Source organism: Aethalodelphis obliquidens, unplaced genomic scaffold (genome assembly GCF_003676395.1).
Source record: "Aethalodelphis obliquidens isolate GAN/ISIS:26980383/991018 unplaced genomic scaffold, ASM367639v1 scaffold8, whole genome shotgun sequence".
In the NCBI taxonomy this organism is placed as follows: Eukaryota; Metazoa; Chordata; class Mammalia; order Artiodactyla; family Delphinidae; genus Aethalodelphis; species Aethalodelphis obliquidens.
The window spans coordinates 51,869,949-51,942,037 of NW_020837952.1; positions in this window are offsets into that span (position 1 = coordinate 51,869,949).

Consider the following 72,089-nt stretch of genomic DNA (forward strand, 5'->3'; position numbering starts at 1 on the left):
CGCGCAGGCTCGGCGGCTATGGCTCACGGGCCCAGCCGCTCCGCGGCATGTGGGATCTTCCCGGACCGGGGCACGAACCCGCGTCCCCTGCATCGGCAGGCGGACTCTCAACCACTGCGCCACCAGGGAAGCCCCTGGTTCCCCTTTTAACACATGATTATCGTGAACAGCGAGTGAGGTAACGTGGTGAAGAGTCCTCGGCACCATGTCTAGCCCCTGGCTTCTTATCCAATACATGCTAATTTTTTTCTCCTTTGTGTGTTTAGAGGAGGGATGTGAGCAGGAACAAGGACAAAACGAAGCTCCTCAGGGATGAAAACCCACATCTCAGAGCAGTGGGCTTGCTTCTTCTTTGCTCTTTTCCTCTGATTTCTCCTCTTTTCCTTCCTTCTCCCTCCTGAGCGAATACATTCAAAGTGTTTAGAACAGGGCCTGGCCACAAATGCTAATTTTTCTGCTGTTAGTATTTTTCCTGTAACTGTTATCATCACCATCACCGTCACCATTGTTATTGTCATCATCGTCTTCATCACCACCATCAGCAGCAGCAGCTTTTTCCTTCCAGCGCATTTTCCTTTCTCCAGTAGAGGTAATATGCCTTTACTTCTTTCTGTAATGCTGAGGCTGGAAGCCTGTGTAAATTACATTTCCTGAACACCCCGGCCATCTGGCTTCTTGTTCAGTTTTGCCAACACGGAGATACTGTCAGAGGGGGAAAAGCCTTATATTTGCTTTCTCTCTTTCTGCTTTTGGCAGAGTCTCCAGAAAAAGCTGCATCCTTCTGGGATGATCCTAGCTTTAGCCATAGCAGCCTCCTTCTTGGTGAACATAGCATCATCAGGATGGCCCTCTTCAGTGCTTCAAGCAGCATCCCCCCTCTGTGGTTTCAGTGCAGACTTGGCTATCTCTGGAGGGGGGTGGGTGAGGAGAAGGGGACGTGGGAGAGAAGGGGAAGTGGGGAGAGGTGGAGGAGGAAGACGGCAGGGCAGTGGAGCAGAATGGAGAAGCAAGTGGGAGCAGCACAGGCTGTTACCCTGCTTTTCCTCTAAATGTGTTTGGATGAGTAGTCATTTGTTATCAGTCTAAAGATTAGTAAAAAAAATGCTGAAAATGGCAGAGCAGAAACATGGAAAAACTCTGAGTCCTTGACCACATGGTTGAGTTACTGGATCAACTAGCCCTGGAAGCTTCCTATGTTTAGACTTTGCTTCCTTGAGATAAACTTCCTTCCTTATTTTTATTTCATTTTTTTTGCGGTACACAGGCCTCTCACTGTTGTGGCCTCTCCCGTTGCGGAGCACAGGCTCCAGACGCGCAGGCTCAGCGGCCATGGCTCACAGGCCCAGCCGCTCTGCGGCATGTGGGATCTTCCCGGACCGGGGCACGAACCCGTGTCCCCTGCATTGGCAGGCGGACTCTCAACCACTGCACCACCAGGGAAGCACCCCCCTTATTTTTTTTTAACCAGGTTCAATCAGTTTCTGTTAGTTTCAGACATCACCATCCTACAGAAACAGAGAAACAGAGGGAAGAAATCTCCTCCCTCTCTTTCTCCTCCTTCCCTCCTTCCCCTCCCCCTCACCTCCTCCTCTTCCTCTTCTCCTTCCTGTCCTCCTCTTCCTTCTTCTCTTTCTCTTGGAAAACAGGTAGCGTTGTCCACAAGCACCATGATGTTAGCTTCCTCTCATATCTCACTGGCTACAATCAGAGCTCATGTCCATACCTAAGTATGTCTATAAAAGGGGACAGAATTGTCACAATTAGCCTAGACTGTGTGGTGTAGGGTGTGACATGGAGTCAGCTGTCAAGGACTGTGATGTACTGCTACATTTCCCTGGATGCTGGCAGAAGACATGAAATTCCTGAGTTAAAACCAAAGGGCATTGATTGCTCACAGCACAGCAGGCAGCATGAGCTTCCGATTTTCCTGGCCTCCCAAATCCCACAGGAGCAATATAGAGGGGCCCAGGAGTGTTTGCATCACTGCTCAGGAACCCCAACCTTAGAGAACTCACATATTTCATAATAGGCTACAAGAAATTCTGCCATGTTCTGTGCATGAATGTCAAACAATCTAACATATGTGTTTAGAATTTCAGAAGGAAGTGGGGAACAGAAAGAGTATTTAAAGAAATAAGGGCTAAAAAAAGTCCATATTTGATGAAAACTGTATGCTCACAGAACCAAAGAGCTCACGATTCCTAAGAAGACCAAACATTAAGAAAATTAGCAAAACAGAAATAGAGTCACAGATGTAGAAAAGAATCTTACGGTTACTGGGGGGAAAGGAGGGGAGAGATAAATTGGGAGATTGGGATTGACGTATACACACTACTATATATAAAACAGATAACTAATAAGGACCTACTGTATAGCACAGGGAACTCTACTCAATACTCTGTAATGACCTATATGGGATAGGAATCTAAAAAAGAGTGGATATATGTATATGTATAACTGATTCACTTTGCTATATAGCAGAAAGTAACACAACATTGTAAATCAACTATACTCCAATAAAAATTTCGAAGGATTAAAAACAGAAAATTACACAAATGTAACTAAATTGCTAAAAACTAGTAATAATGGGAAAATAAGAAAAGCCAGAGCAAAAGAAAATCATATACATGCAGAGGAACAAATTTCACCATCACAGCAGACTTCTCATCAAAATTTATATAAGCAAGAAGACATTGGAGTGACATATTTGACTGAACCAGAAAAATTGTTTATTCAATGAAAATATTTTTCAAAAATAATCGGAAAAATAAAGCTGAGCCAATTTAAGAACAAAATACATTATGAGAATTGTTAAGCTATTTAGGCAGAAGGAGAATGATATCAGATAGAAATTTCAGTCTACTTTGAGTAATAAACACCACCAGAAGTGGCAAATATTGGAATAAATATAAGATACTTTCTCTCTCTCTCTTTTTTTTTTTGGCTGTGCTACCCAGCTTGCAGGATCTTAGTTCCCCCACCAGAGACTTAACCCGGGGCCACAGCTGTGAAAACGCTGAATCCTAACAACTGGACCAGGAGGGAATTCCCTTTTTCTCATTTTTCATTACTTTAGAAGTTAACTGTTTAAAGCAAAAGTTTTAGCAATATATTGTGAGGTTTATAACACATGTAGGAAAAGAACTATAAGATAAAAATATCACAAACAAAGGATGTGAAGGGGGACAAGGAAGTGCATGGCTATAAAATTCTTATGCTATCCATGAAGTGGTATAATACTGTTTGAAGGTACAGTGATTAGTGAAAGTTGTATAATGTAAACTTGAGAGCAACCGCGAAGAAAATAAATGAAAGAAGTATAGTCAAGAAGCCAATCACAGAGAGAAAACAAAATACTAAAATGTACTGAATTAATTCAAAAGAAGGCAGGAAAATAGCAAAAAAGGAACAAAGAACAGATGGAATGAAAAGAAAACAAATGTGCAATATGGTAGTTTAATACACAATCATACTGATGATTACATTAAATCAAAATGGTATAATACTCCAAAGATGCTCAGATTGGATAAAGAATAAACATGAGACTATGTTATTTACAAGAAACCACTTTAAATATAAGGACATAGGTTAAAAGTAAAAGTATGGAGATACACACACACACACACACACACACACACACACACCATGCAAATACTTAAATGCTTATCGGAATACCAGACGGTTCTTAGTGCTTTATTTACATGCATTACCTCAATGAATATTTAAAATAAGTTATGATGAACAAGTCATCATTTTAAAGATGAAGAAACTCCAAAGTCTACGCTCTTGACTACCATAAGTAGTCTTGACTACTTTAGACTTCTGGAAGGTAGGAATAATATCGTATTCACGTTTATATCTGCAATGTCTGAATATCTAAAACATGAGCTCTGACTCATGATAGGTGACTGAGAATTCGATTTTTAATGAATAATGAATGGATGATTGGCTGCCTGGCTGGATAGCTAGATGGACGGAGGAAGAAATGAATGCACCTGCAGATGCAGTTATGCCTCATCAGTCCATTGGTAGTGTGTGCCCTGAACAGACCTCAGTTTGAAAATGAGAACAAACATTTCCGGCAGCAGATAATGTCACACATCAATGATCAAGGTAAGAATACAAGTTCTTTTGTGCAAGGAGCATATCTAAGTTGGTTACTAAGACCAAGCAGGGGACCCTTCCAGTACCTGGGGTTGAGATTGGGGTGGAAAAGGTAAACCCTTAACATAAAGTCTCTTCCTTCTAAGACTACTTCCTCCTTGGCTCTGAGAACAAACATCCCACCTCCTACAATCCCCTATACGGCATCCTATCTAAAAGCAGTGTCTGGTCAGATGAGAATTTAATGAGTTACTATATATTTAAATACTGGCAAAGAAACATATCATTACATCTGTCTTGCAGTTTTAGAGCATAAGGATCATGTGTTTGCCAGAGCTGTTAGGATGATCAAACTCATCAAAACCATTCCGAGTATATCCAATGGGCTAATGCCATTATACTTCTCACAGTATATTGTATTTCTTTGTTTAAAAACTCCATTCTTATAATTCTTTAAGAGTAAATTATAGATATCCACTGGAGATTGCTAAAGCAAAAAAATATATATATATATATTGGAGGGATCAGAGGGCTTCATTATAAAAATATATGTCTCATGTCACCCAAGGGAAAGAAAGTAGCTGAGTCTCAGGAAAAAATTGCAACCAGAATCTGGAAAGACATCAGGACAATCTCTTTAACTCATATGTTTACTTTTCTTTGAACCATTATTTCATATCCTTCTAAGGCTTTCTTTTTTTACTCCTCATTACACATGCCAAGCTATCCTTGGCCACAGAATAGAATCTTGAGTTAACATCGTCTGTAAGTATAGGTCAGGCTTAACTAGAATGTCTATAATCAAATTTTAAATTTCTGGGAGAAATATTCACATTGGTCCATTTTGATTCAGTGTAAAGTCACCTAGAGGAATCGTAAACGTTACTTTGCTGGGTAATGAAAGTAGAGTCTTTTTTTTTTTAATCTAGATAAACATTCCAAGGATATAAACTTCTTGAGAGCAGGAACTCTCACTCATTTTCATGAATCTTGGCACAATGCCTGACATATGATAAGTAGTTGGAAGGGTTTTAATTCCAAACTGTTTAATTCCAAAGCCCTGAAGTAACTTCTACTTGAATTGCTCTTTTTCTCTATCTGTACATAACTCGTTTGTTCTGCTCTATACCAGTTAGTGCAGGCTAAGTTATGCCACATAACAACTGAGCCCCCAAATATTAGTGGCTTAGAACAGTGATTCTCAAAGTGTGGTCACTGGACAGTCAGTATCAATATCACCTAGGAACTTGGTAGAAATGCAGATTCTTGGTCTCTATTCCAGACCTCCTGAATGAAAAACTTTGTGATGGGTCCCATCTCTCTTGTTTTACCAAACCCTCTGGTTGCTTTCAGTGTACACTGAAGTTTAAGAACCACTGGCTTAGAACAATAAAGGTTAGTTTCTCATTAAACTTACAGGAGCCCTGGGGGTTGTCTGTAGTTTTGTTCCACATCACCTTATTTCGCTAGCTTATGGAGCAGACCCCACTGAGATGGAAAAGAGAGACATGAACCAAGAGCTAGCTCTTAAAACTTTGCTCTGAAGTTACATTCCACTATCCTCAGCAAATCTAATGGGGATGAGGCAGAAACATATAATCCTATCACAGAGACGGGTTACCTAGGAAGGAAAATAGAACTACTGTATTCATTTTTAAATTTTCTCATTTCTCTATAGATTTCCAAACGGTAGTAAGCGTGATGTTTTGACAAACATTTTTCAAGGCCATGGAACAATCATAATTGTTCCCGTTGTTAAGATTGCTTTGTTCCACTTGCATGGCCATTTTTATTATCTCACACTCCTGTGCACAGCGAGGTCTGCCTATATTTGGAAGAGCAGTGATATAACCTACCACATAATTTTCCCTATCTCTGCTCAAATGTACCTTTCCAGAGAAATTTTCCCTAACCTGCCTTGTTTAATATTGTTCTGTTCCTCCACCTTCTGTCACTCTATCACATTACCCTATTTAATTTTCTTCACAGCACTTACATTAAGCTGAAACTACTTTATTAGTTTAATTATTCTAAAATTTATTACCACATCAGCTTCATCAGAACAGGGACTTTGTCTATATTACTCACAGCTTTATCCCCAGAACTTAGAGCAGTGCCTCACGCAGAAATGTTCATTAAACATTTTGGGATATGAATGTGTTGTTATACCCTGAGATGGACCAACTAAACTCTCACTGCTACTTAAAATGGAGCTGGGGCCTGTCCTGAGTCTGAGCCAGGAGCAGGGGATGGCAGATAAGAAGGCTTCCCATCTGATGCCCAGACACAGAGGCCAATACTGGTCTGCTGGGTAAGGAGCTCATTTAAAGAAGCTGTAAGCTTTTAGCTCACGATTCCACCCTGGTGTCTATCTTCTTCCTTCCCAATTTTGAGTATACCTAGCCTTTCAAAGGAGGCTTCTCCTACCTCTTATTAACGAGAGAGATCAAATATCCTGGGAGAATTCCTTATTCCCATTTCTAGAAAGGGTATTATTTGAGTTGTATAATTCATTCATTTGAAAAATATTTATTGAGTCCCCACTGTTTGCCAGGAAACATTAATGAACAGGACAGAAAAATCCTTACCCTGATGGAACTTATACTGCAGGAAAGCAGACAAGGAACTAGTTGAAAAAATTAATCTATAGTATGTCAAGTGGTGAGAATCAATATGAAAAAAAATTTAAGCAGGCTAGGGCAGATAGAGATGGTGTGCTATTTTATACAATGTGACCGGAGAAGACCTCTCTCATCAGGGGAACCCTGAGAAATGATTGAAAAGAAGTGAGAAAGCAGATATCTGGTGCAAGAGAATTCCAGGCAGAGGGCAAAGTCCTTCAGGCAGTAGTATGATTGGCATGTTGGAAAAATTAAAAAGGAATCTGAATGATTGGAGCAGAGTTAGCTAGGGCTCAAAGTTTTGGACCATGACCCAGAGTGAGACATAAATTTTCTATTGGAACAGAGTACACACACACTCACTCACCTGCACACACACATGCATACTTACACACACACACACACACACACACACTGAATTCAAAATTTCACAAAGGAATACTTACCCTTATCCTGTGCATTGCACTCTGATGTTGTCTGTTCTATTTATTTCATTAAAAATTCTGGTCATGACTATCTAAATTGATTATATAACCTATTAGTAGATCAGAGCCCACAGTTACACTGAGATAGGTTGAGAGTGATAGGAATTAAGATCAGAGAGGTAGTGAAGGGCAGAGAATGGGCTTATTTAGGTTCTGGAAGGGGACTGGGTGAGTAAGAAGGCTGTTAAAACATTTAGAGTTCGGGAGTGATTTGTGTGTTTAAAACATGAGTCTGACTGCTCTTTGGAGAATGGAATGTAATAGGCCAAAAGTGGAGACAAAGAGAGCATAGCCCACATAAGAGATAAGGGTGGTTTGGACCAGACAGGTAGTAGAAGTGATGAGAAGCGGTCTGATTATAGATTTATTTCAAAGATAGACTCAACAAAATTTTCTGATGGATTGGATGTGGGGCGATAAAAGTGAAAGACAAAGACAATTCCAATACTTTAGAATTGAGTGACTGGAGGAATAGAGCTGTCATGTACTAAGGAGGGTCAAACTGAAGAAGAATTAAGTTTGGGAGAGCGAATGAGATCAGAAGTTCTGTTTGGGGCACGTAAACTTTGAAGACACCTGAGTGGAGATGTTCAAAAGTCAGTTTTATATTTAGGTCTAGAAGTTAGGGCTGGAGACAGATTTTGAGTGATGAGGTTATGAATGGTTTTTAAAGCCTTGCTGGATTATGTTACCTAAGGATTGTGTATGAGGCACAGGGCCATGAGGTCTAACTCCTGCGCCCTGAGGCATACCAACATTTGGAAGTTGAAAAAGATGGGGAGAAGCCAGCAGAGGGACTGAGATACAATGACCAGAAAGAGGGACCAAGAGTGAGTGATATCCTGGAAGCAAAGCAAGACCGTGTTTCAAAAAGGAGGGAGTTGTCGTGTGTATCAAATGCTGCTAATGGGTTAAGTAAATGAGGACTGAGAATTGACTCTAGGATTGGACAATGTGGAGATTATTGGTGACCTTCAAAGAGGCAGTTTCAGTGGGATGGGTAGAAAAAAGAAATAGCTTGATTGGATTGGGTTCCAGAGAGAATAGCTGGAGGTGAAGGAGAAACAAGAGGGCATGGAAAAATGATTGGGCTGGCCAAAAAGTTTGTTCGGGTTTTTCCGTCACTACCCGAACGAACTTTCTGGCCAATCCCATATTTTGATGACCCTCCCTGTAAAGGGGAACAGAGAAATGGGGTGGTAGCTGTTAGGTGGGATGTAATACTTGTAGCTGTAGCAAGACCTTTTAACCACAAGGGATAGGCCAAGAAAACTTCAGAAACTTTGGCCAGAGACCTTACATTGATGACGTACTGAATTTATTAAGCAAATAGTAACTATTCCTAGGCTCTCAGCTACTCTCAAACAATCTATTACTTGCAGCCAAATGTATCCTAGTGGAAATGGCACCAAATGTGTGCTTTCATCGGGTCCTTAGTTTCCTGGCAACATGGCAATGTAGCTTGGGGTATGGGCATTGGTGTGAGTTCCTGATGGGCTGCTGACCAGCCATGTGTGCTTGGGTAAATTATTTAACATTCATAAACCTCAGTTTCTTCATCTAAACAATTGGTATATAATTGTTCTGAATCCATAGGGTTATTTAGAGGGTTAAATGAGATAGTCCTTAGAAAGCACTTACGCAGTGCTTTGAAAATTATAAATGCTTAATAAATATAAGTAATTACTGTTTACTTTCTATAATCTTCACCTAATAGCTCTGGTTGAGGAAAATCCTTTGCACATGCCCAGAAGAGGAGCTGCTGAGCTCTGAGTCCTCGATATTTTTCTGCCGGAACAGTAGAGCAGCACAGTTCCCTTCACAGCTGTCCCCTTCCCTCCCCTGCCCCCCCCAACTTTGATAGAGTTATTCAGTTGTTCATCATGCCACAGTGGCCACCAGAAAATCCAAGTTCCCTGCAAGCCTCCTCAGTGTACTTAGTGCTGAGCAATGCTGCCTCAGAACAATTAAACCAAATGACAGTTGTCAAAAGTGTGGGCAGTTCTTGGGCCTGTGATTGCCAGACTCCACTTCCTTTGTAGGTTGGCACCTGGAATTCGTTATAAACCTGCCTGGCTCCCTGCCCCCGTATTTCTCCAATCCCCTACACCACAGGCCATTTAGCCCCCATAGCAAGCTTGGCTTGCCTCAGGCTCTGGAACTAACCAGCCTCTGAATCAGAGGAAAAAGGAATATCCTTGGATAACTAATCTATCTGAGGATCTCATGGTGACGGTGACGTGTCCTCCAGCCCCAGGGTGAGCCTGGCTCTTATTTCTTCCAAACCAGGAATTTCAGTACTTGTTCTCATTCTTGACTTGTCATCCTACTTTTGAATCTGCCTCAGACCTGCATCCTCCTTACTTTGCCACCTGAGGCCCCCTGACCTCCACCTTCAGCTCAGCCTTCTACCTAATCTCTAGGGCCCTATTTTGGTCTGACCTGGGAATGGTACCACCTCTACAGAGTCCTGGCATTGCTTTAGAAACTTTATGTATTTCATTCCTTTTATTGCCCCTGTCAATCATCTGAGGAAAGTCAAAGCAGAAGGACCAATGACTGTCCCAAGGGCACACAAATAGTAAGAGGGAGGGTTGGGTTTTGAGGAAGGCTAGCTTTTTAGGATGTGAGATGTGTCCAAATGATTTGTCTCCCTTCCCCCTGCAACCTTGCTTTCCTTTCACCCTTCACGCAGGATTTCTTCCTGTGACAGGTAAGTTTGAGAAATCTGATTAGGCTCCGCATCCTAGTGGGTAGGGTGACTGTTCATACAAAGGCAGCACTAGGATGATAATAGCTTCTCTCTCTTTCTTTTCTCTCTTCCCGTCCTTCTCTCTTTCTCTCTCAAACTTGAATGTTGTCATCTGGTGAATGCAGGGTTTGGTCCCATGGGGCTGGAGTAGATCCTTTTCTCCCAGGCTTCAGGTGAACCTCTTCATTCTCCAGTTAAATTTATCAGAGAGCTCTGCAGGGGCCTTTAGACACAAGCCCAACTAATGATAAAATTTTACTGAGTTTTCCCATTTGTGATTGTCCTTTGTAAGTGTCTCTGATCCAGGGTGGCTGGATCTGAGTATGGTTTTGGGTTCCAAAGACCAAAACCTTATGATGAATTCCTGAAATCAAGTCTGTCAGGCTTCAAATCCAGTGCTGTGAAAGTACAAAACTTAGTATAACACAAGGTATTCAATGCAGCAGTAAAGGACTTTCCACCACCTAGCCGAGCCCGAGCTCTGATGGGATCTCCTATGTATAATAAAATGCTAAGCATTTGCTCAAACATGCCTTTAATCTCAGACAGAAAATCCCATCTGCAAACTTCCACTGGATATTCTACAATGGCTTCAAATTTCTTATGTTGGGCTGAATAAAACACCATCACTTCAATAATGGGAAATATAAAGGCTTTTCAAAGCACTGTGCTGTACAAGAAAGCGTTCTTTTTACTTTATTTTTTAAACTTCAACAGTTGACTTTTAATATCTGATGTTTGAATTTGTTGTTAGGGATTTTTTAACAGTAGGCCCATACACTTTGGGGGCAGGAGAGAGAAGAGAGACTTAGGTTTATTAAAAGAACAATAAAACATCTTTGAGAAGTTGTTCTGTGTTGGGTTGGTTGTATGGAAAATGAGGAAGTGGCAGGTCTGAAAGAGGTTACCCTGCATCTCAAAGACACCTCCTCTGGCAGAAGCTGAGGACTCACCCATTGATGTGGAGATTTCCCTCCAGTTTCGGCCTTGAACTCACCCTCAGCAACCTTCCTGCTGATTCACTCAATCAACATTTCCAGTTTTACTCTGTGACGCCCTTTAGCACTCGCTTTTCTGTACTGCTTCCATCAAACTCAGTTTCCTAAGAGATTTAGGATAAGCTCTATTCCAGCCAAATGCTCATCTTGATTCTCGGATGGAGATCCTGGCCCGAGTCCAGATCCTGTTCCCTTTCACATCTTGGAACAGGGAAGTATGGTGGGAAGAATATGGGGCTGAAAGGAAGATTTTAGTTGCATCTCAGCCCACTCATTTCAGAACTCTGGGTAAGGTGTTATTTAGGGTGATATTATATGCGATGACAAATGAAGTCCCAAATGTAAGGGGTATGTAATAGATGTTTGTTTCTTGTGCACTTAAGAGTTTGACATTTGTGCTCCTTGTTATTGGGTGGCCTTCCATATGGTGATTCAGGAACTCAGGTTCTGCCCATCTGGGGGCTCCACCCTCTCAGAAGCCCTCAGAATCCTCTTTGTTCAATCTGGATACAGGGGAATAGAGGATAGAAGAAGGGTAACCACTTAGCCAACTCAGCCTGGAGGTGACACACATTCCATTGGCAAGATCTTTGCAAAGGGCCCAATTAGATGAAAGGTGAGGGCTTCCCTGGTGGCGCAGTGGTTGAGAGTCCGCCTGCCGATGCAGGGGACACGGGTTCGTGCCCCGGTCTGGGAAGATCCCACATGCCGCGGAGCGGCTGGGCCCGTGAGCCATGGCTGCTGAGCCTGCGCATCTGGAGCCTGTGCTACGCAACGGGAGAGGCCACAACAGTGAGAGACCCACGTACCGCAAAACAACAACAACAACAACAAAAAGATGAAAGGTGAACTTGAAATGTAATGTTTGGCTGGTCAATTACTTTGAAGCAATAACCTATGCTACTGAAGAGTTAACAACAATCTTTGGTGGGTGGTTAGCTATTTCTAAACCTCGGTAAGCCTCCATTTCCTTATCTGAGAAATGGAGCTCCTAGAGATGTTAAATAAATTATCCAAGGTCCCACTGTGGGTAAACAATGGGGTTAATACTAAAAGCATTATCTCCCAGCTCATATGCTATACTGTCACTACCACACCTCTGAAAGCATAAAAACTTTTCAGGTTAGCGTAGACCATGTCCTTTCCACTTTTTCCTTATGTCCTAGTATGAAGCTTAGGAAAGAACTATTTTGAGTTGACTAACATCTAGTTGTCTTTATACAGCAAAGAAATAGATGATGAGGTTCCATTCGGAACCTCAGAATATGACTTCATTTGGAAATAGGGTCTCTGCAAATATATTTAATTAAGGACATCAAGATATCATCCTGGATGTAGGGTAGGTCCCACATCCAATGACTTGTTTCTTTATAAAAAGAAGAGAGGACACAGAGACACAGGGAAGAAAGCCATGTGAAGATAGAGGCAGAGATTGGAGTTATGCTGCCACAACCGAGGAACACCCAGAGCCACCATAAGTTGGACGAAGCAAGGACAGATTCACCCCTAGAAACTTCAGAGGGTGCATGGCCTTGCTGATACCTTGATTGAATTAGGGACTCCTGGCTTTCAGAACTGGGAGGCAATACATTTCTGTTGTTTAAACTTTTCACCACAAGTGTGTGGTAACTTGCTGTGGCCGCCCTACAAAACCAATACTGATGCTTCCCAGGAACAAATGGTGGAACCTTTCATTTCACTCAAAGGGGAGCTGGAAACGGAGACTCTCCAAAGCAGGAGGCTTTCTCCTGAGGCAGGGAGATAACAGTGCACATATTCAGTCTGTGGTGAGTCACGCCCGTTTCAGTGACCCTCAATACCAAAGGAGGACTTTGCTCTACTAGCACCACTTATTTGGGAGCCAATCAATTCCTTGTTCCCTGGATCCAGCGTCTTAAGCTGTAGCGCTTCTGTGATTGCTGAAAGAACACACACTTAGAGTGAGGCCTGGCTTCAAATCTGGGTTCTTCCATCATAGCCTTTCTACGATCTGGAGGCAGTCAATTTCCTCACAAAGTGGCACCGTCTCTACCCCTTCCTTGTCAAATTAAATGATACAGTACATGCAAAGCATCCTTCATAGTGTTGGCACAGAGCAGGCACTCCTCTGCAGTCTCTATACAAAATGTTATTCCTGTTCTTGTCCAGCACGTGTCCCCCTCCAGGTTGAGGGGGATCAAAGAAAAGGGGGAGGGTTGAAACTGCATTTTGCTTTAGTCTCCCAGGTCCTCCCCTGAGTCTCAAAAGGTTGGTTCAAGAGTTAATGATTGGGAAATATGAAGATGTAGAAACAAAGAATACTTGCTGGGCCAGGAAACTGGTAACACTTTAGACTACAAACCAGCCACTTAGCAGAGTTACCAAACTCCCAGTTCCCTGAAAGATACAGCTAAAGATCTGACGCACATTCCTAAGTTGTTTTAACAGGAAGCAGACCTCCACCAGATGAAAACTGCTAACCGCAAGCACGTAGACCCCAGATGGGTTGAAACTAGAAGGTTGGTGATGCTCAAAACTTCACCTTGATGCCAACCAATCGGAGAACTGAGCACAAGCTGATCCCACACCCTGCAGCCCACGCCCTCACACGGCCTTGGAAAGCTTTGTCTCCTAACCGGCAACTTGAACATGGTCTTAGGACATTAGTCTACCATCTGCCCAGGTTGCTGGCTTCATGAATAAAGCAACTTTCCCTTTTCCGCCAACACTTGTCTCTCAAGTATTGGCCTTTTGAGTGGCGAGAAGCCGAACTTGGGTTCAGTATCAGCCTCGTCCTGTTACACTTTCAGCTTCTTCCCTGTGTCCTCACCACTTATCCGAGCCCCTGAGTTTAACTTTGGCTTTGCCCACTACCTATTTTCAATAGATTTTAACCTCCGTATGGTTAAAGACTGTATATGGGACACTGTTATAGCTCTAGCACCCGACTGGTGGGGCAAATAATTGAATTTACCTTGCCCCTGGTCTAAGTTCTTTGAGAATCGGGGCCCCATTCTCTTATTTATTTTGTATTCTATACAAGGACTGCTTCCAACTGGACAAGAAAACATGCTCAGGGTGCTGCTTTGATTGAATTATTATGAGAATGAGTGAGAATGAGAAGAAAGGTCTTTGGGTCCAAGAAGAGAAGAATTAGAGATGAATGCATTTGGGGTCTTTTAATTGTCAAGGACTGCTGCTTCTCAGAACTGGAGCACTTCATGATCTTTTTTACTTGTGCATATACAGGTTTATGAGAACCTGTTTCAAGGAATGCATTCGGGATCATTGACTCCAAAGAAATTGTGAAGCACAAACCATCTTCTCTTTGGAAGTCTGGATTAAAAAGTCAGGGCTCTTAAAGTCAGCAAAATAATGCTTTCTCTCTCTTCCTCTTTTTCTCTCTTTCTTTTCAAAAACTTTCTAGGAAGAAGAGTCCTGGAACTTGCTGGGACAGAGGGAGCCTTGTAGCGTGCACGGTTCCCAGAATCTTGGGTTCTGACTTCATGTCTCCTGGAGTCGTCTGCCAGTCCCTCTTGTCTGTCCTTCCCTCGGGCCACATGCACCTGCCCATCCGACGTGGCCCAGTGACTGCTGTGGAACTTGGCAGCAGCATGAGGGGGGCACTGCTGGCTTGGAAGACACTGGTGGGGAAGCATGTGGAATTTCTTCACTGGCTAACAAGGCAGATCTGGGGGTAGTGAAAATCCCTGAGTTGGTTTCAAATGGAACTTGTTTCAGTGGCATTCTCCCACTTTTGAAATAGTGAATATGTTAATTAGCTTGACTGTGTTAAACATTCACAACGTATATGTATATCAAAACATCATGTTGTACACCTTACATACGTGCAAGTTTTGTTTGCCAATTATACCTCAGTAAAGCTAGAAAAAAAATAATGCATTAGCAACATCTATTATGGTCTTACAATGTGCCAAGCATGATGCTAGGCATTTTACACCTCTTTCATTTAACCCTCATAATTATCCACTGAATTAGGTACCATCAGTATCATCTTTCACAGTTTTACAGATGGGAATCCAGGGCTCAGAGAGGTTAAGTAACATGCCCAATGTCACACAGCTCAAAAGGGAAAAGGTAGAACTGGAACCTGTGTTTTTACACGTGGGCACTGAGAGGAAGAAAAGGGCATCTAAGTGCCAGGAGCTAAGCCCATTGTTTTAGAGACTCCATTCAAATGGTTTCACATTCTGTGAAATGGTTAAAGTGGAAGAATAAAGTGGAACATTCCCTCTGAGACTCCTGACAACAGGGGGATAAGGGAATAAATCAGCACAAGTGGGATTTGGCCAATAACTTCACTTCTCTACTTCCTTACTGACCTCCAGGGTGGTTCCAAGATGTCCCCATTGGAAGTTAAGCACATTTTCTGGACCACCATATGCCAAAGATGTCTTTAGTATCTTCTCATTCTCTGTCCCCTACAGCTGGGGCCACTTTGACCTCAAGCCTGATTGCAAAAAGGGGGTTTCAGAAAGTCAAAGTTGAAATTTGGGGGCACTCAACATTAAGTCTTACCCCTCCTTGTATCTGCTTGGAGTACAAGTTCCAAGACACTGGCTTCTAACTTAGCCTGGAGAGCGAGGTTGCTAAAGCAGTGGCCCATGATATGATCTAAACAATTCTAGGTTGAGATCCTCAAGCAAATGATTTTAACCTTCGTCATTGATGTTTCTTCACCTGAGTCCAAACTCTTCTCTGGCCAAATTTAAATCCCTCTGCAGGCTTTGAGTTCTACCTCCTTACAATCTGGAATGCAGATTAAGGATTCTTAATCTTAACCCATTCCATGGGATCTGACCTTACTTCATGCTGGTAAGACCTGAGATACAGCCCTGGTGTTAAAACAGAGCAGGCCTTGGGTCTTGTTGGGGTTAGAAGTGTTTAAGCTTATTTTAGGGGAAAGGGTGCTATACGTTGCCCTGCCCATCTCGCCAGAGGTCTCTGCATTGGACTTTCAGCCCAAGTCCCAGCTAATAAAATCAAGGATCACTTTGCCTTCCATTAATTGGGCATTGTCCTGTGTATATTTCTCTGTCAAGGGCATAGTGAAGTGATCATTGATCATAAGCAAAAATTAGAAAGTCACTATGATATAGAAGTTAAGACATGAGTTCTGGAGCTGGACTGTCTAGATTTAAATCCTGGTGCTGTCACCCACTAATTGGGTGACCCCAGTTTTTTCATCTGTAAAATGGGTGTGAGTGCTTACCTTGGAGAATATTAACCTTTTTCATGGTTTCTGTGAGAATTAGGTGAGTTATTTCATGTAAAATGTGCTTAGAGCAAGGCGTGGCACATAATAAACACTCAACAAATGTGAACTGGGATGGTTATTGTGGGTATAATGTAATTTCTAAGTTGAACTTGAAATTCAAATTTGACCGGGGTTCACAGCTTAGTTCTGACACTTGTGAGCTGTGTGACATTTGCTGAGTCACTTAGCCTCTCTGAGCCCCAGTTTCTCATCACTTGTAACATGAGACTGAATGCTGCACCCCTGATGCACTTTCTCCCACCCATCCTGTCATTCGGTTCTTTCTTCATCATTCTCCCTCCCAGGTAAACGCTGCCTTCAGGAAATACTATGTAATAAGCTGACACAGGAGTGTAAGGCACAGAAACACCTCTCCCGGATCTCTACTTTCACATCCTGGCTCCTGCCCCAGAGAATCAAGCCCTGTACCCCCTAGAAAAGGCCTTTCAAAGAACAGTAAGTAGTTCTGGGTTTTGGGGGGGTTCAGCCCAATCTAACACCATGGGGCAGGTGGTGGTGAGGTTAGGTAAGATAAAGAAAGTTCACAGGTAGTAAGGAGAGGTAGGAAGTTTTGAAACAGAAGGAGTGGGAGGGAGAGTGTGAAAGCTCAGAGGGGAAAGGGATGTTTGATATGGGAGGAGGCATTTGTCTTTTATGTCAAAGTCCGTGACAAAGTACCCTGCTATTCCCAACATGGGCCACTGGTTTTTCTCCTTCGTCTTTTATTCCATTTCGAAAGGGAGTTGCTGCTGCCCATGATGAAACTGGTCAGTCAGGCTCACTTTACCTCCTTGGTCATTCTGTCTTTCAAGGGATCTTGGCCTGAGGTCTGGTGTTCTGATCTCAAAGAGGGGAGGTCTTAATGAACAAGAGGTGGTGGCCTTCGAGTTGGGGTATCATGACTTCTCTGGGGCCACGCCAAAATTAATACCCTGGCTCAATCCCTATCGTGGAGTCCTTAGGACCACACCCATCCAAATCCTTCTAACCTTCTCTGCAGGGGTCCATGAGGGTGCCTCATAATGGACACCAACGGCTGCACCCAGCATTTCCTTCTATCCCTGGCACCTGGTAGCTCTCCCTCCCTTGATACAGACCACTAAGTGACCCTTGAGCTGAAGGGTCATCCTCTCTCTGCTTCAAGGCTACTGAGGTGAGATATCCCTCCATCTCCTTAACAACTTAACAAATGTCTTCTGTTCCAAAAATCATCAAGTGAATCCCTGGGGATTCACCTTCCGTTTTACCCACACTGCCTCCTCTCACTGGGTTGTAAAGCCTTGGTTTCTACCAAAAGATGCAGAGATATAGCTATTTCGTCAGATTCAGCCTTACTGTAGCATCAACCTGCCACCCTATCCCACCATTCTGTTCGCTAGGATTTTGGTTCAAGTTCCTAAACTGAAAGTCATTGCTTGTCTCCATAGAAGCATTGATTCCAGCTTTTCTTTAACTTTCACCCATTCCTTGCTGCCACTTTCTATAAAATAAATTTTATAGAAAATTTATTTTTCTATCAAGGATGCCAAAATTTATTTTTCTATCAAGGATGCCAAGCGGGAGTTTATATGGTATCTATGGTGAGTATTTCAGTGCAATTTCCATGAAGCCAGGGTCCATGTCTATTTCATTCACCATATATTTCCAGACACTAGCAGAGGATTTGGCACGTAACATAGTCTCAGCAAATACATGTTGAGTAAACTAAATATTTCCACAGATGTTCTTCTCCCTCTTAATCATCCAATGAATGCGTTCTTATCCTACAATATTCGAGCTAAGCCTCCTCTCTTCCTGGAAGCCTTCCCTCTATCCCCTGAATCTGATTAAGATGCTCTTCCTCTGAGCCCTCACAGTAAAACGCTTGCCGGAGGCATGGCGCTTTGCTCAAAGGACATAATCATTTATTTATATGTCTGTCTTGTGCAAGCTCCTTAAAGTCAGGGACAATCTTTTATTTGTCATGTTTGATAAATGAAAAATAAAAAGAATGAATGAAAATGTGGCCTTGGTCCCTGATCACACCACGTGTTTAATCATCGGCGCTGCCATGTGCTCCTTGGACTCTCATATAAATGGATCTTCAGAGTCTGGAAATGTCTAAGAATGTAGGGGGTCCGTAGCTCAAGATGTTATTCCAAGATTCCATCCCATAACATAATACACATCCCATCACTTAGTAAAGCAAGGACATGACTTGCTTTGAATTCAACTGGCACCAGATATCTTTATTTTTTGTGGAGATGGGGCAGACACAGGACCTGGAAGATGGAAAATCCTGAAGATGGAAACTCTTGCACTCCACCTGGAAGAGCAGCCTGGTCAATTCTGATGCTTAGACGAGAGCTAGCAGGGAGTTCCTGGGACTCAGTATCAGAAAACTTTTGTTCCTAGACTTGCTCTGGCCCCTGTGTCTCCACCTGGGTCGATGTGGCTCAGAACTTCCCTGTAGTCTAGTTCCCATCCAAGGCTCAGCATGTTGCCTGTGGAAAGAGTGTCCATCATTTTAATTTTTTAAAATTTTTATACGATTTTGAAAGGTTACTTTCCATTTACAGCTATCACAAAATATTGGCTGTATTCCCTGCGTTGTACAATACATCTTCGAGCCTATCTTACACCCAGTAGTTTGGACCTCCCCCCTCCCCCTCCCCTATCTTGCCTCCACCCACACTGGTAACAACCAGTCTGTTCTCCATATCTGCAAGTCTGCTTCTTTTTTGTTATATTTACTAGTTTGTTGTATTTTTTAGAGTCCACGTATAAGTGATATCACACAGTATTTGCCTTTCTCTGACTTATTTCACTTACCCCAATGTTCATAGCAGCACTATGTACAATTGCCAAGATATGGAAGCAAGCTAAGTGTCCATCAACAGATTAATGGATAAAGAAGGTGTGAGATTATATATATATATATATATATATATATATATATGTGTAGGTATATATAATGGAATACTACTCAGTCATAAAAAAGAACACACTTTTGCCATTTGCAGCAACATGGATGGACTTGGAGGACATTATGCTAAGTGAAATGAGTCAGACAGAGAAAGACATCTTTTTTTTCTGTATAAAATACAGAAAAAAATGGAGCTGCGAGCATGAAACCTATTCTGGTGATGTGGAACCTTGCTGCCTTAGCTCAGGGTGCCCAGATGCTGACCAAAACCTGAGGTCTTGGATTACTGCATGGCCCCCCCTCAGATTTCCAATGTCATCCCCTCAGGGGCTCTGGTCTTTGGCTGACCTGCTAGAAATGTGACCCAGACTTGTCTCAGGGACTTGGCTCCTCTAAGCTGCCCTGAGCCTGGTAGATCTAGTCTTCACCTTCTCTTCTGGCATCTTAGCTCCGGGAAGAGGAAGAGAAACAGACACTGCATTTGTGAGAGGAGAGGAAACAACTGCTTGCCCTCAACAGTTTCAATGTCAGCATTGCCAGGCGAAGACTTTCTGACTGGGAGGGTGCCCAGAAGACTTGCCATCTCCTGGTTGTCACTGGAATAACATGGGATGCCATTAACCATCCTTTACATATCCAGGGAGCACTGTTTTGTCCTCAACATTTTCAGGGTTTTTTTTCCTCACTTCACTCTCACAATAGCCTTGAAGAAAAGGAAGGGCCAAGTGGTCTTACTGTGGAAACATGGTCCAGTGGTCAAGTTGTACTGTTCTTTTCTACTGTCTGACTCTGATAATGTGTCCTGCTCTACCTGTACACACGATGCTCGCCTTACCTCTCATCACTATGTTTCATGTCTCCAATCCATCCTCTTCCACTCCATCCCACTCCATTCCACTCCATCCCATCCCATTCCATACCAAAGCTTCTTACTGAAATAATAGTAGCACATGAGAAAAACCACGAGATTTGATGTCAGACTTAGGTTCAAATCCCCACTCTACCTCTCATGAGCTGTGTGACATCACATATCCCAGCTTCTCTTTTTGTATTGTAAGATGTGCAGATCAATACCCAATCCATAGGGGGATGGTGAGAACTGAATGATGGGGTTGAATGAAAGCTTGATATAAACTGAAAGTCCACATACCCATGTTGTGATCATTATAATTATTATGTGGAAGGCATGATGCTAGCCACTGGGGCAAATTCAAATGCTAGAATATATGGTCTCTGTCTTGTAGAGTCTTGAAATTTATAAAAGGGGATGATATTAGTGTTCCTGTAAACTATATCTGCTAAAATGTGTTAAGTCTTATGAGAAATACAAAATACAGTGAAAGGAAATAGTACCTTTAACCTGGAGGGTGTATGTGTGTGTGTGTGCATGTAACAGAAAGAGCTTCACAGAGAAGAGAGCTTTTGTGCTGGGCCAGGAAGTAGGGTGACATTTTGTTTGACAGACAGGAAGTGTCAGCAGAAATTTTAGGTAAGTTATTTCACTTCTCTGAGCTTCAGGTTCCTCAAATGTAACATGGAGAAATATTGTCCACCTCGTACAGTAAGTGAACAATAATAATAGTGAATGCTTATACAGAATTTAATTTTGCTTGGACCTGTTCTAAGCGAAGTGTACACATTATTTCATTTAATTCTTACAACATCTTTACGGAGTACATAGGTACCATTTTAATCCTAATTTTCCAGTCAATGCAACAATAACACCAAATGGTTAAATACATGTCCATGGTCTCATAGTATTATGGAAAACTGGTATAAATATGAAATGCTTACACTAGACTTGGGGGATCCAGGGAACCTTCCAGCAGGGGGAAGATGGAGGTGGTCCCGGAGGTGCCTTTGAGTTCCCAGAACATGTTCATTCATACTCTGGTCACAGAAATTTTTACACTTCCCCCAACATGAATTCTGAGGCCGTATTCCAGAGCCTAGTGTGGTATATCAGTGGAAGGAATAGCTAGAACAAAGTTTTGCTAAACCCTTTGTAAACACTTCCTAAATGCTGATTTACCCCCTTAGAGGGCATCTAAGAAAGAAGGTTCATCACTGCTCCTTAAACAAATGTGTTCTGTGAGCAGTTCTGCAGCAAAGTGGAAAGAAAGAAGTGGATTCAATGGCCCCAGACTCACTCCAGACATAGCTATCCCAGGGTAAGAAGATGGAACTGACTGGGTAAAGAAATGAAAATAAGCCCCATGGATGAGTTCTGTTTAGTGTTCAAACACTCCGGCTGTTTCCTTTCCTCCTGTTCCCGGGTAAGAAAGGCAATTTCTATGGTGAGAGAGGTTGGGACTTGACTCGATTAGGAATCATTTGCAGGTAAGAGAGACTACAGTAGATATTTTCAGCAGGAAGTATTTTTAGCAGAGGAGTAAGATGTCTCAAAATCTTTGGAAGTGTTGGAGGAGTGGCCAGCAGTCTGGGCTCCTAGAACACCCCAGAACGACACTGCAGAACCAACCCACCCACGGAGCTGCTTCTTTTGTCTCTCTTAAGAGTTTGGGGAATTAAGAAGTTCCAACACTAGAACTATTGGCTCCGGCAACACAACAACTGAGCTACAATCCAGGGGCCAGGAAACTTCAACTCCTGTTTCTGAGCCTACTCGAGGGAGCTGGGCCTGATGTTGGGCATACACCCCTTTAAAGTTCTGAAGCCCTGCCTTACAACTTGACTGCACCGCTCTCTTATGGGTGACCTCGTGGACATTACTTCACTTCTTCAAGCCTCAATTTTCCCATCTGTAAAATGTGAATAATCTTCCCACCTCTCAGGTTTTTGTGAGACCTCATTGAGAAAACTCGTGGAAAGAGCCCAGCAGTGTCACCTCTTTGGCCATTCCTTCACCTGACAATACAGTGTGGTTTCAGGTTTGTGGACCTACATTCCCAGATCCTCAGATACTCCCCTCCGCCTGTCAGGAGGCTTACAGTTTCCACAGGATGATAATAGATTGTTAGAGACAGAAGGAAATTTGTTAGGATCTCATCGTTTTTAACACCCAAGCAGCCCTGTAGCTATTTTCCCCCTGGGATTGAATGTTTCAGAAGGCGATATCTAAGAGTGCATCTGTTAAGTAATAATTAATTTGTACTCATGCTTTTTGAAAACCAAAGACATTCCACAAAGAGACCTTTTGACGGGCATGAATTAATCAGTTTTCCTACACTGAATGAATATAGTTTGAATCTTAGGTTTAAAGAAAAAGGAAAGAAAACTTGACATTTTCAGTTTGCTTGACGGACCTCACTTTGGATACATGTACTATTTCCATTTGGCTTTTGTCTCTCAACCTGCACACACACATTCCTCATGTGAGAACCTGAGGGCCTTGCAGCTGTGTGCACTGATTGGCTTGGGGCCACTTGATCTGAAAGAGAAAAGCTCCCTGAGACATGTGAGCTAAGGTGGGGGAGGGGGAGGTTCCTCAGATGGAAGATGAAGGGTAGTTAACTCACAAAAAGAGTAGAAGGAGTGCTGGGAGGCCAAAACCCAACAAAGGCCCTCTCTTCTAGAATTTTCCATTCAATCTTGACAACAAGCCTGTGAGGTTGGCATTTATGTCATCACCATTTTACAGATGAGAAAACTGAGGCTTAAAGAGGTCAGCATTTGCACAGCAAGTTAGCATCAGAGCTAGGCCTCCTGGTCCTGAGGCCAGTGTTCTTTCCACAGGCAGATGTTCGGATGGGGATGCTCTGGCCATCAGCCTGGTCTCCGTCAGCTCTCTCCCTCCTGGAATTCCTCCTCTCCACTCCCCACTTCATCTCTAGGCTCAGCCTTTCATACCAGAGAGCCCTCAGGGTCCAAACTGCTTCACAACAGAGGCATTGCCCAAGTAGAGGTCCTTGGAATCCACATAGCTACAAGCCTGACAGCTTCCCACTGTGGGCTGCGAAATAATTATTGTCAGTAATTAGAACTAAATTACTCTTGTCAAAACACACAAAATTGCAGAACCAGCACTGCATCATCTTAGGTCCCTTTGTCCCAATTGTCTCCCTCTCTCTCCTCCTAGCCTAATGGAGACCCAGGTGGCCTCAACAAAGTCCCTCTCAATTCTGGACTCCAGGCGTGGGTCACAGTCACCACAACCTTAGATCTAATTTGCAGCTGTGAGAGGAGGAGGTTGGGTTTCTGAGCTCCCATTTCTCTGGACTGTGAGGCAGGAGGAAAGCTGGTGATAACAGTGGTCGTTCATGGCAGCTAAACAGAAGGAAACAGAACTGCAGCTTAAAGTGCAGTGGAATTCCAGGAGCTCATATTCAGTGAAGGCACCCTGCAATTATACAGAGCTGAATAAAAGGAGGAAGAAAGAAAGAAGAAAGAAAGGAAGAAAGAAAGAGAAAGAAAGAAGAAAGAAAGGAAGGAAGAAAGGAAGAAAGAAAGAGAAACGAAGGAAGAAAGAAAGGAAGGAAGGAAGAAAGGAAGAAAGAAAGAAAGAGAAAGGAAGGAAGGAAGAAAGAAAGAAAATAAGGAAGGAAGGAAGAAAGAAAGAAAAAGAGAAAGGAAGGAAGGAAGAAAGAAAGAGAAAGGAAGGAAGGAAGAAAGAGAGAGAGAAAGAAGGGAAGAAAGAGAAAGAAAGAAAAAGAAAGGAGGGAGGGAGGGAGGAGGGAGGGAAAGAGGAAGGAAGGGGGAAGAAAGGGAGGACTTCTATTGTTTCCATTCTGATTATGATAGCAATACAAGTGAGTCTTAGAAAATTTAGAAAATAGAGAAAAGTATATAAAGAAAGAAATAAAAATCACCCCAAATCTCAATATGCTGAGACAACTGGTCTTCCTATTTGGAGTATTTTCTACTAGTTAGATTTTTATCCTCTCCTCTCTCGCTCGCTCTCTCTCTCTCTCTCTCTCTCTCTCTCTCTCTCTCTCTCTCTCTCTGTCACACACACACACACACACACACACACACACACACACACAGACACACACACACACACAGGATAACTGGATTCTCCCCTAAGCTCGTTAGAAAGGTACCGAGGGATATATTATTTCGTTTCTGCCATGTAGCAAATGGAGGACTGAATTCTACTTGCCCCAACAGGGCAATGAACATTTTCTCCCCCAAGTGTGGGCTTTAGGGCTGGAACTCCTGTGAATAGGAGAGGTCCAAGCCTCTGTAGAGGGAGCTGGGAAGAATGAGCCCGGAGGAAAGAAAAGAACAATGGTGCCCACAGCATTGTTTGGTACTGATTCTGTCCCTCTGGGCCCTCAGGTGACCTTAGAAAGAGGAATGATCTACCCACTAATGGCCCTAGAAGCCAGATTCCATTCAGTTCAGAAAAAGAACACATTTTGAAGTATTTCTTAACCTGAAATTTGTGGAGTAAATTCATGCTTGCCACACTGGTGACATCGCGCTGAATGTACCAGGTTTGTTCTGCCGACTTCCTCATGCCATCCCTGGGCTTCTCTGGGTTCCTTGGGTGGACATATCTTAGAAGGTTGGCTGGGCAAGGTCAGGACCAACAACTGTGGCCTCAGGAAATAAGGGGCCTCTGGAAAGCCTCTTGGCCTCACTAAGACTGGGTGGGAACTCCTAGTGCTAACAGTAGATCTGCAACTAGAGAGGAGGCCCAAGAGGGCTGGTGGCTGCTGCTGCTTCCACCAAACATAGGAATTCTTTGTGTACTTGGCTCTGAAATTACTAGTAGAGCAACCTAGTAAAGTTTGCTTAACTGCTCTGTGCCTCAGTTTCCACTTCTGGACAATGGGGATGATAAGAGGGCCGAGTTCAAAAGATGCGTGTAAAGATTAAATGAGAAAATACTTTTAATGCATGGGACATAATAAGTGCTCAAGAAATGGTAACTGTCAGACGGAGTTTCTCTTCTTTCTGCTCCAACAAAGGAAACTAGAGTAACCCTTCGCTTGCCTGTGGTATTTTAATGGGAACGACCAGGGAAGTTGGTAATTTCTGGTGCCTGATTGTCGTTCTGGCCCTTTGTCTCCCACCAACACAGCAGCCTCTCACTCCAGGTTATCTTGTCCATGGCCCTTCAACTCCCCAACACCCATCCATCTTGTAGATCACAGCTGTCATTTCCTTGGTGATGCCTTTCCTGATCTTCTCTCCCTCCTTCAAGACCCTTGGAATTTGCTCTTACACCTCCGTGATCTCTACATTTCTTCCCAACATGAAACAGTTATTAAGTAAATAATTGAGCAATGCCTTGTTAATATATAACTAGACTGTAGAACCTACCACGATAGGAACCACGTCTATTTTTCTCACTACTGAATTCCCATGGCCTGGCACGGGGTGGGTACTGAAGAGAGTTAAACATGGTGGTATTGAATTGGAAATGAGAGGACTGATATGATAAGGAAGGACCTGCATCTTCTGTCTATTGGAAAAGGGAATCACTTGGCGACTTTGGTCCTTTAATTATTAGGAACCAACTAGCTTTGCAACATGCCTCAGTATTCTTACGTTTAAGAATCTATGCTCCATGCATGCCTCATTTTCTCCTTCTTCTCCCATTTAAATAATAAATACTGGCTCCAGAGTTAGGAACTAACTCCTCTCCCTTGGGCAAGAGAGACAGGGGACAGGAGATACTGAGGGACTGTCGGAGGAAGCAAAGGATGGCCCACTGAATGTGTATTCGTGCTGGCTCCCTGCTTTACACTCTTGTTGCAGAGAACCCTGGGCAAGGGCTTTCTCATCACTCTTGATGCAGATGTGCTCGCCCTTCTGTGAACTGAAAGTTGGAGGTAATTACGGGCAGAAGCGCAGCTCCAAGGGACACATTAGGCTGCCGGAGACTTTGCTGGACCGCAAAATGTGCCTCTAATGAAGCAGTTGCTGATGCAAGGAGCACGGAATCTAGTTTACAGGCTTGCTCAGGCCAGAAGCATCTCTAGCTGTAAGTGGTCTGATATGGTGTAGAAGGGGGAGAGTGAGGATGGGGTTGGGGACAGGTTGAGTGGGGAGATTAAAGGAGGGAAAGAGGATGGGAGGGAGAGAAAGATGGAAGGAAGGAGGGGAGGAAGGTAGAAAAGAAGGAAAGACCATTCTGTTTTCACATTCTAGGAAAGAGCACCAAACTTCATTATAGAAGGCCTGAGCGCCAATCCTTGGTGTAATACCTTTGGACAACTGCCTGGCGTTATCTACCAAAGCTGAACGTATGAGAAATATATGACCCAGGCAATCCTTGTCCAACTCCAAGTTTTATATCCAAGAGAAATGAATATATATGTCCACAGAAACGTATACAAGAATATCATAGCAAATCTGTTCATACGAGATTCATACTGGAACAACCTAATGTCCTAATGTCCAACAAAAAGAGAATGAAGAGATGCACTGAGGTGTTTTCTATGTATGAGCAAAACAAAACAGATACAGAAAAGGACATTTTGTAGAATTCTGTCTTTGTCCAATTGAAGAACAGGTAAAACTAAGCTAATGAAACGGAAGTCTGAATGATGGTTACTTTTTATGAGGGAGGTATTAACTAGACGGGGGTTAAGAGAAGCTTCTCCGGGGCTGTAACTGTTCTATATCTTGATCTGGGTGTGGTTACATGGATGTAAAAACTATGTATGCTGAACATTTGCATACTTTAGTGTATATAAATTATAACTCAATAGAAACCTTTTTAAAAAGAAAAAGACGTATTTACAAAAACAATAGGTGGAACATTCTATCTTGTAGTTCAAACTTTCATTTCTTTGACTAAGTAAGGAAGAAAATCTTTCACATGTTTATCTGTCTTAAGCATTTATTTGGTGAATTTCCTGGGCATATTCCAGACCCAGGTTCCAAACGGAATTTTTGTTCTTATCTCACTAATTTGAAAAGCCTAGTTAAGTAACAGTGTATCTGAGTCCTGGTCTAGTTATTTATTGCAAATCCTTCTTCTCCAGTTCATCATCTCTCAACCTCTTACTTATGATGATTTTTTTCAGTGATGACTTTTTATGTAAAGAGGGTTTAAAATTTTATGTAATCAAATCTATCAATTTTTTCTCTTAGCGATTTCTTCCATTGCCTGTTTCTGTTTTCTTCCCAAGCTTCTTTGGAGGAACTGATGAATGCAATGTAGCCGGAGAAGAAGAATGAGGGAGAGGAGATGAGCAAATTTGGGATTGGAGAGGCAGTGAGGATCAGATAACATGAGTTTTCAGATTCTGGAATGTATCTTAAGTGCAATAGATTGCCAGAAAGGGAAGTAAGAAGGGCAATAATGTAAATAAATTTGCGTGTGATGAAGGTCACTTTTGTTACTGGATGGGGGAAGGATTGGAAGGACACAAAACCAGAAGACCCCTGGAGACAATGGCTGTGGTCCAGGGGAGAGTGGCCTGGGCAGGTGAGGTGACAGAAGATCTGGAGAGATGGGGAGGCATTAGAGACAGGCTATAGCACTCAGTTTCATGGGACTTGATGAGGGGCTAGATGGGGGTGGGGTGAGGGGTGAGGAAGGAAGCAGGGCTTGATAAAGAAGCTCTGACTAACTGAAGACAGTTGAAAACTCCCCTGCACTCCCCCCCTGGATTTCTGATTTCTGGGTTTGTTTAAACTTTCAACTCTTTATCAGCACAGAATTATTTGTAGTGGCTTGGTTGAGGCTAACCCAATGGTGAATCTTTCCATTAAAATATCCTGAATAGAAAAAATAAAAAACAAAAATAAAATAAAATATCCTGAATAATCTCTCACTTCCTCATTGATGTGTGAGGTTTCCCTAGTCAATGAGGATCTCAGTTCCCCTACCAGGGATCAAACCTGGGCCATGGCAGGGCATTAATAGCGCTGAGTCTCAACCACCAGACCACCAGGGAAGCCCCCAGGACCAGTCCTGTTTCCTTAACCACCCCCCTCTAATGATATTTCTCCTTTGGCTTTTATCACACATTTTAATGGTTGGTTGTTTTGTTTGTTTATTTTGTTTTGTTTTATACATCTTTATTGGAGTATAATTGCTTTACAATGGTGTGTTAGTTTCTGCTTTATAACAAAGTGAATCAGTTATACATATACATATGTTCCCATATCTCTTCCCTCTTGCATCTCCCTCCCTCCCACACCTCGAGGTGGTCACAAAGCACCGAGCTGATCTCCCTGTGCTATGCGGCTGCTTCCCACTAGCTATCTACCTTACGTCTGTTAGTGTATATATGTCCATGCCTCTCTCTCGCTTTGTCACAGCTTACCCTTCCCCCTCCCCATATCCTCAAGTCCATTCTCTAGTAGGTCTGTGTCTATATTCCTGTCTTACCCCTAGGTTCTTCATGACATTTTTTTCCCTTAAATTCCATATATATGTGTTAGCATATGGTATTTGTCTTTCTCTTACTTCACTCTATGACAGACTCTAGGTCCATCCACCTCATTACAAATAGCTCAATTTCGTTTCTTTTTATGGCTGAGTAATATTCCATTGTATATATATGCCACATATTCTTTATCCATTCATCCGATGATGGACACTTATGTTGTGCCCATCTCTGGGGTATTGTAAATAGAGCTGCAATGAACATTTTGGTACATGACTCTTTTTGAATTATGGTTTTCTCAGGGGATATGCCCAGAAGTGCGACTGCTGAGTCATATGGTAGTTCTATTTGTAGTTTTTTAAGGAACCTCCATACTGTTCTCCATAGTGGCTGTATCAATTTACATTCCCACCAACAGTGCAAGAGGGTTCCATTTTCTCCACACCCTCTCCAGCATTTATTGTTTCTAGATTTTTTGATGATGGCCATTCTGACCAGTGTGTGATTATATCTTATTGTAGCTTTGATTTGCATTTCTCTAATGATTAATGATGTTGAGCATTCTTTCATGTGTTTGTTGGCAGTCTGTATATCTTCTTTGGAGAAACGTCTATTTAGGTCTTCTGCCCATTTTTGGATTGGGTTGTTTGTTTTTTTGTTATTGAGCTGCATGAGCTGCTTATAAATTTTGAAGATTAATCCTTTGTCAGTTGCTTCATTTGCAAACATTTTCTCCCATTCTGAGGGTTGTCTTTTGGTCTTGTTTATGGTTTCCTTTGCTGTGCAAAAGCTCTGAAATTTCATTAGGTCCCATTTGTTTATTTTTGTTTTTATTTCCATTTCTCTAGGAGGTGGGTCAAAAAAGTATCTTGCTGTGATTTATGTCATAGAGTGTTCTGCCTATGTTTTCCTCTAAGAGTTTGATAGTTTCTGGCCTTACATTTAGGTCTTTAATCCATTAGGGAGTGATCTAATCTCATACTTTTACATGTACCTGTCCAGTTTACCCAGCACCACATATTGAAGAGGCTATCCTTTCTCCACTGTACATTCCTGCCTCCTTTATCAAAGATAAGGTGACCATATGTGTGTGGGTTTATCTCTGGGCTTTCTATCCTGTTCCATTGATCTATCTTTCTGTTTTTGTGCCAGTACCATACTTTCTTGATTACTGTAGCTTTGTAGTATAAGTCTGAAGTCAGGGAGCCTGATTCCTCCAGCTCCCTTTTTCCTTCTCAAGATTGTTTTGGCTATTCGGGGTCTTTTGTGTTTCCATAGAAATTGTGAACTTTTTTGTTCTAGTTCTGTGAAAAATGCTAGTGGTAGTTTGTAAGGGATTGCATTGAATCTGTAGATTACTTTGGGTAGTAGAATCATTTTCACAATGTTGATTCTTTCAATCCAAGAACATGGTATAACTCTCCATCTATTTGTATCATCTTTAATTTCTTTCATCAGTGTCTTATAATTTTCTGCATACAGGTCTTTTGTCTCCTTAGGTAGGTTTATTCCTAGATATTTTATTCTTTTTGTTGCAATGGTAAATGGGCGTGTTTTCTTGATTTCACTTTCAGATTTTTCATCTTTAGTGTATAGGAATGCCAGAGATTTCTGTGCATTAATTTTGTATCCTGCTACTTTACCAAATTCATTGATTAGCTCTAGTAGGTTTCTGGTAGCATCTTTAGGATTCTCTATGTAGAGTATCATGTCATCTGCAAACAGTGACAGCTTTACTTCTTCTTTTCTGATTTGGATTCCTTTTATTTCCTATTTTTCTCTGATTGCTGTGGCTAAAACTTCCAAAACTATGTTGAATAAGAGTGGTGAGAGTGGGCAACCTTGTCTTGTTCCTGATCTTAGTGGAAATGCTTTCAGTTTTTCATCATTGAGGACGATGTTGGCTGTGGGTTTGTCATATATGGCCTTTATTATGTTGAGGAAAGTTCCCTCTATGGCTACGTTCTGCAGGGTTTTTATCATAAATGGGTGTTGAATTTTGTCAAAAGCTTTCTCTGCATCTATTGAGATGATCATATGGTTTTTCTCCTTCAATTTGTTAATATGGTGTATCACATTGATTGATTTGCCTATATTGAAGAATCCTTGCATTCCTGGAATAAACCCCACTTGATCATGGTGTATGATCTGTTTAATGTGCTGTTGGATTCTGTTTGCTAGTATTTTGTTTAGGATTTTTGCATCTATGTTCATCAGTGATATTGGCCTGTAGTTTTCTGTCTTTGTGATATCCTTGTCTGGTTTTGGTATCAGGGTGATGGTGGCCTCGTAGAATGAGTTTGGGAGTGTTCCTCCCTCTGCTATATTTTGGAAGAGTTTGAGAAGGATAGGTGGTAGTTCTTCTCTAAATGTTTGATAGAATTCACCTGTGAAGACATCTGGTCCTGGGCTTTTGTTTGTTGGAAGATTTTTAATCACAGTTTCAATTTCAGTGCTTGTGATTGGTCTGTTCATATTTTCTGTTTCTTCCTGATTCAGTCTTTGGTTGTGCATTTCTAAGAATTTGACCATTTCTAAGAATTTGTCCATTTCTTCCAGGTTGTCCATTTTATTGGCATAGAGTTGCTTGTAGTAATCTCTCATAATGTTTTGTATTGCTGCAGTGTCAGTTGTTACTTCTCCTTTTTCATTTCTAATTCTATTGATTTGAGTCTTCTCCCTGTTTTTATTGATGAGTCTGGTTAATGGTTTATCAATTTTGTTTATCTTCTCAAAGAAACAGCTTTTAGTTTTATTGATCTTTGCTATGGTTTGCTTCATTTCTTTTTCATTTATTTCTGATCTGATTTTTATGATTTCTTTCCTGCTGCTAACTTTGGGGTTTTCTTGTTCTTCTTTCTCTAATTGCTTTAGGTGCAAGATTAGGTTGTTTATTCGAGATGCTTCCTCTTTGTTAAGGTAGGATTGTATTGCTATAAACTTCCCTCTTAGAACTGCTTTTGCGGCATCTCATAGATTTTGGGTCATCGTGTCTCCATTGTCATTTGTTTCTAGGTAATTTTTTATTTCCTCTTTGATTTCTTCAGTGACCACTTCGTTATTAAGTAGTGTATTTAGCCTCCATGTGTTTGTATTTTTTATAGATCTTTTCCTGTTATTGATATCTAGTCTTATAGTGTTATGGTCAGAAAAGATACTTCATACAATTTCAATTTTCTTAAATTTACCAAGGCTTGATTTGTGACCCAAGATATGATCTATCCTGTAGAATGTTCCATGAGCACTTGAGAAAAATGTGTATTCTGTTGTTTTTGGATGGAACGTCCTATAAATATCCATTAAGTCCATCTTGTTTAATGTATCATTTAAAGCTTGTGTTTCCTTATTTATTTTCATTTTGGATGATCTGTCCATTGGTGAAAGTGGGGTGTTAAAGTCCCCTACTATGAATGTGTTACTGTTGATTTCCCCTTTTATGGCTGTTAGTATTTGCCTTATGCATTGAGGTGCTCCTATGTTGGGTGCATAAATATTTACAACTGTTATATCTTCTTGGATCGATCCCTTGAACATTATGTAGTGTCCTTCTTTGTCTCTTCTAATAGTCTTTATTTTAAAGTCTATTTTGTCTGATATGAGAATTGCTACTCCAGCTTTCTTTTGGTTTCCATTTGCATGAAATATCTTTTTCCATCCCCTTACTTTCAGTCTGCATGTGTCTCTAGGTCTGAAGTGGGTCTGTTGTAGATAGCAAATATATGGGTCTTTTTTTAATATCTATTCTGCCAATCTGTGTCTTTTGGTGGGAGCATTTAGTTCATTTACATTTAAGGTAATTATTGATATGTATGTTCCTATTCCCAGTTTCTTAATTGTTTTGGGTTCGTTATCGTGGTCTTTTCCTCTCTTGTGTTTTTTGCCCAGAGAAGTTCCTTTAGCAGTTGCTGAAAAGCTGGTTTGGGGGTGCTGAACTGTCTCAGCTTTTGCTGTCTGTTAAGGTTTTAATTTCTCTATCAAATCTTAATGAGATCCTTGCTGGGTAGAGTAATCTTGGTTGCAGGTTTTTCTCCTTCATCACTTTAAATATGTCCTGCCAGTCCCTTCTGGCTTGCAGAGTTTCTGCTGAAAGATCAGCTGTTAACCTCTGGGCATTCCCTTGTGTGTTATTTGTTGTTTTTCCCTTGCTCCTTTTAATATGTTTTCTTTGTAATTAATTTTTGACAGTTCGATTAATATGTGTCTTGGCATGATTCTCCTTGGATTTATCCTGTATGGGACTCTCTGTGCTTCCTGGACTTGATTAACTATTTCCTTTCCCATATTAGGGAAGTTTTCAACTATAATCTCTACAAATATTTTCTCAGTCCCTTTCTTTTTCTCTTCTTCTTCTGGAACCCCTATAATTCGAATGTTGGTGCGTTTAATGTTGTCCCAGAGGTCTCTGAGACTGTCCTCAGTTCTTTTCATTCTTTTTTCTTTATTCTGCTCTGCAGTAGTTATTTCCACTATTTTATCTTCCAGGTTACTTACCCATTCTTCTGCCACAGTTATTCTGCTAGTGATCCCGTCTAGAGTATTTTTAATTTCATTTATTGTGTTGTTCATCATTGCTTGTTTCATTTTTAGTTCTTCTAGGTCCTTGTTAAATGTTTCTTGCATTTTGTCTATTCTATTTCCAAGATTTTGGATCATCTTTACTATCATTATTCTGGATTCTTTTTCAGGTAGACTGCCTATTCCCTCTTCATTTGTTAGGTCTGGTGGGTTTTTATCTTGCTCCTTCATCTTCTGTGTGTTTCTCTGTCTTCTCATTTTGCTTATCTTACTGTGTTTGGGGTCTCCTTTTTGCAGGCTGCAGGTTCGTAGTTCCCGTTGTTTTTGGTGTCTGTCCCCAGTGGCTAAGGTTGGTTCATTGAGTTGTATAGGCTTCCTGGTGGATGGGACTAGTGCCTGTGTTCTGGTGGATGAGGCTGGGTCTTGTCTTTCTGGTGGGCAGGTCCACGTCTGGTGGTGTGTTTTGGGGTGTCTGTGGACTTATTATGATTTTAGGCAGCCTCTCTGCTAATGGGTGGGGTTGTGTTCCTGTCTTGCTAGTTGTTTGGCATAGGGTGTCCAGCACTGTAGCTTGCTGGTCGTTGAGTGAAGCTGGGTGCTGGTGTTGAGATGGAGATCTCTGGGAGATTTTCGCCGTTTGATATTATGTGGAGCTGGGAGGTCTCTTGTGGACCAGTGTCCTGAAGTTGGCTCTCCCACCTCAGAGGCACAGCATTGACTCCTGGCTGCAGCACCAAAAGCCCTTCATCCACACGGCTCAGAATAAAAGGGAGAAAAATTAGAAGGAAAGAATTAGTAGAAGTAGAAAGAAAGAAAGAAAGAAAGAAAGAAAGGAGGGAGGGAGGGAGGGAGGGAGGGAGGGAGGAAGGAAGGAAGGAGTAAAGGAAGGAAAAAAGAAAGAAAGAAGATAAAGTAAAATGAAATAAAGTAAGATAAAATATAATAAAGTTATTGAAATAAAAAAATAATTATTAAGAGAAAAAAAGAAAAAATATTTTTAAAAAACCAACAAAACAACAACAACAACAAAAAATGGACGGATAGAACCCTAGGACAAATGGTGGAAGCCAGGCTATACAGACAAAATCTCACACAGAAGCATACACATACACACTCACAAAAAGAGGAAAAGGGGAAAAAATCATAAATCTTGCTCTCAAAGTCCACCTCCTCAATTTGGGATGATTCATTGTCTAAAGGAGGGAAGGAAGGAAAGAAAGAAAGAAAGAAGGAAGATAAAATAAAATAAAATAATTAAAATAAAAAATAATCATTAAGAAAAAAATTAAAAAAACAAAAAAACAAAAAAAACCGGATGGTAGAACCCTAGGACAAATGGTGGAAGCAAAGCTATACAGACAAAATCTCACACAGAAGCATAGACATACACACTCACAAAAAGAGGAAATGGGGAAAAGATCATAAATCTTGCTCTCAAAGTCCACCTCCTTAATTGGGGATGGCTCGTTGTCTATTCATGTATTGCAGAGCTGCAGGGCACATCAGGTTGATTGTGGAGCTTTAATCCGCTGCTTCTGAGGCTGCTGGGAGAGATTTTCCTTTCTCTTCTTTGTTCTCACAGCTCCCCGGGGCTGTGCTTTGGATTTGGCCCCACCTCTCCGTGTAGGTCGCTGGAGGGCGTCTGTTCTTCGCTCAGACAGCACGGGGTTAAAGGAGCCGCTGATTCGCGGATTCTGGCTCACTCAGGCTGGTGGGAGGGAGGGGCACGGAGTGCGGGGCGGGCCTGCGGCGGCAGAGGACGGCGTGACGCTGCGCCGGCGACCAGCCTGAGGTGCGCCGTGCGTGCGTTGTCCCTGGATCCCGGGGCCCTGGCAGTGGCGGGCTACACAGGCTCCCCGGAAGCGGGGTGTGGATAGTGACCGGTGCTCGCACACAGGCTTTTTGGTGGCGGCAGCAGCAGTGGCCTTAGCGTCTCATGCCCGTCTCTGGCGTCCGCGCTTTTAGCCGCGGCTCGTGCCCGTCTCTGGGGGTCCCTCCGCGCTTTTAGCCGCGGCTCGCGCCTGTCTCTGGAGCTCCTTCAAGCAGCGCTCTTAATCCCCTCTCCTCGCGCACCAGGAAGCAAAGAGGGAAGAAAAAGTCTCTTGCCTCTTCGGCAGCTCCAGACTTTGCCCCGGACTCCGTCCCGGCCAGCCGTGGCGCACTAACCCCTGCAGGCTGTGTTCACGCCGCCAACCCCAGTCCTCTCCCGGCGCTCGGACCGAAGCCCGAGCCTCAGCTCCCAGCCCCGCCCGCCCCGGCGGGTGAGCAGACAAGCCTCTCGAGCAGGTGAGTGCCGGTCGGCCCTGATTCTCTGTGCGGGAATCTCTCCGCTTTGCCCTCCGCACCCCTGTGGCTGTGCTCTCCTCCGCGGCTCCGAAGCTTTCCCCCTCCGCAACCCGCAGCCTCCGCCCGCGAAGGGGCTTCTAGTGTGTGGAGACCTTTCCTCCTTAACGGCTCCTTCCCACAGGTGCGGGTCCCGTCCCTATTGTCTCTGTTTACTCTTTTTTCTTTTGCTCTACCCAGGTATGTGGGGGCGTTTCTTGCCTTTTGGGAGGTCTGAGGTCTTCTGCCAGCGTTCAGTAGGTGTTCTGTAGGAGTTGTTCCACGTGTAGATGTATTTCTGTTGTATCTGTGGGGAGGAAGGTGATCTCCTCGTCTTACTCTTCCGCCATCTTCCCGGAAGCCTCGGTTGTTTGTTTTTTGTAAGAAAATTCTCTCTAATCACTCTTTTTAAAAAGTTCTCAGTAGTTTTCTTATTAATCTGATTTGTTTGTATTATTATTGCTTTTTCCCCCAGGAGAACTTAAGAATCCAATAATTAAGTTCCAAACAAATTCCGTTAGGATTGTAATGAGGATTTCATTAAGCTCATAAATTAATCCCAGAAGAATTAATGTACAAATCTTTCATACATGAATTTTTTTGCCTGTATATTAAAAATGTTTATTGTTATTTTTCAGCAAATTTTGGAGTGTATCCCATAGACCCTACTTATTCTTGAAGAAGTTTTTTTTTCCTCAGAATTTTATGTTTTGGTTACCATGGTAAAATGTCTTTTTTGTCAATCTCTCACGGATTATCATTGATATATATGAAAAATACAGATCTTAATACCTTCAGTGAAGCTATTTTACAAAACGAACTTGAAAGAAGTTTTAAAAATTCATTCTCTGGAGCTTTATAAGAATATAATTGCATTATTGTACAAAGTGATAATTTTGTCATCTTTTCGATAATCATATCTCTTCTTCGTGTTTCATGTTAATTGCATTGCTGAGAATTTTCGGAACAATGGCAAATGATAACGATGACAACGAGCATCTTGTTTGCTTGCTTGCTTTTGCCTATGGTTTTAATAGGAATTCTTGTTAGTTTTTCATGGTTAAAGATAATGTTAGTAGTTTTAGATTCAAAGTCTTAATATGTGAAAAAAAATCTTCCATTTCTATTTCCCCCCAAAAAACAAATTTGGGAGGTTTATAGAATGTACTTTGAAAGTTACTGACTGTTTTTTCCTCCTCTGTTAGAGTTGTTACACCTCTCTTCTCCTTAAGTATATTCATATGAAATGTTGCATTAATAGATCTCCTTATAAGTGATCTTTGCATTTCTTAGATGTTGTATTTGGTCATTGTGAATAATTCTTTGAATTTTACTGCTGGATTTGGTAGCTTTGCAGTAAGGAAATCAGGAAGTGTAAGTCCTCCAACTTTATTCTTCCTTTTCAAGATTTTGTTTGGCTATTCAGGGTCCCTCAAGATTCATATGAATTTTAGGAAAGATTTTTCTGTTTTTTTTAAAAAAATGTTATTGGGATTTTAAAAGGGATTATATTGAACTGTAAATCACTTTAATTCCTTTGGTTTTAAAGAAATTATATATTCAGTTATATATTGTCTATCTGCTAACTCCCATATCTACAGCCATTGTGAGTATGATTAGTTGTTTCTGCTGCCTCACATTGTCGTGGCTTAATTTTTCCCATAGCTCCTATGATTGATGATTATAAGATGATGTTTGTGAAACATTATCTGTGGGAATTTTTGAGGTGTGAATTTAAGGTACATTTCTCCAGAGAGAAATACATTTGCTACTGCCAGTGGCTTAGGGAAGGTTCTTATTCCAGGACACTTTATATATATTTTTTTATTTTTGAGGGCAATGGTCAAGGTAGTTAAAACTCGTGTGAGTATAAACTTGGTGTCAAGGATTCCCTGGGTGAAATCTTGCCTTTTGCTTTTGTTTTTATTTCTTATTTTTCACATAAGCCTGAGTCAAGTTCAAGAGAGACCAGAATCCATATTGGTCTGTCTGTCTCTGAGGGGGTGTGTGTGTGTGTGTGTGCGTGTGTTTAGTTTATCAAGGATGGCATTGCTCTTAGAGGGGTTTGGATGTGTGCAAGGGTCTTCCATCTGTGTGTTCTAGGTTTTGACTTCTGATTACATGTCTAGTCCCCATCACACGTGGAATCCTTTAAAACTCACACTCCAGGCCACCAGGGGATGACAAAATTGCTGAGGGCAAATGGTGCTACAAGGCTCACTTATCTCTCTACATTTTTTATTTATTTAATTTTTTTGGCCTTTTAAGATTTTTATTTCTTCTAGCCAGCTGAACCATGTGTTTAAAAACTCAAGGCCCATATTTTATCCAGCATTTTATATGCTGTTCTGAGAAGTCTTTCTGGACATCATGTGTTAGTCACATTCTCATTATTAGAATCCAGGAATTACTTCCAAAGTTTAATTAAGAATTCTATTTACTTGTAATTCACAAGTATCTGCTTTTAACATTATCATTTCCTCTTTCCTTGATGTTGATTTTAGTGTTATTTTAGTTAGCTTTTTTAAGATTGAATGCTTAGTGATTCTAATGACATTATTTTCTATTTAATAATGAAAGCTTTTAGGGATTTGACTTTAGGTAGTGTAACCTTTTCCCATCGGTTTCGATAAACGTTTTTCTCATTTTTGCTATTTTCTAAATAGCATGTAATTACACTTTTTATTTCTTCTTTGAACCAGTCCTTATTTAATAGAATGTTGTTTAATTTCCAAATGGTTTTTTCACATTGTTTTGATTACACTTTGTGATTAATTTCTAGCTTTAATGCAATGCAGAGACTATGGGCTCTACAATTTCTACTATATAATTAAATTCTATAAACATCACACAGATGTTTACAAAGGTGTGTTTTCTGTTTGATGTCAATATAATTGTATACATATCTTATTAATTTTATCATATTGTTTAAAAATTAAATCTTCTTTGTCATTCTCTTCTTTTCACCTCCTATTCTGTCAAAGGCTGAGAAAGGTATATTAAGGTCATTCTCAGGGATTGTTTTTATAAGTTTCTCATCTAATATATAAAAGTTTTGGTCTTAGTTTTGACCTTTAAAATGTAAAATTCTTTTATATTCACTCTGAAATTAATATTTTATTCATTTTGATGACCTTTTTGAAATGATTATTGCCTAGAATTATTTTTATGATATGCTTGAAGCATTTTTGTTTAAAGTTGCTCAAACTTTTCTCTTTTTCTTTTTTGAGATGTAATTTATGTATCATACACTTTACCTATTTAAAGTGTACAGTTTGATACTTTGTCTATTCACAGTTGTGCCACCATTGCCAGGATCTATTTTAGAATATGTTCATTAACCTAAAAAGAAGCCTTGCACCCATTAGTAGTCACTCCCTATGTTCCTCCCCTGCCTTCCCACCCCTGAGCCCTAGACACCACTTACCTACTCTCTGACGCTATAGATTTGCCTATTTTGAACATTTCATATAAACTGAATCATAAAATATGTGGCCTTTTGTGACTTGCTCCTTTCACTTAGCACAATGCTTTCAAGGTTCATCCACATTGTGGAAACTATCAGCACTTCATTACTTGTTATTACTGAATAATATTCCGTTATATGGACACCACATTTTACTATCCATTCATTGGTTGGTGGACATTTGAGTTATTTCTACTTTTTGGCTATTAAGAATAATGCAGCTATGAACACTTGTGCACATTTTTGCATGAATATTTGATTTCATTTCTCATGGTGTATACCTACCTAGCCATGTACCCTACCAATACGATTTAATCAAAAAGTTTTGCTCTGGGGGGCTTCCCTAGTGGCACAGTGGTTGAGAGTCCGCCTGCCGATGCAGGGGACACGGGTTTGTGCCCCAGTCTGGGAAGATCCCACGTGCCGCGGAGCGGCTGGGCCCGTGAGCCATGGCTGCTGAGCCTGCGCGTCCGGAGTCTGTGCTCCACAACAGGAGAGGCCGCAACAGTGAGAGGCCCGTGTACTGCAAAAAAAAAAAAAAAAAAAAGTTTTGCTCTGTACTGTCACAAGTATGCTTTTCCTTTCCTTGTATTTTTGGTTACTATTTATTTAAACAACATCAACTTTTATTGAGTCCCATTAGTCCTACCACTTGGTCCCATATTTCTCTGATTCCTTTCCTGCCATATTTCTTCTTCCATGAATATTTTCATAAAGGGCTTTTTAAAGGTAAATATTGTGAGAACTTAAACATCCAAGAATACATTTTATATTAATTTTAACTTTTAGTTTAGTGAAATATAAAATATAAATGCAAAATTCCCATCATGCAGCACTTTAAAATATTATGTCATTGTCTTCCAGCATCTGGTGCTAATTTTACAATTTTTACCTAAATAATAGTAGTAAACACTTGCATATCACTTCCAATGTGCCTCATCTTATTCTAGGTACTCAATGTCTATTAATCCATTTACTGTTCATAAAGACCCTTATAAAAGTGGGTATTACCATTATTAGCCCTTTTTATAGACAAGGAAACGGAGGCATAGAGAAGTTAAGTAACTTGCCCAATGATATGTTGCTAGTGATTGGTCCAGCTGAATTTGACTAGGCTATATTGCTTGTTTTTTTTCTTGAAGAGGGTCCTTATTTATTTAAAAAAATTTTTATTTTATACTGGAGTATAGTTGATTAACAATGTTGTGTTAGTTTCAGGTGTACAGCAAAATGACTCAGTCATACATATATATGTATCTATTCTTTTTCAAATTCTTTTCCCATTTAGGTTGTTACAGAATATTAAACAGAGTTCCCTGTGCTATACAGTAGGTCCTTATTGGTTATCTGTTTTTTTTTGTTGTTGTTTTTTGGGGTTTTTTTTGCGGTACGCAGGCCTCTCACTGTGGCCTCTCCCATTGCGGAGCACAGGCTCCGGACGCGCAGGCTCAGCGGCCATGGCTCACGGGCCCAGCCGCACCACGGCGTGTGGGATCTTCCTGGACCAGGGCACAAACCCATGTCCCCTGCATCGGCAGGCGGACTCTCAACCACTGAGCCACCAGGGAAGCCCTGGTTATCTGTTTTAAATATAGTAGTTTGTTTATGTCAGTCCCAAACTCCCAAAAGCCAATTGTTATCTCTTTTTACTTGGCATGCCATTTTTCTCTGTAAGCGTTTATATATTTTTTCCTTGTCCTTTAAGTGCTCAGTTTCAATATATATGTTGAGTTGAGGGCTTCTCTTTTCTATCTTGTTTGGTATTATATGAGTTTTTTTCAATATTCTGGCTTATTCTTTACTTTGGGAACTTTGTTGCACATTGTAATGGTTAATTTTATGTGTCAACTTGACTGGACCATGTAGTAACATGAGTAAAGCAGATTGCCCTTCCTAATGTAGGTGGGCCTCATGCAATCAGTTGAAGGCCTGAATAGAACAGAAAAGCAGAGTATTTCCTGAGTAAGAGTAACCTCCTCCTGCCTGACTGCCTTTGAACTGGGACATCATTATTTTTCCCCTTCAGACTTGAACTGAAACATTGACTCTTTGTGGGTCTTGAACCTGCTGGCCTTCAGGCTGAAACTACACCACCAGCTCTCCTGGGTCTCCAGCTCACCAGTGGCAGATATTGGGACTTGTCAGCCTCTAATATCACATGAGCCAATTCCTTCATATATATGTACACCATTGTTTCTGTTTCTCTAGAAAACCCTGACTAATACCCACTTGTAATTTCTCCAGAGATTTTCATTCCTCTGTTTCTAATTTAATCTCATTCTGAGATTTCTATTATCCCTCTTGTATTAGTCAATAATCATTATATTAATGCTACATAAGTCCACTGTAAAATGCAGTGACATTTAATAATAAGCAGGTATTTCTCACTCAGGGATTCACAAATGGCTCTGCTTGGAGCTTAAGTTCTGAGTGTTGGTCAGATCAGCTCTGTTCCATATATCTTTTGGGAGGCACAAGTCAGAGGAGCATAGCTTCTTTAGACGTGTTCTTCCTATAGTGATATGGTTCAGAAGCACAAGAGGGAAAATCTAAACAGGCAGGCATATTTTAAATCTTGACAATGTCACACTTGCTAAAACCTCACTGAGCAAAGTGTTATTCTCTAGAAACCCATCCTGTGTGTGACTGCAGGGACATCCCCACTGGCACACATCTTAGAGGGCTGCTGGTCAAGGGTTTGTCTAGAGCTCCTTCTCATAGCAAGAGGAATATTTTATGGAACAAATATTAAGTGACCAGCCAAAGGCTCACAGCTAATGAGTATGCAGCCGAGAACTGAATTCATGTATTTAGACCACCAGAGTCTATGCTTCTACTTCATCTCTTCCTCCTGAAGTTACTCTCCAAACCTACAATTTGGTGTAGAGACCAGGGTTCACATAGCCTCAGTCATCATGCCCTTGACAATGGGCACACCCATGATCACCGAGGATAAGCAGCTGTCCTTTCACTGGGAGTGGCTATGATTGCTCCTGCAGGATTTCTGTGCAGATGAGTCATAAGACATGGTCTAAGGTGATGCAGTAGGTGCTTGATAATCAGTATCTGATTAAGTAGGTGAGATAATCAACAGCTTTTCATTCAGCAGACATTTATTTACTCAGTAGTAAGAGTAAAGCAGGGTACTGGTGAGAAAACGGGTCAAGAATATGTATGAAATTGTCCCAGCCCATCAAAGGATTTTTGGAAAATATTTATAATAAATCTCTCTCTCTCCCTCTCTCACACACACATATGTATATATACATATTAATGGTAGTTTTCTTTATATACACACATACATATGTGTGTATGAATAATAAGAATTGACATGTACATACACAGTTGATTCTCATTATTCACAGTAGTTATGCTAGATGTATACACACACATACATACATATATACATATTATGTATACTATATATGATATGCATAACGTATGATATATGTGTGCCTGTATTTCTATCTATAGTTGATTCTCATTTTTCATAGTAGTTATATATATAAACACATACACTCATATATTCATATTATATATGCTACATATGATATATACACACAATATATGTGTGTATGTATTTATATCCACAGTTGATTCTTGTTAGTCACAGTAGTTATATTCTGTAAGTCACTGTAAACACTGAATTAGCAAATACTGATCCACTGCTCCTAGAGGAAATACAGGGTTAGTTAGGTTCCTGCAAACCTCTGGTCACAGGATTTCCATTAACCAATCAGTACATAACTTTGTTTTTGTTTCTGCTTAAAGACACCTTGTTTAATATATATGGTTGATTCATTAACATTGAACTCATAGCCAACAGCACCATAACTCATGTCTGCATGAGTTTATCTAACACACCTATTTCCTCCATATGGTGCATTATAGCCTTCTTGTACTTAGGACACTAGACAGCACTTCAGCACCACAGCACTATGCTTGGGGGCCATTTTAAAGAGCAAAATTCCCAATAAAATATAAAAAGGTAGCACTAAATAGACTGTGAAAAGGACACAGTCTTACAGTATGAGCTGAAACAAGAAGGCAGACCAATGCCTTGTTCAACCTCAGCTGAGAACATGCATGTTGGAAACATATTTCGTCTCTCTACACGTTTGCCAGTAACAGCAAAAGTGCCATGAGCATTGATTTTGGGTTGCAAATAATTTTAGCAAGTAGACAAATTTGTAACTATGAAATCTGTGAATAATGAGGATTGACTCTCTCTCTCTCTCTCTCTCTCTCTGTATGTATGTATGTGTGTATATATATATATATATATATATATATATATATATATATGTATATGCCACAAGGTGGGTGGATAGATATTAAATTAGGATATTTTAGTTACCAGTATGCTGAAATTAGGAAGGCAAAAAGTAGAATTTGTTGCAAGGGTACCCTGGTATCAGCTGGACTTCAGAATGGCAGGCAGTGTAGACATGCAGCTAAATGGGACATGGAGGTTTTGAGCACCACCTGGATGCCCTTTGCCTTGGTCTTGTATCTCTGCTTCAGTCTGTTCCAACACACACTGCTTTCTCCACTTGGTATAGGACAGAACCACTGATGAGTTCTACATTTTTAATCTTGCTGTTTCCACTTTTTCAGAGTCTCTCCTTTGTTTGTTTCATGTCTGGACCAATCCACTGAGAGTGGAGAAAGGATGAGAGATGTGGTATCATGATGGACTGGTTTGAACTTGGTGTAATCAGGGAGATAGAGTTTATAAGAAGACAGTGGTACCCACTTGAACACCATGGCTGGAATTGCAGGAGGAGAAGCTCCAGGAAAAGAAATTGCTGTTCGCAGTGGAAGGGAGACATTTTGGGAAGACCTAATAATTTATGTCCATTATAGGCACAAGCAAAATGCCTTTAAAAGGGCTAGTATATTTGAGGCATAGGTGATGACAAGATTCCACTCACTGACCATAACCCTGGCGTGTAAAGGATAAAGAGATATAACATCTAGCTGAGGTCAGAAGCAGCATCATGGAGGAAATGGCACAGAGCTTCTCCCTGGCTGATGAGCAACACGTGAACGGTCTGTGATGCAGAGGCATCCTTCATCTTGCGGTTCAGAAGCATGGTATCTTGGAGACAGAAGGATGCAGGGCAACAAGTCAGTCTCTAGAGTTTGAATCCCATATCTGTAATCTACTAGCTGTGTGCCCTTGAGTAACTATTTGCTAGTCTGAGCTTAACTTTTACTCTTTGTAAATTGGAGAGGAATAATGTCTCTCTCATGGTGATTTTAAAGAGGTGAAATAAAATCATGTACTTAGCAGTCTGGCAGAGTAAGCATTCAATAATGCTAGTTCCCTTCTGTTGTCAGCATTCATCTAGCTACTTAGAGGCAGATAGGTGACTCGAATCCAGAACTCCTGACTTAGAGGCCAGTACCCTTTCTGCTCAGTGCCCCAGCACTCTGAACTATCACGCTCTTGTTTTTTAATTGATTGCACGCTTTTTTTAAACATCTTTATTGGAGTATAATTGCTTTACAATGGTGTGTTAGTTTCTGCTTCATAACAAAGTGAATCAGTTACACATATACATATGTTCCCATATCTCTTCCCTCTTGCGTCTCCCTCCCTCTCACCCTCCCTCTCACCCTCCCTATCCCACCGCTCTAGGTGGTCACAAAGCACCGAGCTGATCTCCCTGTGCTATGCGCCTGCTTCCCACTAGCTGTCTATTTTACGTTTGGTAGTGTATATATGTCCATGCCTCTCTCTCACTTTGTCACAGCTTACCCTTCCCCCTGCCCATATCCTCAAGTCCATTCTCTAGTAGGTCCGTGTCTTTATTCCTGTCTTACCCCTAGGTTCTTCAGGACCTTTTTTTTCCTTCTTAGATTCCATATATATGTGTTAGCATACGGTATTTGTTTTTCTCTTTCTGACTTACTTCACTCTGTATGACAGACTCTAGGTCTATCCACCTCACTACAAATATCTCAATTTTGTTTCTTTTTATGGCTGAGTAATACTCCATTGTATATATGTGCCACATCTTCTTTATCCATTCATCCGATGATGGACACTTAGGTTGCTTCCATGTCCTGGCTATTGTAAATAGAGCTGCAATGAACATTTTGGTACATGACTCTTTTTGAATTATGGTTTTCTCAGGTTTTATACCCAGTAGTGGGATTGCTGGGTTGTATGGTAGTTCTATTTTTAGCTTTTAAGGAACCTCCATATTTTCCATAGTGGCTGTATCAATTTACATTCCCACCAACAGTGCAAGAGGGTTCCCTTTTCTCCACACCCTCTCCAGCATTTATTGTTTCTAGATTTTTTGATGATGGCCATTCTGACCAGTGTGAGATGATATCTCATTGTAGTTTTGATTTGCATTTCTCTAATGATTAATGATGTTGAGCATCATTTCATGTGCTTGTTGGCAATCTGTATATCTTCTTTGGAGAAATGTAGGTCTTCTGCCCATTTTTGGATTGGGTTGTTTGTTTTTTTGTTATCATGCTCTTAAAATCACTGCTTCCTCCTGACCTGATCTGCTCCTACTGCAACTGTGGCTCCCATGAGTCTCACAGGACTGTAACTGTCTTGAAGGGCACATTAGGCCCTTCCCTTGCTCCTTGCCTCCCTCACGTTAGGCACATCCGTGATAGAGCCAGCGATAATGGAAACGCTGACCTCTGAGGGCAGTGTAATTAATTATAGGCTGATGCCATGAACACCTTTACCAATCAATGCAGGACTGAGCGAGGACTCTTTTGCACACAGAGGTCTTGTCTCTCTTGATTAAAGGTGATCACTTTGAAAAAAATGATTAGGACTCTAACTCAGTTCACATAAAAAGGAGACCTGCCCACTTAGGCTAATTTGGCATTTCACTAACAGCAAGATGAAAGATGGGTGAGACGTCAAAGCAAACAGATGCCGAATTGTGAAACGAGTGTTTGTGTGAAGATGCATAACCTTCCTGGGCCTCATTGTCAAAACTAACAACATGAAGTAAAAACAAAACAAAGAAGTAACAAATCTAGATAAACTCTACTGAGACCTCTGGAATGTCAGAAACTGAGTTCTTTCCATCTGTTGTCTTCTTTTATCCTCCAGTAACCCTATGAGCCGGGTAGCTCTATTATCTATTATCCCCACTGCATAGGTGTGGGAGGTGCAGCCCAGAGAGGTGCCGAATCTATAAAATGGGTCAGAAGAGGACCTCTATGCTCACGAGGGGAGTGTGGAAGTGTCTTCTTTTTTAATTTATTTTTTATTGAAGTATAGTTGAATTACAATGTTGAGTTAATTACTGCTATACAGCAAAGTGACTCAGTTATACATATATATGCATTCTTTTTCATATTCTTTTCCATTATGGTTTATCACAGGATATTGAATATGGTTCCCTGTGCTATATGCAGTAGGACCTTGTTGTTTATGCATTCTGTATATACCAGTTTGTATCTGCTAATCCCAAACTCCCAATCCTACCCTCTCCCACCCTTGTCCTTCCTGGCAACCACCAGTCTATTCTCTATGTCCCTGATTTTGTCTCTGTTTCATAGATAGGTTCATTTGTGTCATATTTTAGATTTCACATATAAGTGGTATGTATGGTATTTGTCTTTCTCTTTCTGACTTACTTCACTTAGTATGATAATCTCTAGGTCTATTCATGTCACTGCAAATGGCATTATTTCGTTCTTTTTTATGGCTGAGTAGTATTGCATTGTATATATGTACCACATCGTCTTTATCCATTCATCTGTCAATAGGCATTTAGGTTGTTTCCATGTCTTAGCTATTGTGAATAGTGCTGCTGTGTTCACAGGGGTGTATGGACCTTATTTGGCAGTACTGTGATGGTGCTGTTCATGGCTGAGTCCAGAAAGGAAGTCAGGATTTCCTCCCCTCTCCCCCACACCATATAATGGAAGGGATATTTGAGAGCTGGTATCTAGGGAGAGCTTTTGTGTTCCATCAATATAGTCTGTGTTTGTTCCCTTCCTTTAGCCAGTGTCTGCTCGTAGGTTAGAAAATGGAAGTACAGCTGACCCTTGAACACAGGTTTGAACCGCGCAGGTCCACTTATACGCAGATATTTTTCAATAAATGCATATAGCACTACACCATGTGGGGTTGCCTGGATCCGCAGATGTGGAATCGTGTATACGGAGGACCGACTATGGCTCTTGAGCATCTGCAGGCTTTTGTATCTGCTGCAGTTCCTGGAACCTATTCCCCGTGGATAGTGAGGGCGACTGTAGTTGTAACTGTTGAGGGTTGTTATAAATACACACATAATTCCCCTGTTTCCCCTGCCTGTGTCCTGAGCCCATTGAGAGAGCAAAAGGAATCCAGCGAACTGTGAGCAAGGTAGCAGCATTGTTAAAGGTAGGTCAGTGGCCTGGATGAGTTGCCACCATGGGCTTCTGATACTAAGCTTCAGAATGAGACAGGCTTACCATCCACCTAAGACAGGGTTGGGAAAAGTTTCACCCACAGGAGGGGAGACTTTACAGGTAAACTTATCACATGGTTCAGAGCAGGGTGTTCCCAGAGAGATAACAGGAATGGAAGAGGTGTACCTACACATACCTGGTTCTTCTCAAACTCATTATCAGAACAAGCACTGCCCCTCCCACTCAGAGGAGGAGGGAGTGAAGTGTCAGCAAGAGGCAGGGGAATCACACTAGTGGATGTTAATTCATGTGCGAGGAAACATCAGGTTGTAGGAATAAGACTTCCTCTCTAACAATTCTAAAGTGGAAAGGGGTGGAAGAGGAGCTGCTCTGTGTGTGTGTGTGTACTCGTATGTGGGCATAGGTGAGTGTGTACCAATGTAATATGTATCAGTATGAATTGATGAGTACCTGTACTATCCAAGCAGTAGTTTTACTAATATTTTACCTTGACGAGATACAGAAATTGAAATATCACAGAAACTATCTTTAAAGAGCAGAAACTTAGAAATTACAAGTGTATGGGCAGTCTTTTGAAAGACTAAAACCTTTACAGTGTATAAACATTCCCTCTTTTTTTCCCCAAGATTTAGTGTCTGCCTACATTCAGTTAAGCTAAGGTCTAGATAGGCCAGCTAATGCTGATATCTCTAAGAGTTTGACTTAGGCCTTTGAGGTCTTTGCAGTTTTGGCACAAGTCTTTTGGAGAGACCAGTGGTCTCCACAAGAATCAACAGGGGTATAAAAACTTCGTTAAACCACAAGTGGAATAGATTGGATTACACTGACAGTGATAGGAAAGAGCAAAAGGAAAAAACTATCAGCCTCTCCCCATCATCCTGCACCCCTGGAAAGAAGGCTGTTTTGTCCCTACTCTTTTTTGTAATGAAAGAGAAGAACAAGATATACATGATAGCAGGTTCAGCATCTTAAGATGGATTCTTAGGAGGAAGGAGTCCCAGCTGAAACACTCCTTAGTTTCATTTAAGTAAAAAAAAAAAAAAAAAAAAAATCCATAGTAATGCAATATTAGCCTTGCAGTAATGTCATCATTTGTAGACACGGGACAAGGATACTCCTTCAAGAAACACTATCTCCCTCTTGATGCAGCTTCTAAGAGGCATATTTGAACAGGCAAAGAGGAAAGTAAAGTTCTACTTTCGCAGCAAGCTAGAGGGTAGGAGGATGATAAAACTTGAACCGATTTGTCTTAAGTTTTGCTCACATCTCTGCCTGTCAACACACAGTGAGATGGAAAAGTACCAGGTTGGAAGTCAGATAGAAACAGATTTGAATCCTGACTCCCCTCACAGCTTATTACTTGTCATCAGTGCCTAGACTCTCTGAACCTCAGTTTCCTCTTCCATGAAATGAATGGAACGATAACAGTATGTTTTCAATTGACAAATTTCTAAAACAAAAATAAAAACAGAATTAGCAGAGAACCAAAAGCCACATGGTTGAAAAAAAAAAGAAAGAAACTTTGCTTTATTTGGTCATCAAATATTTATGATGGCTTGAACTGGATACTGGATACTGGATACACTACTAACTGTAGTGTTGAGAAGAACATTACAATGTTAATGTATTCACTCTTCACCTGACAGTTATCGACTGAACACCTACATTTTATTTGACAGACTGTGCAGTTGTGACACGATTTGACTTCTAAGAAGAGCTCAAGGTTTCTTCTGCCTCATTTTACTCCAAAGGAGAGTTTCTTTGTTTGTCAAAGACAGTCTTGAGCTGTGATCTTGGGGGAGGGGGAAGGAGTGGCATTTGGGGATGGAAAAATCAACTTCTTATTGCATTTGGGTACATTTTTATTTTGTGATTTGTTTCAAATTTGAGGAATGTATGATGCTCATTTTCTTGTTCTGTCTTAGACTTTTCTCTCTCTTTCTCATATGAATTTTTCTCTCTTTTTCTTTGCCATATGACTGGCTTGATAAGACAGGTCAAGGGATGCCCCTTCTTGGGAGAAATCTTCATCCTGAGAGACCCAGTTAGGAATCAGAGTGTGGTTTATAGAAAAGGAAGTGTTGTTCAGGCCTCTTAGATCTGCCCTCTGATCTAGGATAGAGGAACCAATGGACTAACCTTCACAGCTAGGATGGGGACACCTAAGTGAGGTGATTCACTGGGCCTTCTGACCTCGTAGGAAACAGAATTCACAGGTGCATCAAGCTTTTTCTTGCTTCAGAATTTATGAAGGATGGGAAGAGGATTAATTAAAACTTGATGTAGAAAACATATATCATATAATATTGCTTATATGTGGAATCTAGAAAAATGGTACAGATGAATTTATTTGCAAAGCAGAAATAGAGACACAGATGTAGAGAACAAACTTATGGATACCAAAGGGGGAAGAGGGGGAGGGATGAATTGGGAGATTTGGATTGATATATATACACTACTATGTATAAAATAGATAACTAATGAGAACCTACTGTATAGCACAGGGACCTCTACTCAGTGCTCTGTGGTGACCTAAATGGGAAGGAAATCTAAAAAAGAGGGGATATATGTATATGTATAACTGATTCACTTTGCTGTACAGCAGAAACTAACACAACATTGTAAAGCAGCTATACTCCAATAAAAATTAATTTTAAAAAAACTTGATGAAGACAAAATGGGATCTATTATAAATTCTTAAGTCTGCAAGCGACTGGTCAGAAAGCAAAGAATGCTTAAACTAAAAGGGAATTTATAAATAATTTAGTCCACCAACTTTTATTCTTTATTGTTTCTCCTACAATTTTACAGAAGAGGAGTTTGAGACCCAAGGAGATGGGTTCATTTTGCAGCAGTCAGTGCAAGTTAAAGCAAGTTAACGAACAAATTAGTGCAAGTCTAACGGACCAAGTTCCTTGAATTGTTCCTACCTGTGCTCTCCATGGACTAGCTTCAGGGTATTTCCTGTGAAAAATTTCCCAAAGACTCTCCTGTGTGTCCTTTAGGCCAAACCCTCCTGATAAATTGGGTTTCTTGTCAAAATACAATTGTGAGACACAGGAAAATTGTTGATGAGATATTGAGGAGGTGAATCAAGGTGGATTCCTAAGTTGGGTGGTTGAGGGAACGGAGGGACCACCATTTAAAGCAGAGTACAAGAGAAACAGGTTGGGAGGGAGAGGAAAACTATTGAGTTCAGTTTCAGATATGCTGAGTTGAAATCACAGTGAATGGCCAAATTTGGAATGTCCAAAAAGAAGTTGCATAACTGAGCTCAAGAGAGGGAACTATCTAAAAGCCTCTCCTCTTGTTTGTAACCCTTCAAAATCCTACCTACTTCCCAAGATCCAGTCTAAAGCTACCCATTCTGTGAAGTGGTCTCTAATTTTCCACCCTCTCCAGCTTCTTCTTGTATGAACCCATAACACATTGCTTATACCTTCATTAAGCTCTTCCTCTGTTCAGGTGTGTGAAATTGTCTTCATAAGTGTCCCTTGAAGCAAAGCAAGCACCAAGAGGCCATGTGGCATGGTGGTCAACAACACAGCCTCTCGGTCCAAACTGCTTGCATTCAACCAGAGCTCTACCAACGTTTTTGATTTTTTTTTTTTTTTTTTTTTTGCGGTGCGCGGGCCTCTCACTGTTGTGGCCTCTCCCGTTGCGGAGCACAGGCTCCGGACGCACAGGCTCAGCGGCCATGGTTCACGGGACCAGCCGCTCCGCGGCATGTGGGATCTTCCCGGACCGGGGCATGAACCCGTGTCCCCTGCATCGGCAGGCGGACTCCCAACCACTGCGCCACCAGGGAAGCCCCACGGTTTTGATTTTGAGTGATTTATTTAACTTAGTGACTCAGTTTCCTCATCTGTAAAAGAGGATGATAATCATGGCATTTGACCACTCAGGTTGCTGCGATGTTTAAATGAATTAATAAGTATAAGTTTTTTAGAATAGCACCCAACACTAAGCATATGCAAGAATGACAGAGTTCCCTTCCTTTTCTTATTTCTTACAATAAATCTCTTGTTTCTTTGACCCCTCATCCATCTGTGGGTCTTAACAGTAGCATCTCTTCAAGGAAATAAGTTCCTTCATTCAGAATCATTTCTTTTTTTCCTTTGGCTCAGCAAGGATTCTATGCCCTCAGCCAGGATTCCCCGGAGGCTGGGTTTGATATTTGAAATTTTAAACAATTCCAGGGAAAAAATTCTGTTTGAAGATGGTACCAGTTAAAGACCAGAGAATGGAAGTGGGGCAAAATGCCCTCTTCACTGACCCGAGAAAAACCTCTGGGGACTCCCCTGACCGGTCCTCACACGCAGTCACAGTAACTTAAGATTCAGTTTGGAGAAAAATGACTGAAAAGTATTCTTTTTTTTTTTTGCGATACGCGGGCCTCTCACTGTTGTGGCCTCTCCCGTTGCAGAGCACAGGCTCCGGACGCGCAGGCTCAGCAGCCATGGCTCACGGGCCCAGTCGCTCCGCGGCATGTGGGATCTTCCCGGACTGGGGCATGAACCCGTGTCCCCTGCATCAGCAGGCGGACTCTCAACCCCTGCGCCACCAGGGAAGCCCCAAGTATTCTTTTTTTAAAATCCTTCCCTGCCAATTCTCACTGACTGAGTTGTGGCTAAAACAGAAAGGGCTTTGAACCGTAACTGGCATGTCCGTAGATACAAATTTGACAATAATATACTTGTTAAACTGAACGAGAGGTGCGAGTTGGCAGCTTGGATTTCATTTTCACTCCCGTCTGCTGCCAGGAACACTGCTCACCTGTCTTCTGTGCTTCATTTCCTGATGGGATTCAAAGCAAGCTGCAGTCCACTCCATCCGCTTTTCCAGCCCAGAAGCTGATCTTCTTAACCCCTCTTGGGCTGCTGGGAGGCTTCAGCAGGGTCATTGGTCCTAGATGTGGTTGATCAGGAGCCAGCGGGCCAGCTTTGCCCTGGCACTGGCACATTAATAGCATGGTGTCCGCGGGTGAGAATTTTGTGTAACATTGATGTTGAAGAGGTAGGGGGAGGGGACTAAAAATCTCACTGCTGCTTGGAGTGAGAACTGGATTTGAGTGTTGGTCCCACTGCCTTGAGCAAGTGACATAGCCTCTCTTCACCTTAGTTCTTTTCTGTAGTGGGACATTATAACTTACCACACTGCATTGTGTAACAATCGGAAGTCAGAGCATTTAAACATCTAGTTCACTGCCTGGCACTGGAGATGCCCTCAGTAGTGGCTTCTGTGAAAGGTTTCCCAGTTTCTTGAGAGCAAGAAAACACGGCAGAGAAGATGACGGGTGCCTGCCAGTTAATATAGTACTTTATGCAAATTATAAACAGGTGCAATCTCCAGGTGGCTACTCCTTGCGCAAGGCCTCTGGTTTGGAGGGATGCACAAGCTGGACTTCAGCCCCCACTGGTCCCTGCAGCTAGGTGCCTTTGTGCAGTGCACAGCTTCAACAGTTGTGCCTGGTGACTCTGAACACTGGCATTTGCACTGTGGCCTGATCATATATTTAGCTGCACTGATCTCAGGAAAACAGAATGGAGTCCAGGCTCACATAGCAATGAGGAGCTTTTAGGATGTGACCTACAAGCTAGTTTTTCAGTTTTATCTCCTGCTTCTTTTCCGTAGAGATGTTTACTCCATACAAATGGGAATTCTTGTTACCATGAACTTGCACGTGATCATGCTTTTGCCTGTGATGTGCTTCAGCTGCAATGCCTGATTGACCATCAGAGGGCAGTATAGCATAGTGGCTAAGAGAAGAGCCAGCCTGCCTGTTGTAGTCATGCCTTGGCACTGGGCCATCTTGGCCAATAATTAATTCCTTTGTGCCTCAATTTCTCATCTGTATAATGGGGAGAATAATAGTACCTACCTCATAGGGTCGTTGTAAGGATTTAAATGGTTAATACCTGCAAGACACTAAGAACAGTGCCAGGCACATAGTGAGTGCTCAATTAACAGGAGCTATCATTACTGTCTCACCCTCTCAGCTCTGCTTTATCCATCAGAATGGAACCATGGTCTCAAATAGCTATAGGTGCATGTCTTTCCAGATGGGAAAAGCCCTCTTATTTCAGAATTAGGCATGACATTCCCAGGGAAGCATTCTGATTGGCCTATCCTGAGTCAAGGTTTTGTTCATTAACCAATCATTACGGTTACAGATATAAGGTAAGCAGATAGCAATTCACATTATGTTTGTGGAAACAGCTTGGGTGACTGGAGAGATGGTGGTGCCCTCAGCTGAGGCAGGGAGCATGAGAGGACCGAGCCTGTATGGGAGGCCGTGCCTGATGAGTTCCATTTTGGATACTCTGGGTTAGAAGAATAAGTAGGACATTCATGTCGATGGGTCTGAGGGCAATAGAACATATGAACTGAAGAATGAGGACAGAGCTCAGGACTGGAGATATGAATATGAGTTATAAGAATATAATAAATGGTTTTTAAATGTACAAAGAGGACTTTTATTTCTAAGTGATACGTTGTAGGTTGTAGCAGGCTCACATTCCCATTGTATTAACTGGAAAAAAATCAGTGAACTGCAAAGTTCATATGTTAAAAGATATCTGAAGGTTGTGAAAGCAAAGGAAAATAGAAGAATGAAAATTCTCGAGAGAGACAAGTCTTTTCTAGGTGAGCTGATGTTTGCGAGCCACCAATTCCCCAAGGGTCCTGCCACTCTACACACAGGCTGAGAATCAGGCATGTCATACGCAGATGGACTCTCCTTGGGGAGAGAACAACAGGGCATGTGCTTGTCATGTGGGGCTAGTAAAATTGGCTGGAAACTAGCGAGGCCTCAAAAGAAAGGCTATATTTTCCCCCATGGAATAGACTGTTAGAAATACACAACTGATAGAAATACAAGAGTCTATCCTAAGAATTCTTAACCACAAACCTATACTCATGGAATAAAACAAAAGTATTAAATAGAGGCGAAGTATAGCTTTTAATGCTTACAGTCCTGAGTAGATGGAAAGAAATGAAATAAACATCCAACTACAGAAGTTACAGATAAAATATGTGCAAGAATCCAAAGAAAATAGATGGAAGGAAATTAAAGATGCAAATGTATAAAAAGAAGATAAAGTCATTCTCTGTAAACAATAAAGTATTTGTCAACCTCTGTCAAGGTTGGCATGCCACCCCCCAAAAAAAGAGGAGCCAGAGATAAAGAATACTGTAACAAAAGAGAGCCATGACTAGAAAAAAACAACGATTAAAAAGAAAATATTGTGAATAACTTTATGCTGATAAATTTTAAAACTTAAGTGAAATCACAAATTCCCTCCAAAATGTATATTACCAAACCAATTAAAGGAGAAATAGAATAACTGAATGATCTTATGACCATTTCAAAACATGAGGATAATTAAAATCTACTCACAGAGGCTCAAATGGTCTTATATGTGAATTCTATAGAACATAAAGGGACTAATCGTTCCAATCTTTCATAAAAACCTTTTGAGAATTAAAAGCTGACTGACTTTTGGTGCAGGCTGAGATGAAATTAGTTCTTTATAGCCTGTCTTTCCCACTGATTACAACTAAGAACTCTAGATCCCCCCCAAAATAAAAATCAACTACCTGAGGATTCTGAAAAATAATTAATAACAGGCCAGTTGGAGCAGGAAACCAAAACTTGAAAACTGACCAGTATTGTAAGGGTGAGAAAATATTTGTAAATCATATATATGTATTATATGTATACATATATGAATATATAAAGAATTTTAAAAGGGCAACAATAAGAAAACAGATAACCCAGTTAAAACATGAACAGAAGATCTGAACAGACACTTTAACAAAGAAGATATATGGATGGAACATGGAAAAATATTTAACAGCATTAGTCACTGGTCGAGTTATCACTGCACATCTATGTATTTGGAGGCTGAACTAGAAAAATAAACCATACCAAATGTGCATCAAAAAGAATGAATTTTACTATATGTAAAGTTAAAATACATGTTTTAAAGTAAATTAAATGATGAAAAATTTCCCAAATCTTTGTCTTTCACATCTTAGACAACAAAACCATACCATAACCTTCTATTATAATAACAGAAAATTATAGAGCAATCTCACTCCGGAATACATACATGTACTCCAAACCTAACAATCCATAAACATATAAATACATAATATAACATGACCAAGTTGAGTTTCTTCCAAGGATGTCTGGTTGTTTCAAAATTTAGGAAATTTTATTATTATAATCATTGCTTTCCAAGTTAAATTATTAATAAATGATCACCTCAATGAATTTATCAAAATTCCACACCCACTCATGATAACATTAAAACACTTCTCAGATTTGGAGTTAAAAAATTATTCCTGGGCTTCCTTGGTGGTGCAGTGGTTAAGAATCTGCCTGCCACTGCAGGGGACATGGGTTTGAGCCCTGGTCTGGGAAGATCCCACATGCTGTGGAGCAACTAAGCCCGTGCACCACAACTACTGAGCCTGTGCTCTAGAGCCCGCAAGCCAAAACTACTGAAGCCCGCACGCCTAGAGCCCATGCTCCACAACAAGAGAGGCCACCAGAATGAGAAGCCCATGCACCGCAACGAAAGGTAGCCCCTGCTCGCTGCAACTAGAGAAAGCCCACGCACAGCAACAAAGACCCAACACAGCCCAAAATAAATAAATTAAATAATAAAAAAAAAACTTTAAAAAGGTTATTCCTATGCTAACCCTGCTGTAAATATCATATCAGCCATAAAGTATTTAATGTATTCCCTTTACAATCAGAAAAAGGATGAGAATGATAGCTATCACCAGTTATTTTCAGTATTTTATTGGAAATTTCTAGTCAACAAAATAAAACAAGAAAAGGAGGTAAAAGATAAATGCACTGAAAACCAAGAATAAAAGTGTCATTACTTGAAGGTGAGATCTTCTATATCAAAAATTTCAAAGAATCTATAGAAGATTTTCGTAAAGCATAAGGGAGTTTAGCAAAATTTCCAGGTAAAAGATCTATATACAACCGGTAGCTAGTGGGAAGCAGCTGCATAGCACAGAGAGATCAGCTCGGTGCTTTGTGACCACCTAGAGGGGTAGGATAGGGAGGGTGGGAGGGAGGGAGATGCAAGAGGGAAGAGATATGGGGATATGTGTATATGTATAACTGATTCACTTTGTTATACAGCAGAAACTAACACACTATTGTAAAGCAATTATACTCCAATAAAGATACTAAAAAGCTAAAAAAAAACAGCATCAGGCTGCTCTGAGACACCCCCCCCCAAAAAAAATTCAATTGCATTTCTATACATTAGCAACAGTCAAGTCGAAAATGCAATGACCAACAATACTTATAAAAAATTAAAATCACCAAAATATATGAGAAGTTGTCCAGGACTTTTATGGTGAAAAATGTAAAATGTTATATGAAAGTCATTAAGGAAAATGCAAATACTAGGAAAGAGATACTATACTAGTGGACAGGAAAACTCAGTATCATAAATATGTCAATTCCTTCCAAAGTCATCTTTAAATTTGTCAGAATTCCAATCAACATTGCAAGAAGAATTTTCACATAACTTGATAGACTGATTCTAATAATTTTGAGGGAGAACCAATTAGTAGTTAAGATGCTCCCAATGGAGACTCACCCTGCCAGATATCAAGACTCACTATTAAGCTGTAATAGCTAGTAATCTGTTGTACTGGTGCAAAATGAGATAATTATTCCAAAAGAACACAATAAAGTACCATACACTTGCCTACATGGAGTCATGATATATGATGGAGCTGATGTTTCAGATCAATGGAAGCATTAGCTTATTTTTCATTATATATTGACAAGTGCTTCTTCATATGGAAAATTAGTGATGGATCTTTTCTATACTTCACACATTAAAATCACATCCAGATGGATCTAAGATTTAAATGTGAAAGAAAACCTTTTAAATTATCAGAAGACAGTATAAAAGAAAGTCTTTCTGATCTCATAAAGGAAAGGACTTTTTTAAAACAAGATTCAAAAACATGCGACCCATAAAGAAAAGTTCGATAAGTTTGACTAAGAATTTTTACTCATCAAAAGGCACCACAGACATATGCCACAAATTTGAAGTAGGTATTTGCAATAGGTATGAACAAGGAAGAATTAGTATCCAGAATGTATAGTGAAGGCCTATGAAACAATATGCAAAGACAAATCACAAAACAGAGAATGAGCATAAGACAAAATTAGGTGTTTCTCAGAACAGGAAGCATGATTGGCTAATACAAATGTGACAGAACTTTGTAACCTCAGTATTAATTGGAGAAAGGCAAGGTAAATATATTAAATTGAAAAAAAATTAAGTCTAATAATAACAAAGATGTGAAACAATAGGAATCTCACTTATTCACAGAAGGAGTGGGAAATGGAACAACTACTTTGATCAACAACTTGGCACCTACTTGATAAAATTGAACAGGGTCTTGCCCTGTTATCCAGCTTTCTACAACTGGGGCTGTACTCTATATAAGTGCATACTTAGGAATATTAGAAGGCATGTAAAGAATGTTTGTTGCAGCATTGTTTTTCTCAGAATTGCAAAAAAACAGTGACCAAAATGTCTCCCATGAAATGGATAAATTGTGCTTCACTCATACAACAAACATCAATAAGCAGTGAAACTAGCTATAGCTACAAGCATCAACATGGATAAATCTCAAGAACCATAGCATTGAGGGGGAAAAGAACAAGTTGCAGAAGAATATACTCAGTTTGATGTCATTTGTTCAACTTTCAAAAACAGATAAAACTAAATAATACATAGTTTAAGAACACATGTATGTCTTCTAAAATTATCAGGGAATGCAATCAAATTGATGTTTAAAAATTCAGGACACTGAGTACCTCTAGGAGGAAAGTAAGGGGATGGAATCAGAGAAGAGCACAGGGAGCATCAATAGTATTAGCAATGTTTCATATTTCCATCTGGGGAATGAATATTTGAGATTTGTTTTTTTTTTTAAATAGAAATAAAAAAGCTGTATTTATTTATTTTTAACATCTTTATTGGAGTATAATTGCTTTACAATGGTGTGTTAGTTTCTGCTTTATAACAAAGTGAATCAGTTATACATATACATATGTTCCCATATCTCTTCCCTCTTGCATCTCCCTCCCTCCCACCTTCCCTATCCCACCCCTCCAGGCGGTCACAAAGCACCGAGCTGATCTCCGTGTGTGCCAACAAACACATGAAATGATGCTCAACATCATTAATCATTAGAGAAATGCAAATCAAAACTACAATGAGGTATCATCTCACACCGGTCAGAATGGCCATCATCAAAAACTCTAGAAACAATAAATGCTGGAGTGGGTGTGGGGAAAAGGGAATGTCTTGCACTGTTGGTGGGAATGTGAATTGGTACAGCCACTGTGGAGATTTGTTTTATTTTCACTTTTTAGCATCATCTTTTACTCGTCAGTTCTTTAGTCAACAAAGCCTTATTTTTTGTTTTATTTTCAGTTTTTCAACTTTACATATATATTAAATTATTCCTTTGCATCTGTGACGTATTTCTCAATAAAGAGAGTTTTGAGAAGAGTTAATGAGGGGATTAGGAGTGATGACCAAGGGTCCTTTTGGGGAAGATGAAAATGTTCTAAAATTTATTAGCAGATATTTGGTCCTGTCCAAAATGACCACTGAGACAGTTGGTCTACAGTATAATGTCCTTGAAGTTTGGTCCTGTCAAAAGTATCCATAGTTAGAAAACGGTCCTGGGTTCAAATAGCCCATAACATTTATTTACACTTTGATTTATAGGATTAATACATAAAAGATACTCTCAGGTTTTATTGGTCCAATAATTGTGTTATGACTGTATTGCCAATAACCATTCTTGCCTTGGCAGCCTAACTGGTGATGCCACATGGGGTTAGATAGAGGGCTGGGATTTGAATCTTACAGAAGAGCAGGATTTATATTAACTGTGCATCTGGAGGAAGAATCCTACAGTTAGAGAAATGCACAGAGAATGACAGGTAGAGGATGGGATCGTGCCATGCACAGTGCATTAATATGTCACTGGACATTTGGTTGGACGTGGCTGGGTCATTCAATAAGGGTGGAGTTTGAAAGAAGGAGCTTGTTGGTATGAAGAGATACCAGGCATCTCATTAACCCCCCTAAAACTATCCCATCACCTGGGACAAATGGGCAATGTTTCCCTTGAATCAACGTTCTGTAGAGGTATGATCATGGTAGACCTCAAGAAATGTCTGCCACTATTTGGAGAGATGTTAGTGGGTATGCTCCCACACTTACCCTTCCAGTTAGCATAGACCACTGTGCCCTTGGCTGGTGCCTAGGCTGATTCAGCCCAAGAGAACTGGGTGTTGAACCCATAAGACACTAGTAAGGTTTCCCTTAGCGGTAAACAAGTGACCATTGGTCAGATGGTTACAAAAGAAAAAATTAACCCTACTGTTGCTTGGCAATATGACATCTCTATTTGAAAATTCTCAGAGAAATATGGCAGAAACAGTATGCTTACAAAAAGAAAAGCCAATGCTACATTATTAATAGTTTTCATTGCCATTTCCATTCTTTTAAAAGAGATAGAAGTAAACAGTATTGACTCTGTGAAGAGAAGAGAAGGCAATGCCCAATGTACAACTCGTCAGGGTTTGGATAACATGCAGTCATTCAAGATGGGACAGGAAAACATCATCACAATGTTGGTGCTGAAGGTGAAGTAAGGAAAACCCTGGATAGGTTAAGACGACACACAGAAGGGAAACCAAATGCAGCACCATTGCAGGTACTTCAAAGAACTGTCCCAGACATTCATGCTGAAGAGTTTCTGCTAATGCTATCAGAGAGAAAATTCATTAAAGAGGCAAGTAAATAGAATTGAAAACAGACACTGACATCCAAACCCAAATTCATTGCATGGAATTGAAATTCCAGAGGAGTATAAAGCGACCAGACGTGGAGAACCATTTCTTAACGCACAGTTATGGTGCTCAAGATGACAAAAGAATTCTTATTTACACAACTTATGATGATGTTTGACATTTAAGTGCCAGCACCATATTTTTCAGTGACGGCATCTTCAGGACACTGACACGGTTCACTCAGTTATTTACTGTGCATTGCGTAATGTTGGGTTGATTTTTGTGCTAACAATGAAAAGGCTAGAAGACATTTACAAATATATATGTGAAAAGTACTTGCATTTGCACAGGTTTGTTCTGACCTCTGGGGTCCCCCAAGCTCATTCTAATCCTTTTCAGACAATAACATAGACCAGGTACATATCAACTAGTGATGCAATGAGAAAAGCATCCCTGTTGTCAGTGCTTGGGCACCCACACCTCACTCACCCAGGAGAGCAAAAATAGAATCAATAATAAATTGACCCACCTCTCATGGAAGTGAGGAAATAGCAGGAAAAACATACTGGCATGAGAATCAAGAAAACCTTAATCTAAGTATAGCTCTGGGCTTCCCTGGTGGCGCAGTGGTTGAGAGTTCGCCTCCCAATGCAGGGGACACGGGTTTGTGCCCTGGTCCGGGAAGATCCCACATGCCGCGGAGCGGCTAGGCCCATGAGCCATGGCCGCTGAGCCTGCGCGTCCAGAGCCTGTGCTCTGCAACGGGAGAGACCACAACAGTGAGAGGCCCGCGTACCGCAAAAAATAAATAAAATAAATAAATAAATAAATATAGCTCCAATATGCCCAGCTTCCCTTTTAGTCTTCCTTATTTGTAACTACGGTGTATTTCATCAGCTCTTCATTCTACTTCTTTCCCACTGTTCAACAACCATCTATCTTCGGTGGCATTTTCCCCACACACAGCTATGGAATAGACCCTGAGTGGTCCAAGCCAATCAGGTTAATTCCACCTCACTTTCCACGGTGATTGGTTGAGAATGTCATAGGTCTAAGCCAATTGGCCCATGGAATTTTCCTCATCACCTGGATTGGTTCAGAGGTAGTCCAATTATCATGGAGTTCAAGATGTTGTTTGATGATTATGAGAGGGGGTTCTCTGCTTTCTATTGGACATAAGATTGCTGCTTGTCACCATTCTGTGACCATGATGGGAGGCCAGCCCGGGGATGCAGCTGACACTGGAGAGCAGGGCTGAGACCTAAACAAACAAGGTCCTTTTTTTTTTTTTTTAAATTCAAACAAGGTCTTTAGTGTTATATCATGGAGCTACTGGATTAGCCCATACTGAAGCCTGTCATATTTCACTCTTTCCAACAGTCTCCTCTATTATTTAATCTAGCTTATGTCGAATCTTCTATTCCTTGCAATGTAAAGAACACTTACTGCTTCATGGAGATGATGATATTTGGCATATCTTTTTCATGGGATACTGCAAGTCTCCAAGGTAACACCAGTAACACACAGGGAAGAACATGTGAAATTGTATGTCTGAATAATCGTAGCATCTACTTTTCTCCAGACATTGGGTGGGAGTAAGGAGTAAAAGATAGATTCAGAAGAGGACTTGGAACAACAGAGGGACTAGGATTTAGAACACTCTTCTAGTCATGGTGCCGTCACTTAACTGATTTTATTAAATCCGCCTTGAGCAAATCGCTACATTTCTGAGTCAGTCTCTCCAGTAAAACGATTACTTAAATGATCTCTAGAGTCATTCTGATCTATCAATATACAAATTGGGTGCAAGGTGCACGTCTTATTCATATATTTGAAGCAATAGTAATAATAATAACAAACTAACATTAATTGAACGTATGAATTGTACCGTGCACTGTGCTGTTTAACACTCATTAACTCATTTAGTTTTCACAACACTATTGTTGCTCTTGCTGCACATATAAGGAAAGTGGGGCTAGTGGAGTTAAGTAACCTGTCTATGGTTTTATCTATGTGGTGAAAAGGGATTCAGATTTGGCTCTTCTGGATCCAAGGCATGTGCTTTAACTGCCAAGTAAGTAGGTTCCTTTTATTCATTCATTCAGCAGGATTTATGGAGACCTGTTCTGTGCTAGGCCATGACTTAGACCGTAAGGAGAGAAAGATGAACATTTGATGTAAACGATTTCAGAATCTAGAGGGGGAGATAGCCTAGAAAACAAACATACACATTAATATATATTCATGTCTTGTATCCTTCCCTTAAACACAGCAGCCACTTAATATATATTTAATGAAAAAAACAAATGAATAAGTGAAAGGCTATAAAAATGAATATATGACAATGAAAAGTTTCTGAAACTATAATTATGTTTCTAAGACCAAACTCAGTCTTGAAAGAGGAACAGAATATTTAAGACCCTGGAGCTCAGAGAAGAGTCTTCTCATGATTTCCATGAGCTCTCCGACTTCATGCCCAAGATCATTGTCATTGCTCTGTTGTCAGGGATGCTCCCTGGGGTAAGCAGGGCTTCAGATGGGTAATTCGGTGGGTCCCAGGATGCCCTAAATTCTCCATCTCCTCCTTTAAAAAACCAAAAAAAGAATAGAGAGAAGCAAGTAGTACTGTCTGTGCTGTCGACACATTTCATTGACATGGATTATCTCCTATGTGATCAGTTAAGAAGGACACGATGTCTGTGTAATGCAGAAGTCCCATTAGTTCATTCACAGCTTTTCCCCAGCATATTAATGCTTTGATGTGATTAGGAGCAAGTTTTCCAATAATTAAAGAAGAGCTTGCAACAGACGATGGTGATCCTGCAGTGTTAGTACATGTAATGGCTAGTTTGATGGCCTCAAGAACTACTGTGCTTTCCACAGGTTAAGCTTCTAGAGGATCTGGGAGGACATTTCCCCCTCAATAAAGAGATGGATTCAGGGAAAACGTTACAACCTGGGTCGTATTTTTAACTTTAATGAAGTTGTTAGTCAAAGGAAACGTAAAGCCCAGGTGTAAAGCTGCGGAGGACTTACTCTGGTCTGTGTATATTTGCTGGTGCGCTGAAGTCTGTTAGTATTTGTACTAGGGTTATGATTGCCTTCTGAGTGCTCTGGTTACAAATAGTTTTGAATGATCTTCCCCAATCCGTTCTTCCCATGAACTCTTTTATTTTTTAGTGTGCAATTTTTACAACTGCAAGGCATTAAAGAAGAAATGTTTTCATGAGTGTTTAATTTATATAGATGTCCCAAATTCCAGCCAGACTCTTCCTATCTCCTGTGATCTAAATGAGATGTGTTTTGGCTTCCATCCTAGTCTCCGGAAATTCAAAGTACTGTCCCGTATTTCTGACGGTTCCCAGGGGCTTTACATTTCTCATAGCTGCCTTTGGCAGGGTTCTTGGCTTCTCTGCTGTACAGGATATCTCACCCGAGAGTGCATGGTGTCTTGGTTCCATACATGGCCAGCCTAAACAGGAACTCAGCCTCCCTCACACACATTCCTGCACAATAGGCTCATATTAAGCAGTCTTTGTGTCGGTTGACTTTACTGAAGACGTGTATGTAAGAGAGGAAAGTTGGGGCATGGTTTAGATCTCAAGAACATCATTTCATTCTCTTAACCATCTTTCCCTTCTTTGGAACAAACGAGATTTCCTCTCCTTTGAATTCCTCTCTCTCTCTTTTTTTTTTAACATCTTTATTGGAGTATAATTCGTCTCTTTTATCTCATGCAGAATGGCGTATTTGCTCCCAGAGCCCCTGCCAGCATCCATGCTTTCAGAGCCCCACCTTCTACCCCAAGTAGTTTCCTAAAGTATTTTCCTTAAAAAAAAAAAAAAAGACATTTTCCTCCTTAAGAAAAATGCTGGTACCGGCTCTTCAGATAATGCATTTTTACTTCCGCTCTACTTCCAAAGACTTTTGCTTTCTAGGAATTGTATAAAAGATTCAGATCCAGTGGTGCCAACTCGGATCAGAAGCCAAATGACCCAAGACTCTGTTTCTTTCCCTGAACTGGTGGGTGTGTGATTCTCCGTGCTCTTGCCCTTGCTGCTGAAAACCGTGAGGTCTTGTGTTGAGATGGTGATGTTACACGACGGTAGAGGCCCTGTTAGCCTGGTGCCTGGGGGATTCCAGGGACTCCCTGTGGACCAGCGCTGCACGAGAGCCGGAGCAGAAATCAAACTTCATTGATTTAAGTAGCGAGGTATTTATTTATTTATTTATTTATTTATTTATTTTTAATTTAATATATATTTTTTTTTGTAGTACGCGGGCCTCTCACTGTTGCGGCCTCTCCCGTTGCGGAGCACAGGCTCCAGACGCGCAGGCTCAGCGGCCATGGCTCATGGGCCCAGCCGCTCCGCGGCATGTGGGATCCTCCCGGACCAGGGCACGAACCCGTGTCCCCTGCATCGGCAGACGGACTCTCAACCACTGCGCCACCAGGGAAGCCCGAGGTATTTATTTTCGCTTTCACCTCCCACAGCACAACCTGGCCTCAGCTGCCTGAAACATATTCATTTAGCAGCCACCACTGTGCTTCCTTTTTTGTGTTTTCCTAGGTTGCTACATGGCAAGCCCCTTTATCCTAGATGATTTTCATTGGATGTTAAGCGCTTGCAAGAACAAACCCTTTCTGGCATTTTGGCACATGCTTGGCGATTGCGTTTCTTATTTCTACTATTCTTCCACCTTCCCCCAAAAGTATCATTGATTCATCCAAAAATACTTCTTTCTTGTCTATTGGAAAGGCTGAAATTGTGCTAGGGCTTTAAAAGAAAACATGATAGATATTCTTAGAGAGAGCTGGTGTCACTTCACTGTTTGCTGAAGATTTTCAATTCATTGATTGAGTCACTCATTATTCTAAATCTATTCAGTATTTGATGTGTCATGCAAAGCTGTTGTAATTTAGCAGTAAACAAGACAGACACACTCGCTGAACCTCTTGAATCTTGAAATCTCAGGGCAAATGCTGCTGCTGAACAAATAACTGCGATGCCAAAGTGCAATAAAGAAAAATCGTAATAATAATGACAATAACTGACAGTTATGAAATTTTTACTACATGACAGGGACTGTTCTGTGTGATTTATGTGCTGTAACCTAGTTAATGTTCACAACATTATTCTCCTAGTTTATACTAAAAAGGAACATTGAAGCACAGAGAGGTAAAGTAATTTGCCCAAAGATCATAGCTAGTAAGTGGTAGCTATGGGTGCAACTCCAGGCCTAGGGATTCCAGCTCCCACACGCTTTACCAGTCTACTACTGTGACAGAATCTGGAGGTGAGGGGAGACTTTCTGGAGGAGGTGATATTTTGGCTGAGATCCTGAGTCTAGGTTCCAATTGTTTGGATGAAGAGACCAGAGAAGCACATTTTGAGGATGAGAGAATAGCAAGTGGGAAAACTCCTGAGATCAGAGAGAGCATATCAGGTTTGAGCCTTGAGGGAAGTCCAGAAGTCCTAGAGTTCTGCTGCCCCTCTCACAGTGCCCAGCTACCTCCATGCCCCCGACACCAGTTCTTTGGGGGAACTACAGTGCGCTCAGCAAGAAGGCTCAATACCACTCTCAGCCCTAGTCTTGAGCACACAGCAAAATCCACTTAAAGAAGAGGGCTCTGAGTCCCCTGTCACCTGCATCAGTAAGATGAAGCTCTTCCTGTCCCGGGTCACCTCTTCCAATGAGAGACAGGTCTGCTGGAATCAGCGGGGGAATCTGGGGAGGACGGTGTAATTACTGAGGTAACGGATCAAGTCTTTTCCTTGAAAGATCCATCCCAGAGGTGCTCTTAGGATTGTGACTTGAAGTATAGAAAACATCTCCTTTTTTTTCCACTTCAGTGGATACTTGATAGTTTTGTGGACCTGTGGGAAAGAGCTTGAGAGTTTAGGAAGAGCAGAGGGAGGCAAAAGAGATCTGTGTCTTGTCTTTCCCTTTCTTTTAAAATTGGAGAAAAATGTGTGTCCAGCCAAAGAACGATGAACAGAACAGAGCAAAATTCTGTCGACTTCCTCCCCCTTTCCTCCTGCCCCCTCCCTACCCTAACTCCTGCGTCTTCTTCACCAGCCAAGCAACAATTTGAAGACTGAAAGGTACCCGAGCTTCTTGCTTCTAAGACCCCAGGCACCTGCATCTCATAAGGGCTGTGCAGTTTTATAGCATTTGTGGATGTGATATGACCATGCCTATACTGCAATATTTAGACTCCACTTATTTGTTTATTTACTTCCAAATGGAAACGTTCACATAGTTACTCTTGCATTCTTTCTGTGGACATGTTTGGAAGTCACGTCTTCCTTCCAATCAAAAACGTGGGTACTACTTTTAAACTGTGTAACTTTGGGCAAGTCACATACATTTTCTGAGCCTTGGTTTGGAAAATGGAAAAAATAATATGACCACTCAGGATTCGGGGCAGAATTAAATGACATAATTTATGTATGCCAGTAATCAATAAATTGTAGGTGTCATTAGAATTATAGTTATTATTACAACTAAATGCCAGGTTTTAAGACTGTTATTAATTAAACAAGTAACTATTAAGCAACTGCTTTTGGCCAGTGCGGGGCTGTAGGTGCCATGAACATGAGAAGAGATGGTTCCTACTCTTCCTCCTCTGTCTAGTGAGAGAGGTGAACCTCTACGTATGACAGAAGCCTCCAAGAGAATCACAAGAATTAAGTCAAGCCTGCTGAATGAGATATAACTGGAAATGGGAGGAGGAAGCAGAAAGCTAAGGGAGGTACCTGGAAACCGGGGTGAGCTCTCTGAAGGGGCAACTTCCCCTATGGAGGGCACTGAATTTGCTCCATGGAAGCAGGAAAAAAAAAACACCCAGAGAATGGTGCGAGTGGCTGATAAAGGAGAACGTTCCCATTGTGGGGTTTATCTCTTTTGGAAAGCTTTCACTGCATGGTAAGAAAAATGACAGGCAAGAGGGAAAGAACATCTGCTGATCCAATTATGAAGCATACTTTGAAGAATCATGCGAGAGGCTTCATTTGGCCCCTTGCATGAGAGATTCTGTGACCAGAGACAGAGCCGTAGGCACTATGGGTGCTAAGCAGTAGCATCTGCAATAGCACTTTCTAGGCTAGGAGGACACAGGTATAGGGCTCCATCAGGCAATGGTAGGGATGTTGAGTCTACAGAGAGTTTGGGTGTGAGGGGATTCATCCTTGTGTGTGGGAACCAAGACAACATGGGCACAGAGGATAGCAGGCTCCTTAGGACACCTCAGGAATCATTTTTCCATTTCTTAAGCCATGTATGCGTTTATCCATCCCCACACTCATCCATTCAGCAGACAGCACACGGGTTAAAGGTCAGAGAAAGGCTCACGGATGGGCCAATGTTCCATTTGTAGAACATTAACTGGTGGAGGCTGAGCTATGGAATAATACATTTACTATTATCCTTTGCTCTGAATACCTTCGGGATGATCATCCTGTAAAGACGCAAGTATACCACTGTATGATGAATGTAATGGATATAATGCAGATATGTACAAAGACACCTGAATGACTCATTTGGCCTGTGGAAAAATGAGAATCCAGGATTAATTCAAAGGCAAGGAGATACTTAAACTGAGGCTTGAAGAAAAAATTTATATTTGCTTGGTGAAGTTTGATATTGCAGGTAGTGGAAACGTCAGATGTGAAGGCACAAGGGTGTAGAAGAGTAAAGTGCATTTGGAGAACTACAAACGTTTTGGTAATGATGGAGTTTATCATGCAGAGGAAGTAGTGAGAAAAAAGAATTGGGAAGTAAATCAGATCTTGGAGGCCTATGTTCTAGTCTCAGGAACTTGGATTTAATCAGGAAAGTGATAGAAAGATACAGGAGACACAAAGGAAAAAGAATGGTCCCTGCTCATGAGAGGCGCACAGTTGAGTAGGAAAGAGGGACATAGATTTAACGCAGGAGAATAATGTGACCAGGAAGATCCACAGGCCATGCTTTGTTGAGCCTACGCACTAGGCAGTCTCTGCTCTTGAGCTGTGCCCACCTTTAGCTGATTCCCAGTGCTCTTCTATAACTCTCAAAGCTAATGACAGAAGCATTCAAAAGCAGAGATTTTATGGAAGGTGGTGTGGGTTGCTTCATCAAACTTTTCCATTATCCATTTCCGATACCTTTCCCCAACTTTTTCTTCCTTCCCCACCCAACATTTGTTACGTACATTTCTACTCTTCCCCTTAACTTGCACACCCCACACAGCAAAAAAAAAAAAAAAAAAAAAAAAAGAGCCAAGTAGTTCCTCCATTTGTTAAAAACACATATGGCTTCAAAGATTAGGTGGTTAAATAACTCAGTGGAGTGGCAATAGGGAATGGTGGGGACTGGGACAAACTGGAGGATACATGCCTTATCTAGGAGAACAGCGTCTCCTGCTCTCCATTGGATGGTTGCCTTTAGAAATGCTGACCCACTATGGCCAGATGTTCCATTTTTTTCAAGGGAAGAAATTTAGACTTTTAGCTAACTCTCCAGGTTGATTTTTGTTGTTAAAGTGCCAACTAACTTATTCTTTTAAAAAGACTCTGTGAGTCAAACAAACACATCAGAGGGCTGCATCTGGCTTCCAGCCCTCCATATGTAAACTCAGAGATAACTCAACCTCAGTCTTCACAGAGCCTGCTCTTGAGCTGTCAATTTATCCTGTCATGCATGCTCTAGAAATACTCTCCAACACATTGTGGAGAGGGCATAGCAGCAGAGAAGATTGTAAGTAGTAAGACCTGCTATGAGGCTTCCCTGTGATCCATAAAAGAGTGGACCTCTGTCAGGCTATGGGTAGAGTAGTATGAACCTATAAATTTGAATGACTGGGATAAAGAGCTCAGGGTTGTGGGTCACAGTCTCTGGTCCTTATTCTATAGGTTCACTAGAGTTCGTGTTAAAAATAAAATTATTCTGACACTTACAGTGGTAAAGAAGACTTTTATTCAAGACTATCGCAATAGGTGTCCCTGGTCTTTCTGAGGCTCAGGCCCAGGCTGCCTTCCTTGGTCTAGGTCAGCATCCAAACAGCTAATTCTCCCACCAGCAGAGGCCCTGGAAGTGCGTTGCCTCTGAGGCAGACCCCACCCAGGCTTTTGCTTGGTATCCAGTCTGGCTGCAGAGTGGAATACAGTTTACTCACATCTTCTTTTCTCAGCTTCTCCTAAAGAAGTGGTCCCTTCTTTTTTTTCTTTTTTTTTTTTTTAAGGGTTTTCACTGCTGATCTGTATGAAAAAGGAAATGAAAAAAAAAAAAGTGTTGGACTTTCCCAAGCTCTCCCATGTTTCTATTCCTCAGAGTCCTTCTTACTAAGATGGTGATTTCAGTTTTGTCTACATTCCTGAAGAAGGAGTCATCAATTTTCTTTCCTTTCAGTCGTGACTTTAGAGAAAAAGGCCACATAGACCAGTACCTACCTCTACAAAGGCCCCCTTTCTAAAACTTCAGTCTTAAAGAGCCAGTCCAGGGAAACATATAGGAGTTCCTTCATCTAAACTGGATTCTTAATGTCAATGAAAACTTTCAGACTAGGCATCCTTGCAATCCCCAAGATTTTTGTCCTTCCATACCCAAGCTTTTCATTTCCATTCCATGGCCAGGCTTATTTTAACCTTCTTCTTTGCTCATATATCACATTCAGCACACACAGAAAAAGCCAGATAGTTTGGCCAGCTGTTGCCAACTCATTTGCCTTCAAAGATCAGGCAGTTAAGATAACTAGAGTGATCACAGCACTCAAGAAAGAGAGAGGAGGCAACCAAATGGGATTTGTCTTAAGAAGCTCTCAACATCCCATTTGCGTGTGTCTGCAGGTCACCCACTCACGTAGAAGGCCCATAAGAAGAGTGGGATTGTCTCTCTTCTTCCTGCCATGATATCCCCTCAGTGCCCAGCACATTGTCTGGCCAGTTGTGCATGCTCAATAAATATCTGTCAAATGAACAGGTAACAGTTGAAAATCACTCAAGGAACAGGTGGATCAGGGATACAGATTTCCATGAATTCCAGCTTTAAACACGGATCTATCTCTCTGATTAGATTCTAAGTTTCTGTAGATGAGAGCTCTGTCTTTATAGTAGTGACAATTACCACTTGCACTGTGCAACGTTGTTCATTATAAATCATTTTCTCTTTTACTGCTTACCACAGTCTGAAACATTATGGTCATTATTTACAGATGAAGAAACTAAAGCCTGAAAAGGGGAAATAATTTATGCAGTTCCTAGAGTTTGTTATCTGGAGAGCCTGAATGTGAACACAGGTTTATCAACCTGTAACACGGAACCCTTGCTTTATGCCATGTGCTGTCTTTCTGTTCACGTTGAGATGAATTTGTAGCTTTATGTAGTTGAAGAGGTGCAGAGCCAAGTTGTCTTCTATTCAGACCCAGCCTTGATGTTCTAATGACCTTGCATCTTTCCAAGATGGAAGTTTGGAGGGAAAAGCAGCAGGCAGGACTCCTGTCTCTGCCCAGAGGCATTGCCTGTGTTCTTCCATTGCTACATATTAAGTTTCCATCTTGGATGTTCCAGATTGAATCAAATCTCTCTCTCGAAGCTTATCATCTTAAAATTTATTTCCCCAGGTGACCTTTGCTATTTTTTCTTCTGTTCATATATTCAAGAATAAGCAGGGACAAAGTGTTGGGTCATATTTCAAGGATAATTGACTTTCTCTTTGGAAGAAATGTCAAAATGAAGAGGCTGACTCCTGAGATTAATGTGTTTATTGGAAGTGTTGACCTTCTCTAGGGCCTCAGCTTCCTTCATTCATTCAACAAAGACTTGTTCAACACCTTCTAGAAGATATGTCTTGTTCATAATTTTACACACTTGGAACACAGGCTTGAACATGGTCTTTATTTTCCTGTTCACCAACACCATCAATTTATTCATCGTATGGTAATTAAGTATCTTCTATGCACTAAGGCTGTGTTTGTATATTGTGAACAAGATATGGCATACAAATTCAATGACCACTGGGGTTGAGGGGGATAGACTTTTAGATGTACCTTTTTAGGTGACTAATTACTTTGCAACAGTTTCTCTTGTTTCCACACTGATGTTTAGGGCGGTGGGATGGTATGTGTGTGAGGGGTCCTTCTGATCAAAAGCAAGATGTCCTTCCAAGCCTTGAAGGTCAAACAGTGGTTATTCACTAAGGTACTCCTGGGGTTTGCCCTGCAGCACATGTCCTATAAGCAGGAACACTGAGGGTTCTGTTGAGGTACAGCTCTGAGCAGTTAAATTCTAATCTAGCTGTCTGAGTCATCTCTCTGTTGTTGTACCATGTGGGTCAATTTTTCTCCATTTATGTCTATGAATATAAGATCTTTATAAGAAAAAAAATAGGGAAAAAATCTTAATATCTTAGCAGTTAAATCTTCTCTTTTCCACCCCAGCAACACCCCCAGGGAGCATGTTGTTAGAGTAACTGTGTTTGGTAGGTAAACTGCTTCCTGAGGAGAACATTTCAAAGTCAGGAAGCCAATTATAGAGCACATTAACCAAACATGAGTCCAGAAAGGATGGGAAGATGCCACGTCTCAATGTCCTGAGCTTGCCCTGTTCTCATGCCATCATAATGCAAAAGGGAAACATTTTCTTCTATTCTAGAGAACTCTTTGCTCAGGAAGGTTAGAGAAAACAAATTTGATGGGCTATAGGCACAGAAATGTGCATGATTTTTATCCTTACAAAACCCATAGTCTGGTGCAAGTACAGATAAGCAAACAGACAAGTTCCGTATCTTATGTAATAAGACAGGAGCTGGGTGCCATGGAAACATGTTTTAAGAAAAGTTTACACAGTCTCAGAGGATTGGCAGAAAGCTTCCAGTAGGAAGTTGCATTTAATGCTGAAGAATGACCAGCGCTGGTCGCAAGAAGCAGAGGAGGGATGGTGGTAATAATAATAAAAAAAAAGAGTCCGAGGCTGAGGAAATAGCATGCACAAAGGGCCAGAGGTGCAAGTAAACATGGAGAAGGGAGGGAATGCAATTAGTTTCATAAGTCTAGATCATAAGATAGGGTTGAAGTGAGGCAGGTAGAAGGCTGGAGGAAGGAGATTGGTGAGGTGGGGATTGCGGGGGTGGGGGTGGAGGCTAGCTAAAGACAGAACCA